The sequence below is a fragment of the Glycine soja genome, chromosome 16, assembly GCF_004193775.1.
Source record: "Glycine soja cultivar W05 chromosome 16, ASM419377v2, whole genome shotgun sequence".
Classification (NCBI taxonomy): Eukaryota; Viridiplantae; Streptophyta; class Magnoliopsida; order Fabales; family Fabaceae; genus Glycine; species Glycine soja.
In genome coordinates this window covers 28408047-28480135 of record NC_041017.1, presented here as the reverse complement: position 1 = coordinate 28480135, position 72089 = coordinate 28408047, and the positions used below count along the sequence as shown (strand labels likewise).

The 72089-nt window shown below is 32.1% G+C and overlaps 2 protein-coding genes, 1 long non-coding RNA gene and 1 pseudogene across 3 annotated transcripts; all 4 read right to left on the bottom strand.

Annotated features, from left to right (window-relative positions):
- Positions 1-1813: 1813 nt before the first annotated feature.
- Positions 1814-2539, bottom strand: LOC114391289 (auxin-responsive protein SAUR50-like). Its single transcript, XM_028352375.1, has one exon. It carries the CDS (start codon positions 2346-2348, stop codon positions 2028-2030), a length of 321 nt encoding a protein of 106 aa, XP_028208176.1. The 5' UTR covers positions 2349-2539; the 3' UTR covers positions 1814-2027.
- A 13596-nt stretch (positions 2540-16135) lies between these two features.
- Positions 16136-17037, bottom strand: LOC114389933 (annotated as a pseudogene).
- Positions 17038-38962: 21925 nt separating this feature from the next.
- Positions 38963-41890, bottom strand: LOC114390378. Its single transcript, XR_003661891.1, has 6 exons — positions 41762-41890; positions 41296-41436; positions 40526-40667; positions 40339-40425; positions 39692-39766; positions 38963-39514 (listed from the first exon to the last, which is right to left on the bottom strand). It is a non-coding gene; the product is annotated as an uncharacterized LOC114390378 (long non-coding RNA).
- An 844-nt stretch (positions 41891-42734) lies between these two features.
- On the bottom strand, positions 42735-66225 carry LOC114389932 (receptor-like protein EIX2). Its single transcript, XM_028350632.1, has 6 exons — positions 66007-66225; positions 47262-49533; positions 45908-46313; positions 43781-43846; positions 43225-43256; positions 42735-42781 (listed from the first exon to the last, which is right to left on the bottom strand). Exons 1-6 carry the CDS (start codon positions 66223-66225, stop codon positions 42735-42737), a joined length of 3042 nt encoding a protein of 1013 aa, XP_028206433.1.
- Positions 66226-72089: the final 5864 nt, after the last annotated feature.

Below are 72089 nucleotides of genomic sequence, written 5' to 3'. Positions count from 1 at the left end.
CCCCATTTCTATATGATAAATTGTAGTCATAGGAATTGATCGACTACCAAGGGATGGCGGAAAACCCCCTAGGCCAGGATCAAGGACATCAATGAGACACTATCCTCTAGACATGGATGGATACTCCCTCAGCCTTAGACAAATACCTTCACATTTAATACATACCCTTCAGCCAAAGCCAATCACCTCTTAGGCCTAGTCAAACATCCTAGTTTACAACATACTCGTCGGCCATGTTTGAACACCTCGTCAGCCTTGTTTGAACACATCCTTGGCCTTAGACGAATACCCCTTCTAACAAGGCTGAACACCCCCAACGATTATGGCAATACAAAGAGCTCATTAAGAATTAAGAGGAGAGAGGAGAGGATTACTTAAAGGTAATATAACCACCATCAAAACTTCTTTAGAAGGCAATCACGGATTAGCACCCTCACTAACCTTTAAGTTAAGACCCATATGGATCCAAGATAGGATAAAATTTTTGAGGTAATATACTGTTGATTCTCATTTATTATTCTCATTTACTGTATTTGGGAAGATCGCTGACTTGGATGTAAGAGTTTCTTTGCAAGTATCTTCTATCGAGAGTTTACAGAGTAAGAGGAGGAGGCGACACCACACTGAAGAAGAGAAAATTAATCTTTTACATGTCAAGTTTAATTATTATATATAGTAATATAATATTTTTTACACTATCAACTTATCATATATGATAAATTGGATGATAATATTGTTGAAAAAAATCCAAGTCCCACATCGGCTAAAAATAAAAAGTCAAATTAGAATATATAAATGAGGGACAATCCTCACTCTTTGAGCTACCTCTTGAAATCGAGTTAGGTCTATACTCATGAGCGGATGTGTTGAGAAAAACCCAAATCTTATATCAGTTAAAAATAAAAAATCAAATTAAAATATATAAATAAGGAACAACCATGACATTGTAATTAAATTCTAGTGGATTCTAATTAAGTTTTAATAAGTTTCAGGTATCCGGGTATGAATCTTAGACTTAGGCAGTTTTCTATTAGTTTGGCTCTTTCCCTTGTGCTGGAAATAACTGTAACTTCAAAGCTTAAAACTTGGTACTAGCTGTAACTTGGATACGAGTTGGAACTTCAAATTCGAATCCGGACGTTGTGAACTTAAAGGGGAAAAAGAATAACTATAGGCACAATCATATCATACAATTATTAGCACGATACATTATTTACTTCATAGATTTTCTTAAAAAATATTTCGTTATTTTTAGGATTTTATTAAAAATTATAAATCATTCAATATACTACCAAATGAGTGATTTTAAAATGAGCTCTCATATAATTTTTAATAAAATATTTTTCTTTTAATTTCTGATTAACAAAATAATCTAAAATGATTTTATATTATTAATTAATAAAAAAATTATCAATATCACTTTTAAAATAATTATTATAATAAATTTATCATACATAATATTTATCTTATATTATTAGCATAAAACTTTTTCCTCATTACATAATAATTATCTTATATTATTGGCATAAAACTTTTTCCTCATTACTTAATATGTGTTGTGGCATCCATATCCTAATATTTTTTAAAAATTATCATACACACGGATTAATTATATCCATTGTTGCATTCATACTCATAGTCATAGACGTGCAACTTTGAATAAAAGAAGAAAGAAAACATCTTTTACGCTCGACACATTTGAACGTATGAATTAAACTCTTTCCTTGAAGGAAGCCACTGCTCTTTCAATTTCCATTAATTATCAAGCAAGCAAATGCAGGTAATCAAGTAAAAGCAGAGAGAGATTGTAAAATTTGAACAGGGTAATACCCCGATGAATACCATTGCTTTATTGAAATCTTCACCGGTTAACGATCAAGAAAACAAATGGCATGGGCCAAGGTATATATACAATCACAATACCAAAAGTAAGAAAGTTATTAGTTCCTTAGAATTTGGCACTTAGAAAAGGGGCTAGCTTTTAATTGTGGATATAAGCCTCAAGAGCGATCAAATTGCCTTAATTCTCATCTAATCATTGAGGTAAGAAACTCAAAAACAACTTCATCACATGGGATGGTAAGGCCCATGTCATGATTGAAGCCAAACTCCTCCTCAGCTCTTTGGAGCAAGCTTTGAAATTGTGGATGAGCTAACCATGAAATTGGGACAATATATCTTGTCCTGTTTTCACCAACATACACTGCAAAGTGCCCTTTTGGCACATCTTCTGGAAGACCACCCTCTTCATTGTAGCCCTGCTGCTTCTTCCCAAAACTTGAACACCTTCTCACAATTTGCTTGATCACATCTGCTTGGGGTAGCTTATTGGATTTTTTGATGGCCATTGTGATTTGTGATTGTGTTACTTAGTACTCTTTGCACACCTTCAAAAGGGTCTCTTGAGGGTGCTGAAAGTGTGTGATTCATGGGGCGAGTTTGGATAGGCATTTATCATTGGGACATTGGTGTAAGTGGAAATGAGAAATTGAGTTTTAGAGAAACAGGGTCACGTGGCTGTGGGGACACATGTAGCAGACCACACCCAAATTGTTCGTACATGTCTGCGAGAGTTGCAAGCATGAAAAGAAAAGATTGAGATTTTTTAATGGTAGAATGCAAGAAATTCAAATATTTAATTATTCATATGTAGTTAATAATTGTTTTTGGATCAAGAAAATGAGGATAGGAAAAAGGATAGAATGAAACTTGGGTATTGTTGTGCACAAGTCTACTTTATACAACTCACTTCGCCCTGTCCCATCATATTATGCTATTCTAAGGGTCCCAAAGTGTGATTAGGCTAAATTTCACAACAAATGAGATAATTATAAGGTGAATTGAATATACCTAAAATAGAGAATCACATTTTGATTAACAATAGTCACATAGTATAACTTTTGAGTATTTAAGATAGTTAAGATTCAAATCCAAAATTAGTAGTTACGTTTAAATAGTTCTATGACAATTAATTTATGCGTTCAATGGTGATGTGAGGTATGTTTTAAGGACATTTACTGTTAATCTACAAAAATTATTTCTCCGTTTAACTTTTGAGTATCTTTGCAACTACTTCAACCTTTCGCTCCTAGCCTTCGTTGAAACAAGAGGGATAATCATCATATTGGTTGGAACAACTTGCAATTCTGTTAGAAAAGATATCAGACATCTAAAAACTAATTTAGATATAATATTATAATTATTTTATATATTGTTTTTTACTAAAATTACATCTCAATGATAAATATAATAAATGTCAGTAGTTACTAGTTAGTATTAATGGCATTGAAATAATACTCTAATTTTAATTAAAAAGTAATAACAGATATTTAAAGTACTGCCAAACTTTTGTCTAATGTAAAAATATTAATGTGCCTGAAAAATTTGATCTCATTCCATATGTTGTTATAACACAACGCATATATAAGTAGGACAGACCTAATTAAATTCCAACTTGTTTAGTTAAGCAGATAACGCAAGTTCCAAGTCCAACATCACTGGATTTTCGTTAGCGTGTTGCTTCCCAAATAAGCAATGTGGGCCACTTTCCTTCTTAGATTCAAATCTTTGCCATTTCGTTCTTATCACTGGTCTATCACTCATCCTATAATCTGGCTGCCAAATCTGAACTGCAAATATAATTTTATATTTGAATAGATCTCTTTTAAAATTATAAGTATTATTCACTTTTGTGTTTGATTTTATTAAATTTTTACTTCTTTTTATAACATTTTTACTTCTAAATCATTAGGTAAGAGATTAATCCTCCTTATATCGTGTGATTGTCCTTGATCCATGAAAATTTTACGCATTATAAAAATTAAACATAAATTATTTTATTAGATGGATCACACATGCAAATCCAATGGTGTTTTACAAGATTGTTGTGCGTCAACGGGTCAAGTTATACAATTTTTACTCTAATCCTTTATTTTATAAAATTACATTTACTTCAGTCATTTTTTATTTTTAGAATGATATTTTATAACATTTCATAGAATTAAAATAAAAAGTATTTTTTTTTGCAAAGTGGAGCATTAAATGGATGTACGGGAGAAACTAAAAAGTCATTTCTTTAAATAAATAGTCGTATATTAAGAGACCAAAGTATACACTACTTTTGAAACTTTGTGCTTTAAACCCGATCAATCTATACTAGTTTACAAATCAACTTGACCACTACTCAGAACAAACAAATTATATAGTTGTGCCATGTATACTTAACCCTCTCTCCTTTTTGTTTTTTTTTTAAATTTAAAATATTATAAAATATAAATATTATATTATATAATTTTTTTAATTGGTTTTAAAATTACTTATTTATTAAATTAAATTTTATAATTTTTTAAATTTTTTTAAAGAAATATATACAGATAAATTAAGAAAAATAAAAAATTGGATAAAATTAGAGTACAATTTTTAGTTACGTTGTATGTACTTTTGCAGTTAAATTTATGTACTGTTGATATTTTTTTGTTATGTTCGTTAATTAAAAAAATAAGACATGTATCCTGCACAACATATTTAAGATCATTTGTGGAGTTCAACATGTCTGGAAGCACAGGAGAACGTTAGCATTACTATACCCTCCCTATTCATTGCAGGTTGGTTATTTGTCAGCACGGGTCTAGCTTACGATGTTTTGTCATATTTGTGTTGTAATTGTATTTTTTAATATGTTTCATTATTTTCGACTATCATCTCAGTTACTACTATTTGAAATTTTATGTCTATAGAATAAGATTGATGTATCAAATATTTTTTTATTGTTTTTTAGTTTATTTTAATACTACTAACTAATTTTCTTATTTTTTAATTAACGAACATAACAAAAAAAATATCAACACTACATAAATTTAACTATAAAAATACATATAATGTAACTAAAAAATTATACTATAATTTTATCCAATTTTTTTATTTTTCTTTATCTGTATATTTTTCTTTGAAAAAATAAAAATAAAAAACAAAATTATAAAATTTAATTTAATAAATAAGTAATTTTAAAACCAAATAAAAAATTATATAATATCTATATTTATATTTTATAATATTTTAAATTAAAAAAAAAAACTAAAAAGACAGAGTGTATATTTACCTTCATACAAAGCAAAAAGTTATTCACGGAATTAGTGTAGATTGTATTCTAAATTCATCGGTTTCAAGCACAAAGTCTCAAGCAATATAGATTGTGAATTAAATTATAAAGTAGTTTAAATTGAGAAAAAATAGGAGAGAAATGATGTATTAAAAAAAACATCTTTAAACCTCAACTGGAGATATGAAAGCAAATAATGCTTTAAATTTTGATCCTAGAAATCAAAATGGAGATTTAGGACATGCTTAACTCTCTTCTCGTTTTTATTTTAAAAATTATTTTTTAAAATAATTTCACACTACTCAACAACTAATTTTTCATCCAAAATCTAGTAAGTTTTAATTTCTTTTCCGAAACAATTATTTTAAGCACTAAAAAAAAAAACAAAAACTAAAAGATATTTTTTTCTCATTATTTTCATTTACCTAAGTCTCTTCCTCAATTTCACACTATTTTTTCGCCACTCTCCTCCAGCATACTGAACTAGCCTTTTAGTTGCATTTTAAGATCTAAATAATTTTTAAAAATAGAAATCAAATAACCTTTACTCTTTTTTTAGCATATCTTTTCTTTAACCAAAGGAATTATCTTTTTCTTTCAACAAAATTTACCTTCCACTAATAAACTCGTATTATTAATTACATATCTAGTACGGTAGATACCAATAATAACTGCAAATATGGGTTTTCTATCAAGTAGTGGCAATATTAGATCCCTATGTTTAACCCTCATTAAACTACCTTAGTTAGTAGTAACTCAGCAAATCTGCAATTTTCGCGTTACTGCAAATTCCATGGAAAATTGTTTCCTTGCATCTACTTCAACGACAAGAATAAGCAAATCTCCCATTCAGAAGTTCAAGTGCCCCATGCATAAAGTACAATGAAATCCCACTTGTGCAAACACGATGTGAACCCGGAAAGATTGCAATCACAATAAATTTAATGGCATATATAGTCCGCATAATGGAAGCAATATATAGGTAGAAGTGCCTTAGATTATAATAGAACAAACAAGATTTTGTTGACATTTGATTAATAGTAAAGATTGTATCTATTTTGTGAAAGAAAAATATTTTTAAGATAGTAAATGAATTTTTATTAAATGATTTTATTAATAAATAAATATTTAAAAATAAGAAATAAAATTCATTTTCGATTATGAATTCTTTTAAGTCAAATAAATAACTTCACAGTTTTCAACTTAATTAAGATTTTTTTAATATTTAATATAAATTACGAAAATAATTTCAGTAAACATATCCATTTTAGTTATAACAAGGTTATAATTCATAAGATAATAGAATAACTTTTAATAAAATTGTTTTTAATTATGTAATTAATTTGTAAGGAATTTTGATAATAATAAGAATTAGGGATGGGAAAAGTCAAGTTTTGAGAAGAAATAAAGATTTAAAAGAGTAAATGGTTTAAAAATGTGCAGTAAAATAAACATATATGAATTCATAAAAGTGGGGAATTGAATACATACACAATGATTTGCTGAGCATTTGCTAATTTCGATAGTAAGTGTGTTGGTGTTGAGGAATTAAGTGATTGCGTGTATCAACCATCTTGAAATTGGTAGTCAATAGTTTTATTTATAGGTTCACAATACTAATGACAAAATTATATGATTTCGACACGTGTACAAAGATATTCCTAATTAGATTGATTTGATACTAGTAACTATCTTGGTATAACTTTTTCACAATTGTGTCAATTGGTACCTCGATTTGTTGAAAAATACTTTACTCTTTAGCACTTTTCAATCTCATGTGCAAGAATGAAATTATTGTTATCAACAATCTCAATTGAAATTACTCCCTTTGATCACGGTCTCGTTTCTCAAACTTTTGCCCATATTTCAATCACTTTTGAAGGAATTCTTCTACTCATCTCGAGCCAAGTATATCGAAATTTGATCTTCATAACTTAATCAAATTTCACATAACAAAGGTAACAAAAGCCCTCAAAAAATAATGTATTCGAGTAATACCTTTCGAGAATGTAATATTTTTTTAACAAATATTTAGATATTACTTTAATATCTTGTCTAGTAATAATTAGGAAACATCATCTAATCATGGTTGTGATTTTCACACTAACTAATAGGAAATGATTGCCTATTTTACAGTTATAACAGCCTACCTTATTAATGTGTCATATGATTGTATCATTAGTTTAAAAGATATTTATTTTATTCAAAATTTGAAATTTCCCAATCTTTTAAACTCTATATATACTAAACTCAAATGTTAGTGACATCCTCACTGTTTCCTTGCTACCCCTAACTTTCACAATTGAGCTTTCTCTTTCTCATGATTGTTCTTCTCTCCTCTTTTACCTTCTTGTTAACAATGGTCATTTCCTCTCAACGCACCAACATCATCAAGCAAGATGCTTTTGCTAACACTGGAAGGAGCACACCACTACCAACACCCATTGTGTCTTCAACGAAGACAAATCAAGGCCTAGAATTACTCTCAATCCCTAGGCATGAAGAGGAGTGCAAAAAAGTGTGGCAAACTCAAGTACTACTTCCAATTTTCTTGAACTCTAAAGAAATTTGTTTTGCAGGTTCGTATTGCCCTGAGTTGGATTATGAAGCCATTGACTCTTGATTCCCTACTTATGAGAACACGTATCCCATAGTTCATAAGGAAACTATTAGGGACGAGTTTTTGAAGGAGAAAAGTGGGATTTTTAGGACCTCCCCTCCAAAAGATAGGAAAACCTTTTTTAACTGGTTTGCTAGGGTAGAAGCCAAAAAATCCTAACACTGGAAGAAAATAAGCATTTATGGTTTAGTCCAATTAAGAAAATATGACATTGTAAGTTTGGATATGCCTATGTTGATGGCCTTATTCCTATTATGGAATCGCAACTTACATGCACCGGAACTCCCCTATGGCCCAATTAGACTAACCTTACTAGACATAGTTGTAATCACTGGTCTTAAACCCTTAGGCAAGACTTATGCTCTTGGTTTATTCAAGGACCAAATCAAAAGAAATGAAATAGACATAGATTTTAATGTGAATTCTTATGGGTCTTTTATTGAGAAGAAAGTGAAAGATACTGAAGAGGTTTCTAATGCAAAACACATAACATTCTTGATGTATTGGGTATCTTGGCACATTATTTGTACTTGTTCTCTTCAAATCGCAATGTACAACTACAATTTGGCACAAACTCTTCACTTTGGAGAAGATATATGCCTTGGTAAATTTCTATTAGCTTCAGTTTACAAAGTTATGAAAGAAGTTGTCGAAATTATGGACACTCCAAGCAAGATGAAACCAATAGTTAGACCATTATGAATTGTGAAATTGTGATTGAATTCCATTTTAGCCAATCACATAACCCTCGAACGAGATATACCTACTCACTTTAAACTCAAGATCGAATGGGCTCAACTAACTTATCTGAGTCCAAGTAGAGAGTTGTGTACATATGAATGCTATATCAAGTACATTAAGGCTTTTGATCAATTTTGATAGTACTTTAGCTTCATTTTTTAATGCTACTCTGATAGGCCCCAAATGGTTGAACTTAAGGTTCACTTGTGATACACCTGGTCAACATGCTGAATTAGTCGAAATCTGGAGTAACTTTCTCACTTGAGATATCATATTTATTGGAACCATCTCGAAAGACCTTAGATTTTACCTCTATTAACCATAAATTTTTTCAAGATTGTTTGGTTTGTGCCAACTTCCCCCAACACAAATATAAAACAAAAGGATTAGGCCTAATCAACTCTTGGGAGAAGAGTCATTAATCCCAAAAGTCATTCGAAATGGGATCCCAAAAGTGAAGCTGCACTTTCAGCCATTGTCATTCGAGAATTATTATCTAAGCACACAAGATTTCCACTCTTAATGGACAACTTCTTATTCTAAGAGACCTATTTTAATTGCAATTTGCTTAGATAAACTAATTAAATCTCGTAGTTTTGTGTAGAACACCAGCAAGCGAAGTAAAGGTAAACACAAATTATCTGTCAAAATTACTTGCTTGAAAATTTCTATCGTATTTGTTATCATCCAAACTATCTCATACAAACTTATCGAGAAGTTGTATTTGCCATTAGGGAAAAATAAGAGAAAAACAGAGCCACTGGTAGAGTTATTAACAAGAAAGGAAACACCAAATTTTCTCGATATTGTCCAAAACACCTTCCTTTCTTTCCAAGAGCCTATTTTGGTCTAAGTCTTCAAAATCCTCCTTGGGTTCGAGAACTATTGCCTTTCTCAACCATGTATAAACTCAAAAATACTCCCTCTTCTTGAAAAGTAACCTTTGCTAAAATTTACCTTGGATATTACCTTCACTACCCAAAAGACATTTTACTACTACGATGTGTAGAAATCAAAACTAAACAATTAAATGGTAAATTTTGTATTTTATCATATTAAGGTACATGAATCAATCTTTACTGAATATTGCAATGTTCTGATTTCAATTTTCAGTTGTTCCCATCAAGGGGAAAATGAAGACTGTGAGAATGATGATCAGGGTCTTCAAAGAAGACTTCTTGAAAGAGAAAAACTCCATTTTCAAGCAACATAGGACAACGGGTATTCAAATTTTTTAACACTCTTAGCTTTATTTTCTAACTTTTCCTAAACATGATTGATTCTATTGTAGGTATAAAAAAAACCAATAAAGCCAAGACTGACGATTAAGTTAGGCTTCCACCAAAACCACCTAAATTTCATAAACCATCCATGGTTTAAACTTTCTATTTAACTTAATTTATTTCTATGATCTTCATAATTTAGCCAATTTTCCTTATCATTTTAGTCTACCACCTCCAAACCATCGAAGACCAATGTCTTGAAGGGATTGGATGATTCTAATGAGGACGCACCTATTAGTTCCTCTTTCAAGACTACTTTTGTTACTACCACAAAACAAAAGGTATTCCAAGAAACTTTGAAGAAAATTTATTTCACCAGATCTTGATCTAGGGAGTTTCTTGAGACGTATCTTTCAAATGGAATACCGAGGGATAGATCCTAGCTTTCTACCTTGCAGGCTGGAAAAATAGTGGATATTTCATCATCTCAATATCCCTCTCAAAGCAGTGATAAGGAGGTAAATTTCCAAGCATTCATAATTTCTTTCTCGTTGTAAGTTCTTTTTAGAGTTATAGGATTGAACTTATAAGACTAAACTCTTTATCTTTTGACAGGAAATAGAAAAATCAAGATACCCTTGCTATTAGTTTGAGTGCCAAGAGTGTAACTAAAGAAACAATTGGTATTGAACAAGTTTTGTCTTTTACATGCCCAACTCTCTTGAGTGACATTTGTATTGATTGTTATATTATAAGTTGCATCTTAGTCTCTATCATAACATATGTGCATCATGCATCATCATGTGTGAGTAAGGAAAAAGTTTCTAAAGTTAGAAAATTTCTTCATAAGGCACAACTCTTTGTTTTAATCGATTACAACATTACTAGAAATCACAGTTTTTACATCGGTCAAAAATGACATTTTACATCATTTTTGGACCATTTTTGAATATGATGTTGTTGAAACTTAAAAGTTTCAACATCGTTCCTCGATCGATCATTGTAGAAATACAATGTTTTCTACATCGGTGCTATCCTGACCACCGATGTAGAAATTATACCTTCTAAGTCGATGTTGTATTCGTGAACGATGTAAAAAATGTGTTTTAACATCGTTGGTGATGTAAGCACCGATGTTAAATGTTGAATAACTTGCAAACAATTAAAATTTAGGTTAATTAATAATCAAAATTTATATTATCAATATTGCTAATAATCAATAAATATTATTATATAATGTTAAAATCTCTCAACAAGAATTAATTATACATAGACCAGAAACAAAAAAAGAATTTAATGTCTAATCTGGAAATTAATGGAGACAATAAGCCAAATAAGGGGGAATGATTTACCTCCTCCTTTTTCTCCTCTTGCTAAGGTTATTTCTTCTTCTTTTTTCTCCTCTGGAGGTTTAGGCAAAGGTGAAATGAACTCTACTTTCTTGCCACTTTTCTTTTAAGATACTATACTTAAAAACTATATGAATGTCATAATCATAATCTACGCGTACAAATATAAAAAATAAAATAAAAATACCAAGCTTATTCACTTTAAACAGACAACAATATATGACAAAGACAACAAAGAGAACTAAAATCAAACAATAAAACAAAACAAAATTTAGATAAATTTTGGGAAAATACATGATACCTATGTTATAAAGAGTCTCTACAAAAAATTATAAATTGCAATACTTCTTAGAGCCACAAGCCAGCCAATGTGGCTACTTATGCAAAGTTGCTACCTCTAGCTTATCTTGCTACAACCAACACCAGGTACTAGCAATTTTAATCAATTACATTTACTTTCGTGGTACTCAATTTTTTAATACAGTGCTGTTGCAACTACAACATGATCTCATGATTGGTCTCTTTCTCTTTCCTCTTATCTCTTATCTCTTGCCCTTCTCGCCTACAACAACTCTTTGAACCTTTTGTCATGACTTTGGGCTGCTTTGGCTCGAGAACCAAATTAAAATGCATATTTAGATAGGTTCAACAAATATCCTGTTAGTCAAATTGTAAATATTGAAAAAGACACAGGAAACTAATTCCTCCACTTCTAGCTAAATGTTCCATTAAAACACAAGATGAAATTAAGAAAAATCAAATAATAAAGTGAAATGATATTAACATCACACTCATCCCAAAAAAATTGCTCCTAAAGAGTGATACCCACTACTGATTGTAGACAAGATTATAGTCTATGGAGGAAGTTCAATTCTTAAAAAAAGGCAATGTGATTTAAAAAGACAACAATAACATTATATTCCATAAAATTACTTCATTATATAGTTGACAACATTTGTGGGTAAAACGAGTATGATCTCCAACCTACCTTAATTACTTCATGGCTCTATTATTAATGAGACTTGGTGAATCTTAATTATCTCCTCTCTACCTACGTCCTTGCATTATGGTACTAAAGTTCTCAAAGAACTTAGATACATTCCACCATGTCTTGGAATGTAGCTCTTAACTTTCTACTACTGTATTTATTTGAAAAATTGAATTAGTGTCCCAACAAATTACTTGCTTAAAAGTGCAAAACAATCATGAACCACAAAAATTACATTTAAAACTAAGTAAGGAACTTTCATCCAAACAATTTAAAGAGACCTGAGTGTCAGTGTCATTGTCAACTATCTAAGTAATGTGTAATACACATTTTCTTTTCATATTCAGATTTCAGTTACAACTTTATAAGCACAGTATATCAAGTTAATCATGGTAATTCATATTTGAACAGGATGAAAAACTACGTTATTTTACCTGTGATGCGCCTATTTGGATCAAGGACAAGCATCTTCTCTAACAAATCAACAACACCAGGAGACATACTTGGAAATCTAGCAACAAATTGTTGCCTTGGATATTGTGGAAGTTGTCTCACATATCTACAATATACTAATTAGAAAACAAAAGAAGAAAACTTTTTTTTCCAAAAAAATAGATATAAAATGTTATGAAGGATGTAAATATCTAAGTAAGCCTAAAACATGGTACTCAAAAGCATATATAATGTAAATATATATATAAAAGGCAAAAGTTCTATTATATCAATGTATATTGATATCCTAAAAACATAAGTCAGAATACACAAAAGAGATATTTTGGTAGGTGTAATTTTCAAGAGTTTTAAATTTATCACAATAGAAAGGGTAACCAAAAGTATATCAATGAGTCTGAAAATCCTAAGGATTGTGTTTAAGTGCCAACAAGTACACCAAATTCTCATAGTCCCGGCTATGACACTCAGGTCAGGTAGCTTCAGCCAAAATGTAAATTAAGCTCTATAACAAGATAATCTGAGGCATAACCCTGCTGCCAGAGGTTTACCATTTTTGAACCCCAAATCCTCTTTGATGCACCCAGAGATGAGGAGTTCATAGTTATCCTGTGCAACACATGGTATCAATAATCCTATATGGCACAAAATTTGGCAAAATGCAAAGCACAGTCAATCATAGCTTGTGATGAATATGTTTAGGTATAAAATTGATAATAAACCCTCTACCTGAAGCCCAATCATACTATCACACATACTAACACGAATATACACATAATGGGGGAACAAAAGTTTGAAAAATGGAACTTGATCAATGGCGAAAACCAGCAACGCCTCTGCCACCACCACCATCGCCCCCACTGGAACTGCTGCTCTCCTCTGTCAGTTGGATCGTGGCAGCAAAGATCCCTCTTCCAAGGCCCATCACATCGGGTTCTCTGCGTAAACCCTAACCGCACTCTCCCTCCTCTCTTCCCCAATGGAGGTCGAAGTCAAGCTGCGTCTCGCCGATGCCAATGCCGACCACCACGTCACCACTCTACTCTCGTCCTTTCCCAGCATCACCCACTGCTAGCAGAACCTCTTCTTCGACAGAGCCGCATCTGAGATCTCCGTTCGCCGCATCGTTCTCCGCCTCCGCTTCTACGGTGATGACGAGCATTGTGTCATTTTGCTGAAGGAGCGGGCGGTGCTGGTGGACGGCGTCAATGCGTGGAGGAGGACCCATGCCATCCTCCCCCAAAGAGAGATAAAGTGAGAAAAGTGAGAGAGAGAAAATGAGAAAAGCAAGAATGAAAGAGAAAATAATTCACTAATGACAACATAAAATCTTGCTCCTTATGAGACTAAGATGTTATTTTCGATATGTATTGAGTATTCTTTATTGATATGTAGATGTGAACACAAGCTGATAATTTATAGAGAAAATAATTATAACCATTTGTAATCAATTAAATCTATAAGGTAATCAATTATTTTAACAAAGTAATTGATTAGATCATCTATGTAATCGATTAAAGTGTTCATCCAACATCTAGAAAACAACTCAAGAACAATGTAATCGATTAAAGTGTTCTTGTTTACCTTTGAAAACTTGAACAAGAGAGAAGTCACTATCTCAAACTTTAACAAGGTAATCAATTAAAGCAAAGACTCTTGAATAAATCAGTCACTATCTCAAATAGCAGTGTAATCAATGAAATCGATACGAGACTTAACTCTTTAAGTTTCAAAAAACTTGTTGTTATCGATTACGACAACTTTGTAAACGATTAAAACAAAGAGGTTTGTCTCTGAAAAAAATTTCTAACTTAGAAACTTTTCTTCACACACTATGGTGATGTATAATGCAAAACATATATCAAGTGTACTAAGATACAATAACCAAGATAACAACCAATACAAATGTCACTCAAAAGAGTTGAGCATGTAAAAGTCAAAACTTCTTTAAAGCTTCTTCAAGCTTTTCCTTGAACTTCAAGCTTTAGCCATAGGTTGTTCACCATGTTGCTCATATTGTTCCCCCTATCTCTAACAAAATTCTCTGTCGCCAACCAAGGAAAGCTATGAGAAGAAACTAATTCATACAATTCGTTCATATTTAAAAGCCAAAAACTAATTCAAAAGTCAGGAACTAAATATTTCATATTAACTTCATAAAAGGTTGCTAAAAAAGTAGCAATACAGAGCTTTTTACATAATCTTATCATATAAAACCCAAAAAGCCCTTGCACAACTATATATCAACTAAAAAAAATTCACTTATTAACTATAAGGACTAAAATGAATAAGTTTAAAAACTATAGGGACTAAGTGGATAATTAAACCTAAAGAAACATATAAAATGAGAAATTTGCAAAAGACAAGTGTAATCCAATGTATTGGATATAAACAGTGTAGCTTTGGAGAAATTACAACGTACAACAACGAAGTAGCATTATGTTTGACTCATTTTTAACACAGTAGATAAAAACTTAACTATAACACTATTTTTTTAGGCCTTGGTATTTAAAATTCATATTAGATCACAACTAATTTGAGATAAGTAGGGTGGGGGTTAAAGTTCTCCTGGCATCTATTATTTTTTTTTTAACAAAAGGTTATTTGTACAACAAATTTAATGCTGTGATGGAAAGAAATAGAGAGAAAAAACAAGTATTATATAAATTCTCTAAGTAATCTTTATTTTTATTTATAAAATTAAAATTTAAATCCCATGGTAAGAAAAATTCAATTATGTCAAGAAGATCTAACTTGGTTGAACTTGATATATGAATTATTATAAATTTCCCACTATTATCTTTAATTCTCACTTATAAAAAAAGTCAATTGTTTTTTCATGGTAAAGCAAAGCAATAAATATTGCATACAATTTTTCATAATTTCACCATAATTTTGAAGAATAGAATCAATTTTGTGTTATCCAAACACACTTACTTATTTCTTAAGGAAAGCTAAGTTTTCTCCTACTTAGACCAATTTACTGGTGACACTATTACTATACAACATGAAGGTTCTATAATTAACTTCATTGCAAAGGCAAACATAAAGGATCCTTCCTCATCTCTTATAACCCATTGAATGGAATCTATTTTGTTTTAAGTTTAGTAAAATAGCTTCATGCCTAGGATAAGTTAAATATGTTAAGATGAACATACTAGAAGCTCAAAATTGTTTAAAAAGCAAATTCTGAACAAAATAATTACTGCTTGAGTTCAAGAAAATTTGATATCTTAATTCATAGGAAAGTAGATATTTTATTATAAAATAAAATAACAGGTTAGACTTCTTTAGAATTAGCTAGGTACCTGTTGTTGCATGGGGCAATGGTGTAATCAAACTCGTTCATTGGAAGGGGGAAGTAAAGGGATACAAGCATTCTCCAGATTTCATGTAAATTAAAAAAATCTAAATATAACACCCAAAATGTTAAACCAAACCAACCAAAAAAATTCAGCAGCAAGAAATAAAGTAATAGAATTGAAATTAGCAAACTAAATGCTACACTTCACATACAGTTATTAATCAAGGATGTTTGGGTGTTCCAACCAAAAGGTTGGCCCAATAATGTCAATATGTCCTACAATAACCTTTCCATAATTTTCAGGAGTCTCTCCATTCTCCTGATGAATTAGAGCAGTGTCTACCTTGTCCCTATAAATTATTTCAGTACATGACTGGTAAATTATTGTAGTCAATAGCCAATTCCTCAATTTTCTTTTCCAACTGAGCACCCTTTAAACTATTTTGGGCTTCCCTTTTGCTTTTTCTAGATGCGACTAACTTCCAGAAACAAGATTTATAATGATTGTTGATGTGGCAATCCACTTGTCTCCATGAAAGGTAGTCCCGTAGAATCTCAGTAGATGGATTGCACACCGCTCGTCCATCAAAGGAAGAAGGGTTCTTTAACTCACTTTGTGGGAAGAAGTTTTTCCATCTCATCACATAAGTGGATGTGAAGAAAGACACAATAGCTGAAATTATTGTATTAGCTCTCCTTTGATAAAGATTAGTGGCCTTCTTAAGAATAAAGCTATACTCATCACTAACCCCATAGGCAAAGACTATATCCTCCCAAAACTTTTCTAAGACAACAACTGCACACAAATTCATCAAGTTAAGAGTTCTATCATCATTTGGCTTCACAAATTCATGTATCTCAGAAAACCTATGGAAGTGGCATCCATCTATTTAAACTACAATCCATGTAGACGACATCAATTTGCTATCAAATTCAAAGGACCTCACATACTCTGGAGTCTCATTGTTAATTTCTTCAACAAAACCACTAAGCTCCTTCAAAAAACGGTATGCTCATTCCAAAATCTCTTACTTGTTATTTTCTTGGAACACACTGTGATTATCTACCTTCTGCGCCTTTTAATTGGAGCATCATTATTTGTGTGCTTCACAATATCTTCAACGATTATCTTCAGAACATAAGACCCTTGGCGGAATATCGACTCTAGTGCATTGTAATTGACATTGAACTCATCAAATAAAAGATTATTTAGCTCACTTTTGTCAAAATCCTTGATGAAATCCCATGCTTCTTTCCCATTCATTTGTATTGGTTGTTAGATTGATTGTTGCATCTTAGTACATTTCATATTTGCTTTTCATTGTGCATCATCATAGTGTGCGTAAAGGAAATTTTCTTAGAATTTTTTTTTCAGAGGCAAAAACTCTCTATTTTAATCGATTACAACAAGCTCTGAAGCTTGAAGAGTTAAAGTCTCGTATTGGTTTAACCGATTATAGAAGTATTTTAATCGATTACTCTATTGTTTTGAGACAATGACTGATTTTTCAAGAGTCTCTGCTTTAATTGATTACTTGGTGGATGAATTGATTACTTCTCTCTTGTTTAAGTTGTTCAGAGATGAACAAGAACACCTTAATCGATTACTTAGGTCATCTAATCGATTACATTGTTTTTGATTGGTTTTCTAGGTGTTGGATGAACATTTTAATCGATTACTTGGTTGATCTAATCGATTACTTCGTTGAAATAATCAATTACCTTAAAGATTTAATCGATTACAGACGGTTATAACTACATTGTCTATGAATAACCAACCTGTGTTCACATCTAACAATTATGAAATCATTAGTGGATATTCATTACAAAAATGAGTGGTTAGTTAAGCACCATCTTAGAAAGGTGGCTTTCTAAGACAGTCTTGACCTAACCACTGTCTTATAATGTTATTTTAAAAAAAATTAATTAATTAAAAATAATAAAAACATTATTATGAAATGACAAAAACAACATTAAGAATTAGAGAGCTAGAGGTCATATTTGTTGTATTACTAGATCATACCACCACTGAATGAGCCACGAACAGGGTCATGCCACAATTTGTAGAAATCTTGTATTAGTTTCTATTTATGAGCTTGAACACACACTAAACCAACATATTTTGTCAGTTCGGGCCAGTGTTGAGATGCTACTACCAAAACCCTCAAGAACCATTGCAAAATTAAAAAAAAATCATGACAAATGGATCGTAAGCTTACAGTTCGTAATGAAGGGTTGAAGTCTTCTCCATTTTCAGGACGGTTAGCATCCGCTCCAAATTTTATACTTGGTATGTCACTAACCAATGGTATTCTACATCTTACAACATCAACCATAATGGTGTTTCTACCTCCCACCTGCATTAAGAAGAGGTCAAATGAGGATTAATTAGTAGTTGGAAACATACCAATGAAGTCAAATAATTTCAACAATATCCATAGAACAGAGATGACTACATTGGCCAACATGACATTGTATTTTAGTAACAGGATAAACTGCCAAGAATTTATCATCATTTTTGTAGGTCAAAACACTCACAACTATGCAAAAAGCTTAACTGACTATTGAAGTACAAATATATATATTACTCTTCAAATATGCATCAACTACTGACATGTGGAACCCATTACTAGGTCCACAAGGGTGGACACCATTGCATGCATTTTAGTGAACAATATGATTGTGATGAAGGCATGAAAGGAGGACATCAAGGTCAATAATGAGGAGCTCTTGTTGTCAGATTGTAATGGAATCATCACCAAATCCATTGGGTGCAAGCTTCATTAGATAGAAAAGCCTGTTGGATTAGAGCTAGATTAGGCGCTAAGCGCTCTTGGCTTTGGATGGGGTTGTTAAGCTCTTTAATTTGGAAGAAGGGGTGCCTTTATGTTGGATCGAGTGGCCTCAAAATAATTAAGAAGGGGGGGGGGTTGAATTAATTATTCCTAAACCTTTACTAATTAAAAAATTACTCTTTTAAGGATTTTACTAAATTGTTAAGAGAATGAGGAGTAGAAGAGAAACTTAACAGAAAGTAAAAGCGAAAATTAAATGCACAGCGGAAAGTAAAAGAGTAGGGAAGAAGGAAACAAACACACAAGAGTTTTATACTGGTTCGGCAACAACCCGTGCCTACATCCAGTCCCCAAGCGACCTGCGGTCCTTGAGATTTCTTTCAACCTTGTAAAAATCCTTTTACAAGCAAAGATCCACAAGGGATGTACCCTCCCTTGTTCTCTTTGAACCTAGTGGGTGTACCCTCCACTAGAACTGATCCACAAGAGATGTACCCTCTCTTATTCTCAGTCAAACCCAAGTAGATGTACCCTCTACTTGTACCACAAAGGATGTACCCTCCAATGTGTTGAGACAAAGATCTCAGGCTATTAAACCTTTGATACTTTGTGAATGGGGATACAAAAGAATTCTTAGGCGGTTAGTCCTTTGAACACTTTTGTATTAGGGAATGGGAAGAATCAAAAGAATTCTCAGACTGTGTCATTTTGAATTCTTTGACAAGGGAGAAGGGAGACACAAAAGAATTCAGACGGTTAGTCCTTTGTTCTTTTGGAAAAGGGAGAAGAGAGACACAAAAAGAATTCAGACGGTTAGTCCTTGGCGAATTCTTTTTGGTAAAGGGAGAAGAGAATGAAAAGGATGAATAGCACAAGTTTTCAAGGTTTGGAAAACCAGAAAACTTCAGAAAGCTTTTGGTACAAATAAGAAGAAGAAGTTTCAAAGAGATTCAAGGCTTGTAAAGGATTGTATAAAATAAGTGTTCAAGATTTTTTTAAATGTAAAACAAAGCCTTGCTTTTATAGGCTCTCCATGTCTGGTCAAGAAGACCATTCAGAAGAGTTATAACTTTTAGAAAAACTTAAAACCCATTTGAAAAAGTCAAAACCTTTTTTTGAAGAGTTACATCTTTTGATTTTTTCAGAAATAGTCACTGGTAATCGATTACCAAATCAGTGTAATCGATTACACAAAGCTTTTGAGTGAAAGGATGTGACTCTTCACATTTAAATTTGAATTTCAATGTTCAAGGGCACTGGTAATCGATTACCAAAACATTGTAATCGATTACAGCCTTTGAAAATAATTGGAACGTTGTAAATTCAATTTGAAAACTTTTTCAAACTCATTTTGCTACTGGTAATCGATTACAACAATATGGTAATCGATTACCAGAGAGTAAAAACTCTTTGGTAAATGTTTTGTCAAAAACTCATGTGCTATTCAATGTTTTGAAAAAACTTTTTAATACTTATCTTGATTGGGTCTTTTCTTCATTCTTGAATCTTGAGTCTTGAATCTTGATCTTGATTCTTGAGATCTTGAATCTTGAATCTTGATTCTTGATTCTAGGCTTTCTTCTTGAGTCTTGAATTCTTCTTGATTCTTGAACTCTTGACTTGTTCTTGATTCACTTGAGATGTTCTTTGATTCACTTGAGTTGTTCTTTGATCTTTGAGCTTTTTGTTCATCACCTTTGTCATTATCTTTTGTTGTCATCATTGTTATCATCAAAACATCTTTGAATCACATTCACCATGAAGCCTTGCTTCTACACTTTACTGTCAATTGAACTCCCTATAAGTTGCTCTATTGGATAGTGTATATTCTACTTAGGTTATGTAATCTCTACATGGAGGAAGGCGTGCCTTTACTGTCAATAAGGATTATGATTTGGCTTGTGTAATCTCTATATGGTTGGAAATGTAGATATCCTATCAGTACTAGTAACCTCTCAAAACATGAAGCTAGCCGATGTAATTATTGGTAGCATACCTAAGTGTATTGACTATGTATAACCCCTACATACCAATATTTCATTAGTAAGTAGTAAGTATCGTTTGTAGTAGCAAAAATAAATTGGAAGAATTAGCTGCTCATGTATCATTCTAAGTTTCTTTTTGAGTCTCTTGATTTATAAAATCAAAAAAAGTTTAACATCATGGACAACAAAGTTGGCATATATGGAAATTGTTCATGAGAAAACCATGTTATATGAATTAAGAAATACCCTTTTCAGTTTAATTTTTGTCTGTCTCTTTTACTGCCCAAATGAGTGTTGGAGATTGGTTATGTCAAAAACATTATCTAGGTCATCTGAAAGGCATATTCTAGGTCTTCCCGAAGGCATTTGTCTAGAATGGGCATCAAACGGAAACAATTGAACTGCAAAATATTCGGTATAAGTAGTGCATAAAAGATAGAAGAAAAAAGTGGTGCGAGAATTCTAAATTATTTTATTTTTTTCATAAAAATCAATAGCCCCAAATTAATGTATTGTTAGTGTCTTGACATATTATTGTATTGTAGTTGATCAATAGCCCCAAATTAATGTATTGTTAGTGTCTTGACATATTTATTGGGAAATACCCAAGTCCCACATCGGTTGCCTCAATCCTTCGAGTACAATTTATATATCTGTTGGACAACTTCACTTAATGCCAATTATTTTTAAGATGAAATCTAACATGGTACCTATAATCAACCTGAACAAACATAAAATTTGAAAGAATGAAAAAAAAAAATATATGTTCTACCAAGCCATAAACAATTTGAAAGCATAAATGAGCAAAAAAGAAACATGAGACCTTTAATTATGTGGAAACCAAGAAATATTCTCTAATGCCATGAGATATCTGTTCTACCAAGCCATAAACAATTCTTTCAGATGAAGGTGCTAGCCGCCTATTCCAGAGTGTACTATCTAGAAGATTAGCAAGCTTTGTTTCTGTTGAGAGTGACAATAGAATGACATATAAAATAAGCCATGAAAACTTAACTTAGCAGATAATATATTATTCATTTGCTCTTATAGTTTAAGTGGTGGATATAATCATACAAGCCTAGCTAAAATTCAAAGTAGGGAGCAACATACTTTCAAAATGCAGCATACCAAAGCATGTCTCTGTAAATGCCCCTTAAATCAAGTCTAACTTATTGTGGAGAGACCATGAAACATATCGTGTGGTGCTTACCAAGTCCTCCATACATCTGTAGCAAAGATGCATGGAAAAATGGAATTTAGAAACTAGCAAATAAACAAGCTACAATACTAATATTTAACAGGTATTATGAAAAGGGATAAATTATGGATGAGAATGCGAACATGAAACATATATGATTCGTTGCAAAGTTAAGTTTGGCAATATTATCACATCACATTTGGTACAAATCAAGTTCATTTTTTAAGATCAAGGGAAAAAAATGCACCCTAACATAAAAAAAGAACAAGCGAGAAAAAAAATTAAGCGGAAAACACAAAATCATGATATAATGCAAGACTTCCATACATTACACTTGATGTTCTCTTTTAAAAGCTAAATTATGCATCATATTCCTCATAAATTAAGCCCATAATTTTTATTTATTTATTCATTAAAAGGTTCATTTGCCATATGGAAACAAACTTGTAGCAAATGGGGACAAGTAGTGGTTAACTTTTCACGGCATGATTTTTCAGTAGATTCTGCAAAGTTGTTGAAGGGAGAGGCAATACGCCTGTGGAACACCTCATGGTCATGGCCACTTAGATATTCACTATCTTTCTGTCAAACAAAATACATAAATATAATAAATTTAGGAAAATGAGAAACTAATAATTGCACAAAACTCTTATGATATTGCAAAAGCATAAACAACTGATTCATAAAAATTATCAATAACAGACCATGTCAAAAGCATAAGCTATATACACCCCCATGCAAGAGCCCTTCTAAATTGAATCACTGATAATGAGCAGACCACCCCTACCTTGTCCTAAAATGCACTTTTATTTAGAATAATAGGGCTGGCAATATTAGACTTTACTCACAACACTTAACACTCCTAATAGTCTAAAAACTAAACAATTTATGAAAATTAGTTTGACCCATCGATGCATTTTATTGCTTATACAAATATCTTTCTAGTATAAAACTATTAAATACTAAGAAGAAAAATATTTAACGGTTATCTCAGGCTTATAAGGCATCACTTTTTCCTGTTTCTATACTCTTGGCAAAAAGGTTCTAAATCCTTGAAGGAATGAAACTTGCTTTCTGTGGATTGTGCAGTGCAAAAACATTCTGTTATTTGATGCCCTAACAAATCCAAGATGTTACATATCAAAATAAACTTCTCCGATTTTCCGTAGCTTTTAAGTTTTAACATTTTCTACAAGATATGTTACATGATTCGTACCAACAAAACCCAAACTCATTTTTTTCTAAATTTTCCTCAGTTTTATAATATTTTAAAGTCAATATTCAAAGGTGTTGCTCAATGTCCAAGAACTGTCTTGTTCTAACTTTCCAAAGGCAATTTTTTAATCCACGGCCAGCACTAACCTGTGACATCACGTTGCTGCTAATACTATTGCCTTTGCTACCCTACTTCACTCAAGTACCAAAGCCCAACAATGCATCTATAAATTGATCCGTCAATGAAATACAAGTTTCCAACAATTTACGATCACGGTTCCTACTTATAATATCCTTTCAACTGATTTATATTTTAAGATTAGATAATCACATTAAAATTTTCAATTTATTATACTATAATTTTAAAATTATTATTTTCTTATTTTTCGAACCACTCAATGTAAAAAAATAATTAATACATTCAAATTTTTTTAAAAAATCTTATAAAAAGCCACATACAAATTTTTAAAAAGGATCTTATTATAAGTAGGTAAGAGGGAGTACAAGGAAGAACTTCCCATCCCTTCTAAGATGACAAGTTCTGCATCGCTGGCAAGGTAAGCAAGCTCCTGTGACACTCTTGTAAGATCAATGACCTGTAATCCATTCAACAAAGCACAAAAGATGTAATCATCATCATACAGGTTAAAGATCTGATATGACAGGTTTGAATACCATAATTTTCCTAGTCGACAGAAAGCATTGCTCATTTTCTTACAGGTAAATCACTGCTAGAGTTCGCAATTAAAAGATTTGAAATACTGACTCCCAGAGGCTGTCCTTCTTCATCCTTTAACTGGATAAGTGGAAGCCAACATGATGGGGCAAATTGTCCCAAAGGGGCACTTTTACAAACTAATTCCCCAAATGAGATTGTTTTGAAAGTTTTTTCGACATGGATCTTTTTTCGACGTAAAATGCATGCATGCAGAAGCAAACCGCCAATTCCATTGGCGAGTTTGCTGTGTCCGTACACGTGGCATGGAGTCGCCGGCCCCATTGGCGATTTCGCCATGCATGGGGAGTAGCCAGTCAAACTGGCGAGTTCCAAGCACAGGAGGGCACAAGCTAGGGTTTTAGTTGGCAGGCTTGGCAGGGGGAGGTTTGCAGGGGTTGCAGTCTGCACGCACAGGAACTCGCCATTCCCACTGGCGCGTTGCAGGGAATCTCGCCATTTCCACTGGCGAGTTGCGTTTTGAAAAAAAAAAATTCCCTTATAAAACCTGCACGACTACAGCTACTCCCTTACTCCCTGTTGCGTTCCTCCCTTATCACTTGTTGTTGATCCCTCTTTCCAGTCCATTCCTTTCTTCCTCTTCCTACTACGTGCTTTGTGTTCTTGGTAAGTATTTTCTTAACTGGTAACTTTAAATATTTTTTGTGTTATATATATGTTAAGTTAATTTTAATTGATATATTAATATTATTTAGGTTAGGTTTTTGACCCTCTACATTGCTTGGTTGCTATTCCTACTACGTACTTTTTGTAAGTGTTTCTTAACTGATAACTTAAAATACTTTGTGTTATATATATATATATATATTAAGTTAATTTCAATTGACATATTAAAATTATTTAGGTTAGGTTTTGTAAGTTGTAAGTTATTAGTTGTGCTATATACATATGTTACGTTTGTTTATCTTAGATGGTAATTTTAAATTTTAAGTAGTACCTTCAAATATTAATATTATTTGTGTTATATGTATATATTATAATTTTAGTTGGTATCTTATTATTTGTATTATATAGTACCTTAATTTTAGTTGATTTGTTAATATGATTTTGTTGAGGTTTTTTAAATTTGTATGTTATTATTTGTGTTATATATATATTTCGTTAATTTTAGTTGATATGTTATTATTATTTGGTTTAGATTTTTTAGGTTTGTACGGTATTATTTATGTTATATATGGTATGTTAAATTTAGTTAGAATATTAATATTATTTAGTTTACTTATTTTAAGTTTTTATTGAAATATATGATACGTTATTAATTATATATATATATATATATATATATATATATATTGTTTAAATTTTTGTTTCCATAGTAATTTTTTGATTTATTTTAATTTATTTCTATAATATATGTTATTTAATTTAAATTGTGTTAATTGGAAAAAATTTTGGTCATTTATTTAAATTTATGTATGTATTTTAATTTTTAATTTGTTATTTGTAGAGTATTTTAGTTAGTATTTTAAGTTTTGCATGTATTTTAATTTATTTGGATAATATATTTAAATTTTATTATTTGTATCATATATTTTGTTGTTCAAACTTATGTATTTTGTTATCTATTCAGATTTTAATTATTTGGTATGTATATTTAATTAATTTTTTGTAAGTGTACTTAATTTTTTTAATGTAAAATTTTTGTTGTCAATTTTTTGTATTATATTTTATTTTACAGTATCAATGTCATCTTCGTCGTCATGTTCATCAAATATACAAATTAAGTCTGGTCCAATAGATGGTGACGTTTTATGGATGCAAGCTAAGCATGTTTCAGAGCATGCTTGGAATGAGGAAGAAGACAGAAAATTACACATAAGACGAGTTGTCCCCATTTGTCAAGGTCAAGAAGAAATACTAGAGGAAATTATTCCTCTACTTCGGCAATCTGGTGTTTACTGGATAATGAAGATGAAGGCCCGAAACACATACGTTTCACATGAGATGCGGAGAGTGTACGATTACTCTTCAAGATTTCTCTGTATTATTAGGTCTGCGTGTTGATGAGGCACCATTAATTGGTCCAACAAATCTTGGTTGGGCTGATTTATGTGAAGAATTGTTAAGAGTCAAACCACAGGAAGGTGAACTTCAAGGCAACGTGGTTAAATTAAGTTGGTTGGCTCACTATTTTTCACAATTAAATAACCATGACGGTAACGTAGAACAACTAGAAAGGTTTATCCATGCAGGGATCCTTAGATTCATAGGAGGTGTCCTATTTGTTGACAAAAGCAGTAACAAAGTTTCCCTAAGGTACCTGCAATTTTTACGTGACATTGGACAGTGCAGCACGTATGCATGGGGACCTGATGTGCTTGCTTTTTTATATATAGAGATGTGCAGCACCACCGATTACAAAACTAAATCAATCGGAGGTATGTGCATCTTAATCCAAATGTGGGCATGAGAATGATGCACGACTTTGGCTCCAAAGAGGACTCCTCCCGTAATAGAAAATAAACCACTCAGACACAGGTTAGTTGTTTAAAAAGTAAGATTTCATTTGAAAATAATTAATAATATAACGCGTCGACAATGATGATTTCATATTTTTTTGTAGGTGGCTGCGACGTGGAAATCAACATATTGGCAATGATGATCTGATAGTTTTCATCGCGAATTGGATATCATGAAACGACACGAGGTAAGAAGATCGTAATGTATTGGTTAAATAATAAATAATATGTCATGTTTCAGTGAAAATTAACAATTGTGTTGTTGTATGCAATTTCTGTGGGAGTCTTACACAGCAACTGTTATGTCAGCGTTGCCTCCAATTTCTTTGGTTGGAATTGTAGCGTGGTGTGCAGTGGTGCCACTCATTTGTTTCCATGTTGTTGAGTGACACCAACCCGATAGAGTGTTGCGACAATTTAGAATGCAACAACCTATTCCCGAGTGTCCTTTGCAACCACTGAATATCCATGGCATAACGCTGAAAGGCAAACAAGATGAAAATTGGGGACAACTATTGGCCCCAATGATCAGTCAATGGAAAAATTGAGCTGAGTTTAGGGTAGACATTTATCCTTGACAGGAGGGCCTATTGAGTTTTAACTTCGACTACATGGTCTGGTATAGGCGAAAAACGGAGATGTTTATCGACCCAAAAAATGCAAACACAACTACATTGGTATTTATTTGTTTTTGAATATTTAAGTTCAAATTATTTTTTAAAGCATCGACATTAATTTCCTCACCCTAATAATTGCAGGCTGAAGTTGCAGAGACATTACAGTATATGGTGTCACCACAAGGGAGGAACACATGGACAATTGATGATCTCGTGCCTTATGTGGAGAAGATAACGATTTTATCCGAAGAGCAAGAGAGAATCACTGATGTTGTGGCACATGGTCCAGCATCATAGCGTTAATTTCCAGCACAAGAGTTTCACATTCTTCAGTCAAGTGTTGAAACTCGGGGTTTGACAAACGAAGGGAGGCTATTGAAGCGGAAGAATTTTCCCAACAAATGGAGGAGCGTGGCCATGGAATGTATTACACGCCACCAACATTTTCTCAGTATCCTTCACAGATATATCAGTATCCTTTCGAAGGTCATCACACTGATATGTCTGCAAGCGAACATTCGCTCGGTGGTGTTGCAAAAACACATCCTCATTTTTCATGGCCGACTATGACCCCTTCACAACAACATGATGCCCCAATTGCAACACCTAACGCCCCATTAGCTCCGCAATAGAATGTACCTAGAGCAATACCTGATATGAGTAACTTATTATGTGTTGATTTGCGAGTTTTCTGTTGAGGCTGAGCAAGTAGAAGCGAGGAGACATAGCGGTAGAAGAAATCCTGATCGTCAAGCACGAAGATGGGATCGACCATGTGGCACATCCTCACGTCATCACGGATATCATAATGAATGATTTTCATGTCTCTGTTTAAATTTGTTGTTGTATGTTTGTCATTTGAATTTGACACTTAATCTATCGTTTCTCATTTATTAAGGCTTACTAATCGATATAGTTTATGTCGCACATCAAACTATAATAATAAATAAAGTTTAAAAAAAAACTAAAGTAGACAAACGAAAATAACTAATGGTACTAACTAACGATGAACATCAATGTCATATGTGCACTATGATCCAGATACTTCATTGGACTCCTCACTCACTCAACCTGGATTGATCAGAAGAATTTATTTCAACTTCTAAATGTAATTTTATTTCATTAGATGCATCAGTCTGGACATTTTCCACCTACCTATTTGCTCAAATTATAAGGTTCATCATCAGAAGCAGCATAAATTTCAAGGGTTAGCGTTTACGATTTAGGGGTTATGGCTTAGGTTTAAGGTTTATGGTTTAGGGGTTACAGGTTTAGGGTATAGGGTATAGGGTTTGGTGTTTATGGATTAGGGTTTAGGGTTTAGTGTTTAGGGGTTAGTGATTAGGGTTTAGGGTTTATGGTTTAGGGGTTAGGGTTATGGGTTTAAGGTTTAGGGTATATGGTTTAGGGTTTGGGTTTAGGATTTGGGGTTTAGGGTGCAGGGCGTAGGGTTTAGGGTTTGGGTTATGGGTTAAGGTTTATGTTGGATCAAGTGACCTCAGAATAATTAAAAAGGGGGGAGGGGTTGAATTAATTATTACTGAACCTTTACCAATTAAAATTTAGCCTTCTTTGGCTTTTACTATGTTGTGAAGAAAGTAAAGAACAATAATAGAAACTTAACCAAAAGTAGTAGTGGTAATTAAAGTGCACAACGGAAATTAAAGAGTGTAGGGAAGAAGAGGACAAACATAAGAGTTTTATACTGGTTCGGCAACAACCTATGCCTGCATCCAGTCCCCAAGCGACCTGCGGTCCTTAAGATTTCTTTTCAACCTTGTAAATTCCTTTACAAGCAAAGATCCACAAGAAATGTACCCTCCCTTGTTCTCTTTGAACAACCTAGTGGATGTACCCTCCACTAGAACTGATCCACAAGAGATGTACCCTCTCTTGTTCTTAGTCACAACAACCCAAATAGATGTACCTTTTACTTGTACCACAAAGGATGTACCGTCCAATGTGTTAAGACAAAGTTCTTAGGCGATTAGTCCTTTGAAATTTTGTGAATGGGGAATCAAAAGAATTCTCAGGCGGTTTGTCCTTTGAAATCTTTTGTTTATGGGAAAGGGAAGAATCAAAAGAATTCTTAGACTGTGTTATTTTGAATTCTTTGACAAGGGAGAAGGGAGACACAAAAGAATTCAGGCGGTTAGTCCTGTGTTCTTTTGGAAAAGGAAGAAGAGAGACACAAAAAGAATTCAGGCGGTTAGTCCTTGGCGAATTGTTTTTGGCAAAGGGAGAAGCGAATGAAAAAGATGAATAGCACACTTTTGTTTTCAAGGTTTTGAAAACCAGAAAACTTTTGAAAGCTTTTTGACAAAGGAAGAAGAAGAAAATGATGATGTTCAAAGAGATTCAAAGGTTGTAAAAGATTGTAATGATTGTTTGTAAAGGTTTTAAGTGTTAATAATTGTTCTTAAAATGCAAGTCAAGGTCTTGCTTTTATAGAGTCTTCATATCTGGTCAAGAAAACCATTAGAAGAGTTATAACCTTTAGAAAAATCTGAAAACCATTGGAAGAGTTACATCTTTTGATTTTTATTCACAACTTATCACTGGTAATCGATTACCAAATCCTTGTAATCGATTACACAAAGCATTTTTGTGAAAGGATATGATTCTTTACAATTGAATTTGAATTTCAACGTTCAAACATACTGGTAGTCGATTACCAAATCATTGTAATCGATTACACCATTTTGAAATCAATTGGAACGTTGTAAATTCAGTTGAAAGCTTTTTTGAAAACAATCTTTGCTACTGGTAATCGATTACCAGAGAGTAAAATCTCTTTGGTAAAAGATTTTGTGAAAAAACCTCATGTGCTACTCAATATTTTGAAAAAAGTTTTAGTACTTATCTTGGTTGAGCCTTTTCTTGATTCTTGAATCTTGAGTCTTGAATCTTGATCTTGATTATTCTTGATTCTAGATTCTTGAAACTTGAAACTTGATTCTTGAATCTGGAAATCAAATTTCTCTTGATTCTTGAAGTGTTCTTGACTCAATCTTGAAATCATTCTTTTGGGTTTTTTGTCATCATCTTTTTTATCATCAAAACTCCTTGAATCACTCTTGATTCATCATTATGAAGCTTGCTTCTACAATCTCCCCATTTTTGATGATGACAACTCTGAAATCAAGAAACACATACACACACTTTTTCCTAGTCGATCACTCACTTAATTTTCCATTCTCCCCCTTTGTCTTTGAGTTTATGCTTCTCTTGAAATTAAGTTAATTACTTATGTGAGTTCTTGATTTAATCCCTATTTCTCTCCCCCTTTGGCATGAACAAAAAGCCAAAGTGCATAAGAAGTATGAACATACATACACTACTAATCATCCACAAGACATTCATTGAAGAATATAAACCAATCATGAAGCAAGAAACATGAATAGATCAAATATATAAAAATCACATAGTTATATAACATAATTCATAATTGTTCAATCATACCATGCAAATAAAAGAAATACTAAATTGTTCAAATATCATAATAATATAGCCAAATACACGGCTAGAAAACAAAGTGCTAGTAATATTAAAAATAATAGAAAAGCTAAGATGATGGTGGCAGTGGTGGTGGTAGATCAAAGCTTGTACGAATGTGAGAAACATCTTCTTCGACCTTGGTGATTCTTGACTTCATCTCATTGAAGCGCATGTCCACTTGTAACTCCAAAGTATCAAACCTTTCACCAACAAAGGTTTGAAGACCATCGAACCTATCCAAAATCTTTTGAAGAAGAGAGGAATCTTCTCCACCATGTAAATGTCCTTCTTCATCAACGGGTCGAGCACCATTTTTCACCCAAGAGCCATCATGCTCTTTTTGATAACCAAAGGATCCAATGACAACAACGCCTATTAGAAAGGATCTCTTGATTGGAACATAAGGTTCAGAATCAAGAGGGATGTTAAAGTGTTGAAGGAAGAGGGTGACTAGGTGTGGATATGGCAATGGAGCATTTAATCGCAATGCCTTATGCATGCGATATCGAACTAAGTATGCCCAATCAATTTGTAGGCCTTTATGAAAAGCCCACATAACAATAAGATCTTCTTCAGAAACCTGTGCAAGGTTTGAAGATCTTGGAAGCAAGATGCGAACAATGAGATAATGAAGGATGCGACTCTCAAAAGCCAATGAACCGGCAAGAAGCCTTCCGGTCATATCTGCTTGGTTGGTGCAAACCAACCGGTGGGCATCATGCACAGAGAAGTCAAATTTTCAATCATCAATCAGTGTACCTTCAAATGGTACACCTTCACTGGATAATTGGATTAAATCATAGAATAGGGATTGGTCAATGACCATTTTTATCCCATAAACTTCAGAAATTAAAGTGCCTTCTTGGATTTCTAGGTTTGAATAGAAGGCTTTAACTAAATCAGAGTAAACATGCAATTTTAAAGACATGAAAGGAATAAGATTGAAGTTTTCAAATGCCTAAATGCATTAAAAACTCTCATTTGAAAAGAAATCGATATCAATGAATTTTGGATCAATAATGGAACGAGAAGAGAAGAGATTTGTGTACCGTATCCGCTGTTCTTCGGATGAAAACAATGAGGAAGAGGGAATAGAGAAAGGAATCGGTGTTTCCTGAGTCTCGGAATGTCGTTGACTCTGACTCGAAGAACCCTTTCCCTTCTTTGATGGTTCTGCCATTAGAAGGGATTATTTGAAATTTCAATCGGTTCAAATGAAAGAGAATGAAAAAAGATGAAGTTTAGGCTTTGTGGGGGAGTGATTTGGGCAAGAAATGAGTGAGATATGACAGAAAGGAGAATTGGGAACGAGGGTTTTTGAAAAAGAGAGAAGATGCATATTTCTGATTTTGAAATTTGAATATATAGGTGCAGGAACGCGTTGTAATCGATTACACTAATATGATAATCGATTACCAGAGAGCATTTTAGCCAAAAATAACTGCATGTAATCGATTACACTAATATGGTAATCTATTACTAGAGAGCATTTTAGCCAAAAAATAAAAGCTGATTGACTTTTAGGGAAAAAGGGATTTGAATGAGTATCAAAATACTTTCTTAGAGAAAAATATATTAAAAAATACTTTATGAATGAATCTTAATCAAGTAATTCACATATCATATTCAAAATCATGCATAATCATTTAAAGGAAATATATATATATATATATATATATATATATATATATATATATTCAATTATATCATAATAATCAACTCAACTCAGGTATTGAAGAATAAAGGTCATAAATAAAATCAAAATTTTAAAGGAGACTTCATGCTTTGAGAAAGAAATTAACTCAATCAAGAACCTATAAACACATACTCACAATTTCAATCAATTAAGACAAACAAAATATATAAAAAAAATGTTAGTCATCATAAACAAATTAATTGAAAGGAAAATTTCAATCAATAGACTTTCAAAAGAAAATGGTTTTGGTGTTACCTTTTTCATGAGTAAAGATGTCTAGATCTTCAAAGATGAAAGTCATACTTTTGCTTTTTGTTTAACCTTCTTGAGAAATGTTCTCATCACTCTCATAATCCTTAGTTAGAAGGTTGATCTCCTTTTCTGAACCATTGGATGAATCATTGTTATCCCATGCAATGTAGGCCTTCTTGGTCCTTCTTTCATCATACTTTTTCTTATCACTTTTCTCAAACCATTCTTCATTTGAAGGACAATTAGCTTTGATGTGACCAAGTTGGTTGCATTTGTAACATCTATGAACTTGAGAGTCTTCTTGTGATCTTCTTCCATTGTTGAAGTTCTGACGCCTCTCGATTCTTCTTTTCTTGACAAATTTATGGAACTTCTTCACAAAGAGTGAGAAGTCTTCTTCATCATCTAAATCTTCTTCTTCATTTTCTTCTTGCATTGATGATGAGGTTTTAAGGGCTATACTTCTCTTCTTTTTGTCGGTTTCTTCATTTTGATTAAGACGTTGGAGTTCCATCTCATGTTCCTACAATTTTCCAAATAAAGTAGCAAGAGACATAGAAGAAAGATCTTTACTTTCAGAAATAGCAGTTACCTTGGGCTGCCATTCCCTACTTAAACATCTTAAAACTTTATTGATTAAATCTTCATTAGGAAAGATTTTTCCTAAAGATTCAAGGTGGTTTACTATATGTGTAAATCTTTTCTGCATGCTATGGATGTTTTCATTAGGGTTCATCCTAAACAATTCATATTCATGTGTAAGGGTATTGACTCTAGATCTTTTTACATCACTGGTTCCTTCATGTGTTAGTTGGAGAGTGTCCCACATCTCCTTGGCATTTGTGCAGTTTGACACTCTAAAATACTCATCTATTCTTAGGGCTGAAGTAATAATGTTTTTGGCTTTAAGGTCATACTGGATTCTTCTCCTATCTTCTTCTGTCCACTTGTCTCTAGGTTTTTGTGTTGTGGTGCTAGTATTTGCATCTACTATTGTGGGTATGTAAGGTCCTATTTCTATTGCTTCCCAAATGTTTAAATCAATGGCTTCAATGAAAATCTGCATACGGGTTTTCCAATAATGGTAACCCTCACCATTGAAAATGGGTGGTCTATGAATGAAATTTCCTTCAGGAAACAAAGGATTTGAAGAGGCCATGAATCTTGAAGTGGTTAGACTTTCTACAAGATACCTGCTCTGATACCACTTGTTGGATCAAGTGGCCTCAGAATAATTAAGAAGGGGGTTTGAATTAATTATTACTGAATCTTTACTAATTAAAATTTACCCTTCTTAGGCTTTTACTATGTTGTCAAGAAAGTAAAGAACATAAATAGAAACTTAACCAAAAGTAAAAGTGGTAATTAAAGTGCACAGTGGAAATTAAAGAGTATAGGGAAGAAGAAGACAAACACAAGAGTTTCATACTGGTTCGGCAACAACTCGTGCCTACATCCAGTCCCCAAGCGACCTGCGGTCCTTGGAATTTCTTGTCAACCTTGTAAATTCCTTTACAAGCAAAGATCCACAAGGGATGTACCCTTCCTTGTTCTCTTTGAACAACCTAGTGGATGTACCCTCCACTAGAATTGATCCACAAGAGATGTACCCTCTCTTATTCTCAGTCACAACAAACCAAGTAGATGTACCATCTACTTGTACCACAAAGGATGTACCCTCCAATATGTTAAGACAAAGTTCTAAGGCGGTTAGTCCTTTGAAACTTTGTGAATAGGGAATCAAAAGAATTGTCAGGCGGTTAGTCCTTTGAAATCTTTTGTTTATGGGAAAGGGAAGAATCAAAAGAATTCTTAGACTGTGTCGTTTTGAATTCTTTGACAAGGGAGAAGGGAGACACAAAAGAATTCAGGCGGTTAGTCCTTTGTTCTTTTGGAAAAGGGAGAAGAGAGACACAAAAAGAATTCAGGCGGTTATTCATTGTCGAATTCTTTTTGACAAAGGGAGAAGGGAATGAAAAAGATGAATAACACACTTTTGTTTTCAAGGTTTTGAAAACCAGAAAACTTTTGAAAGCTTTTTGACAAAGGAAGAAGAAGAAAATGATGATGTTCAAAGAGATTCAAAGGTTTTAAAAGATTGTAATGTTTGTTTGTAAAGGTTGTAAGTGTTAATAATTGTTCTTAAAATGCAAGTCAAGGTCTTGCTTTTATAGACTCTTCATATCCGATCAAGAAAACCATTAGAAGAGTTATAACCTTTAGAAAAACCTGAAAACCATTGGAAGAGTTACATCTTTTGATTTTTATTCACAACTTGTCACTGGTAATCGATTACCAAATCCTTGTAATCGATTACACAAAGCATTTTTGTGAAAGGATATGATTCTTCACAATTGAATTTGAATTTCAACGTTCAAACATACTGGTAGTCGATTACCAATTCATTGTAATCGATTACACCATTTTGAAATCAATTGGAACGTTGTAAATTCAATTGAAAGCTTTTTTGAAAACAATCTTTAATACTGGTAATCGATTACAATAAACTGGTAATCGATTACCAGAGAGTAAAAACTCTTTGCTAAAAGATTTTGTGAAAAAACGTCATGTGCTACTCAATATTTTGAAAAACTTTTTAGAACTTATCTTGGTTGAGTCTTTTCTTGATTCTTGAATCTTGAGTCTTGAATCTTGATCTTGATTATTCTTGATTCTTGATTCTTTATTCTTGAAACTTGATTCTTGAATCTTGAAATCAAATTTCTCTTGATTCATGAAGTGTTCTTGAGTCAATCTTGAACTCATTCTCTTGGGCTTTTTGTCATTATCTTTGTTATCATCAAAACTCCTTGAATCACTCTTGATTCATCATTATGAAGCTTGCTTCTACAGTTTAATGTTTAGGGGTTAGGGTATAGGGTATAGGGTGTAGGGTTTAGGGGTTAGAGTTTTGGGTTTTGGGTTGCAGGTTTTGTGCCTAGGGCTTAGGGTTAAACTACACAAGCCATTAAGAGACTGCTACATTCCAAAATAAGTAATGTTAAAAGAATAACTAAACTACACAAACCAAAATAAGTAATGTTTCTAACTAACAATTTCATTGAAGACCACAAAGTAAATACATTAAAGAGAATTTAAACCAATACATGTCACTCGTCTAACATACATAAATCAATTAAATGAACAACTCCCACGGTCAGATTGCATTGGACATCGACGCCTGTTGTGCCCTTCTGCTCCACATCTACTACATTTTTGTCGGTGCTCAGATGGTTCGAGCCAATCCATCTCATTCCTTGTCCTTGTTGATTTTGGGATAGGGATAAGTGTGGATGCGTCATCAGAAGGAGGAATAGACACTTCATTCCCAAGAGGCCACCATTGTGCCGAGTAAGCTTTTAAGATGTGCTCATTTGTGTAAACAACATCTATATATTGGTAGTAGTTCATGCTCACGTAACCACAAGCTGCAATAATGTGTGAATATGGATAGTGAAGCGCATAATACTTTTCGCATTGATAATAATGACCATTCAAGTTAACTGCCCACTTTTGTCCGCCACGTTGCGTTATAGGATTGAAGGTCTCCTTTACTTCAAACCTTGTCGAGTGGATATCATACATGCGAACGATGTGCGAACAAGCTTGTTCTTGATTTTTTCTAAGTTCTTTAACAAGCTTAGAACAATATACTTGTCCTTCATTTAACTATCTTTGGGCTTGGCAGTCACGATCAACAAATTACTTTCGACACCTACTATATGTTGATTTGACCAACGCTGTTATCGGTATGTTGCGACAATCCTTCAAAACCTTATTTATACATTCTGAGAGGTTGGTTGTCATGTAGCTATATCGACATCCTTCTCTATCATAAGCCATCATCCATTTTTCCTTTGAAATGCGATCAATCCATGTTGCTATGGCTGGACTTAGTTGACAAAATTTTTCTTAATTTTGATAAAAAAAAATGTGCTTGCAAGGAGTGTAGCCTGCATAAAATTAGTTAGCAAAAATAGTTTTAAGTATATATGAAACTTAAATTAACGTGACCATCATAAATGAAATCTTACCCAATTTCTTCAACATTTCTTTTTGTTTGGCATTATTGAATTTGCGATTGAAATTGCTTGCTATGTGTCGGACTTAGTAAACATGATAACCGTGGGGAGGTTGCCAACCAAGTGCTTCGTTAGCCACAATAGACTTTATACTCCCGTGACGATCAGATATGAGACAAATACCATTTTTATCTGTGACATGTTCACGCAAGTGTGCCAAAAACCATGACCACGTTGTTAACGTCTCACCTTCGACCACGGCGAATGCTAAAGTAAGAACACCACCATTTCCATCTTGTGATGTGGCCATTAAGAGGGCCCCACGGTATTTTCCATACAAATGTGTGTCGTCAACTTGTATGATTGGCTTACAATACTTGAAAGCCTCTTTACATTGACCAAAAGTCCAAAACACTCTATGAAACTGACGATGTTCGTGACTAACCGTATTCCCAATAATAAAATCGTCATGTAGTATTCGAAAATGTGATCCAGGAGAATGATTTTGCATGTGTGTTAGCCACGACGAAAGTTTCGCATATGACTCTTCCCAATCGCCATATTCTATTGCAATGACTTTTTACTTTGCCAACTAAGCTTTCTTGTACGACACCTTGTAGGCAAATTCACTGTTAATCCTCTCTTGAATCAAAGAAACTTTTATTGATGGATCTTCTCTGATCATGCATGTCAATAAAATAACAAAATTTAAATGACAATTAACGCAAAAGTAGCATAATATGAACATAAAATACGTACCTACTACACAAGTGACAATTAAATCTGAATCAAGCTTCTCGTGATCTTGTCTCATGGTCATATTGAGACATGTGTGTGATCCACCCCATTGTGTGACTTTCCATGAATCAGTTTTTTTTAGATAAAATTGCCCTCATATAGAAAGGGCAAGGACACTTTGCGCTTTTATTCAAGCAACAAACAACATACTTGTTCGATTTGCTTTCAACAACTTTGAAACTTTGATGCACCTTCATAACATATTGTTTGACTGCATTCTTGATCGCATCTTTACTATCAAAATCCATGCCAACATATAATTCTTGGCCAACATTAAAACTCGATTGCATCTCCAAATCACAAATGTCCTCCTCATCAGGATGACTCTAGTTGATATTATTATAATGCAAAGCATCATTCTAAAATGGATTTTGAATTTCTTGTACACCTAATAGTTCAAAAAAAGAGAGTTCAAATCATACTTATTTAGCATTAAATACAATTGTCATCAAATGATAAATGTATTCACCTATTTTTTTAGAGGAAATTATACCTTCTGCTAGGTGAACAATTCTTACAGGTTGAATCATGTCGGTGACTTCATCGTCTGTATCAAATATACCGTCAATACTATCATCTTCGTTTAAAGACTCTTCCACGTATGAGTTAGACACAAGATAATCATCATCATCATCATCTTCATCGCCATGTAAATTGCTCACATTTCTTGTCGGTTGCGCCTCATTATTAGATAAATTATTTCCACATGATGTAAGAGAATTTGCAGAATGAAACATAGAACCACCAGCCACATCCTTTTCTATGTACAATTCCAGAATTGACATTTGATCTTATTGTTGAAAACTTTTGAGCATGGTTTCAACATCTTCGTCATCACAAATTTGCAACGCAACATATTTTCCAGACACTAAAAATCTACAACTGATAGCACAAATAATTTCATTATTTTCTAACTTTACCTTATCTCCAATTTTTTTCTTCAAAGCATTGAAACTAATTCCACGTTTAATCTAAACCATTTTTTTACTGCATTCAAATATTACATCATCATTCTCTTCATATACCCTTCCATTGAAATACAACACTATTATAACCGAATTCATGATGTACCTACAAAAATAATATTTTAAATAATTAATCATAATAAATTCAAAATAATAAAATGTAATCACAAAAAGTTCCTTTACTGGAACTTGACATTAAAAATTTATTCTATAAAAAATTATTAACTTTAAATAAATATAATGGTAGACACTTAAAAAACATAAACGATTCCAAGGTAGTAATTTTAAAGGCAAAATAAACCATAACAAAGTTAGTATTATAAATAATTAATCTTACCAATAATAATTTCAAAATAAAAAAAGGTAATTACAAAATTACTACAAATACATTAAAATAAATATGATGCGAGAAACTTAAAAGTATAAATTTAAAAAGGCAGAACTAAAGAACACTTTCAAAGTACACATTTTAATTACATACTACACACTTCATATTGAAATTTTTTTCCGCACTCAACATACTTACTTCAAATAAATATAATGCCAAAAAAAATTTAATTTTAAATACCGTTCAAGTTGAACGCTCATAAATTTTTAACACACAACAACAAACCATGAACATCAACCTAATCTAATTAAAAAATTACTACACCTTCATATTAAAAAAAAATTCCACACTAAAAATACTTACTTCAAATAAATATGATTCTACAAAATTTTTTAGTTTTAAACACTTTTGAAAGTACACAATTGATCAATTTTTAACACACTAACAAAGCATCAACACCAACCTAATCTAATTAAAAATATACTAAAAACTTCATATTCAAAATATTTTTTCGAGACTCAAAATATTTTCTTCAAATAAACATGATGGCACAAATTTCTTTTATTTTAGACACACACAAACAAGCATATGAAATATAAAGCTAATTTAATTAAAAAATTAATAAAAACTTCACATTCAAACTTATTCTGATCTAAAAAATTACTTCAAAAAAAAAAATTGATGCCACAAATTGTTTGACTGGAAATTTCAAACCTTATGACTGACAAATTTAAATCTCAACAAGCAAATTTCGAACCTTATGGCTGACAAATTTAAACCTCAAGAAGCAAATTTTGACCGTAAGAAGTTTTGAAAATACTGAAATCTAGTTTTCAACACACACACTAAAGCAATTTTGGAGACGCTGGACGTATATAAAGACCCTAAATCGCCAAAGCCACTGACTATTTCCATTTACCTAACTCGCCAATGCCAGTGGCTACTCCAATTTAGCCTAACTCGTCAATGCCAGAGGCTACTTCCCTTTAGCCTGTCAACTGAAAAAGCGCTTGCCAACTGAAAAGCCTGAAAGGCTGAGAGCCTATGCCTCCTGTGCTTGGAACTCGCCAGTTTGACTGGCTACTCCCCATGCATGGCGAAATTGCCAATGGGGTTGGCGACTCTAGGCCACGTGTACGGACACAGTAAATTCGTCAATGTAACTGACGGTTTGCTTCTGCATGCATGTATTTTACTTAGAAAAGAGATTCATGCCGAAAAATGTTTTAAAACAACCTCATTTGAAGAATTAGTTTGTAAAAATGTCCCCTTTGGGGTGATTTGCCACATGATGGAGTTAGTAAATAATAGGGCAATTACGAAAACTTTATAAAAAAAAACTTATTTTCATTACCTTTGATATAATTTCAACTAGCTCAGAACAAGTCACATCATTGATGGATGGTAAGTCGTTAGCAGCCAATACAACCTGCGTTCATACAGAATCACATTAAATACGTTAAAGATGGCAGCGGTAAGAACAGAATTTCAAAAGCAGTTTCGATTTCAAACATATAATTAAAATGGAAAAAATACTAATGAACAACATTTACAACAACACAATCATTTACACGTTTTATCCAGAAATTAGAGTTTAGATGATTGATATAGAATTAAAATATCTGAAAATTTTGCTTTCATGGCTTTTGGTAGAAATAAAGATGCAAAATATATGTGGCAATGTGCTACCTATGCTCCACTTTGGTGCATTTGATTGAACAATAACTCCTGTATTTTTAAAGAGAATTCAATGGCACAACACTTGATTTGGTAAAATTTTATGTATTTGGGTTCTATTTGTTGTAAATCACTTGACTTTATAAATGGGGTAACCCTTGTTAGGATTGGACAGCTTTGCTACAATGATTTTCTCTTTTTTCTTTGTTTTATATGTTTGGTTATTATGCTAAAAAAGGGTTCCTTTTCATCCATCTCTTTTGCAATATTTATCTTCATTTTAATGATTTTTTATTTTATAAATAAATAAAGAAGTCAGCAAACCTGACTCCTAGGCCGAAGTACTTCTCTTGCAAATGGCATAATACCCAAAATGATATCTGCACCAGAGTTATCAAAAAATATGATAACCTGCCATGATAAAAGGCACACATTAGAACAGTACCACGACATAAAATATGCCAGAAGAAAAAAAATCAATTATCAATGATAAACTTGTATCTCTTTAAACATGTTAAAGTTGCCTTCTTCCATGGGTTCTTGCTCCATTTCAATTTGAAAGTGTCAAGATCATGAATGACACAAGGTCGAGGAACGAGATTTTGACAACTAGCCAAAAAGGACATTCCATCCTTAGAGAAAACCTCTGCAAGCTTCAAGAAATTGTAAAAACAATAAGGTAATATACATATACATAAAGTACAAATAGATATTGCTTTACACACTACTGTATGATTGTGATAATTAAAAAAGAAAAAGAAAAACAGTTTTCTTCAAGTAGGAAACTAAATTCATACCTAGGTAAAGTTTTTAGAATATCTAGTTACCCATGCAAAATTTCAGCAACCAAGGCAAGATAGAAACATTGTATTTTAAGGATAATTAGCCACTGAATGTGTCCTTATTCTTCGCACAGCAATGAGGAACAAATCCAAATGATATCAGAAAATGGGATAACACCAGTGACAAATATACAATAGTACTAACAGCAATCAACTACGGAAAGTTAAGGAATATTGTATTTTAAGAATAATTAGACACACCATGTGTCCTTATTCTTCACAGAACAGAGGAACTAAACCAAAAAACAGGAAAGCGGAAAGAATGAATAAAGGGATTGTTACTGAAACATGGTACATAAAAGAATATTTATAGATACAGATTGCAGCTTAACCTAGTAAAATTAGTGTTTGAATGAACAAGTAGGTGCAGTCTGGTTTGGCAAAGAATCTTAATTAGTTTTGCCAAGTTATCAAAAGAATGCATAGTAAATCATCCTACCTGTGCAGAACCAAGATCAAATATGTTTCCAGCAAAAATTCCTCTAACTAGATTCTCAAGTCGCTTGCTTTCATCTTCAATGGCATCATTAAGATGAACAACATTCTCAAACAGTGAGATGGTTTTTGCATTTTCTACATCCTATTGAAGTTAATAGAAAAGAGTAACATAACTTGGGTGAAATAAAACTATATTGTGCATTAATAATGTCATGTACCACCCCAGCTCTCCTTTATTAAAATTGATAACAACATATGTTTAAATTCTTCTCACTCAACTTCGGCTAATGAACAGTAGAGCTTCTCAACCAACTACATCTGAAAACAATTCCATTATTTCTCCTCCATAATTCATGCAAGATGTTACATTTAATCAACTACAATCAGATAACACTTTTCTTCCACCTTTTATTGTCCATAGTTGCATAGCAGTAACAAATGGCATCCCAAATAACAGTTAAACTTACCTTGACTTTTTTGAAGATATCACTGAATCCCAATTCTCTAAGCACGAGTTCATGAAGTCTACAGAGAAGCTGGAAAATCCCCCCAACCACCCAGAGAGGGAGAAAAATAGAAAAACATTCACCTTGTGTTTGGATGAAAAATTTAAAATTTTTTAAAAAAATTCAAATACACAATATTTTAATTATCTTAATTTAAATTGTTTTCATTTTATAAATATTTTATTTGCATGAAGTAATTTAATTTTTTTATTTTAATTTCTTAATTTGATAAAGTAATTCAATTTCAATGAAATTTAAAATTTCATTTTAAAATGTTTTTTAAAAATTAAAATTTTAATATTAAATAAATAAATATTAATCATTTTTAAATATTTAAAATAATTTTACTGAAAAGGGATGACTCCACATTGGGGTATGAATGATAACATTGTTTTTTCTTTTTGTTTCAAAGCAATATTAATAGTTGTACATTATGAGTTATGACATGAATGTGTTTGGCTGGATAGAGACCACACTGAAAACATTTGGGTTGAGGTGAGAGACCACTTACCAGAAAGGGATCGGATCATTCTTTTACTCAACAGAAACTTTGAAATTTGATTTGATTTGACTTGATATTTAGAAATATTGTTTATGGTGAGATATTTTTATGGTTTTCTCTATCTCTGCTTTCGGATATTAGAAACCTTGTCATTCTGTAGTCTATTTTTAGAAGGAAAAATAATAATAGTAATAAATGAGAGAGAAAGTGAAATGAGCGTTGTAATAGGGGTTGGGGTTGGCAGGCTAACATGACAAGATGAAGGCTGGCCTACCTCTGTGGTGGCTACCTATTAGATGATTAGTGCTCACATGGTCACGTTGTTCAACCCTGTCTTTTCCAACTCTTTATTTTTCATTTCAAAGTTGCCCTTGTCTAATTCCAACCACACTCAACCTATTACTATTTCTTTTCCTTTCGCATAAAAAAGCATCAACCCTTCTCTCCCACCTCATCCACTCTCATTCCATCTATTGTTCCTACAAGAGAGAAAGAATGTCAAAGGAAATGAGCCAACAGAGGAAAGACTACGTAGACCCTCCACCAGCCCCCCTCATCGACTTGGTCGAGATTAAGCTCTAGTCCTTCTACAGAGCTCTCATCGTCGAGTTTATTGCCACACTTCTCTTCCTCTATGTCACCATTGCCACCGTCATTGGCCACAAAAATAGACCAGACCATGCGACGGGGTTGGCCTTCTCAGCATCACATGGGCCTTTTTGGTGGCATGATCTTTGTCCTCGTCTACTGCACCGTCAACATTTCTGGTAGTCCTCCGCGGTGACAACAACTGGAATCACCCCACCGTCACCGCCATCTTCATCTACGTCATCCTCATGGCCTTCGCACCCATGCCACGAGTTCTCTCCGCCGCAACGTTCACTTCACCGCCTTGAATTCGGATTCTCGTTCACGCAATTACCTTCCTCCGGCACAGAAGTGTATCTGATGACACTGCTCATGGTTTTCGTAATCAAAGATAGGATGTAAGATAGGGTGTGAGAGAGAGAACGAAGGGTTACTGTATGTGAGAGGAGAGCATTTGAAGTTCTTACCAATTAGGTGGAATTTCAATTCCTATTATTTTAGTCTATTAAATTTTTAAAAAAAATTGATATAAATTTAAATTTTTTAAAATTCTGTATCCAAACAACTAAATTATGATAATACTTAAAAAATGAATTACCTTATTTAAATCCTTCATCCAAACACAAGTGAAGAAAATTAGAAACATCAACAAATTTCTTTTTTTTTTCTAATTCCTATTTTGGGGAAGGGGGATTAGGGTATAGTTTTACCTATAGTATAGAACATACAATGCAATCAGGAGGCCCACCATGACTTTCAGGATATTTCTTCAAATCTTCAAGTATATCAACATATATCTTTTGCAGGAAAAAACATAAACAAAACATAAAATTAGTAAATCCCATACTACAAGTTATTAAGTATAATAAAAATAAGAAGTAAGAAATAACCGTTGAGCAAATTTTTCAGCTTTAGTTGCAGCATCAGGAACAGAAGTATCACTCTCTGCACGCTTCCTGTTAAATAAAAGCTAAATGATGAGGTAAAGTGTAAACATGAAACACACAAATAATGAAATCCTTGCAATAATATAAAAACTCATATATTTCACTAAAACCAGTAATGATTGTTTTAATATTCCCATCAAATTGTTGCTTCTACTCACCTTAATTAAGAAAAAGCAATTCTAGGAAGTTTGTAAATTGAGCAAACATGGCTCCTAAAATCTAGGTTAGGAGACAGCCAGATTGGTTGATCATCTGGTGCTTTTAGGTTGATTCAGAACATAAGAAAAGTACATCAATAAATTACAAATTATTATTAAAATTGTTGAAACATTCATTTGTTATAGATGTTACTATGATCATGATTTTGGTGCTTTGTTAATATTAATGATGCTTATAGTATATGTTTACCTAACACCCAATTTATAGGTAAAATTATCCAATGTAATATGGATACCAAATGGAGATATTTTCTTTATTTTTAGTATAGATTAATAATTAATTATATAGATTATTATTATTGTTTCTTTCTTAAAATAAAAGGCATGCATAGTTTGAAAATTGGAGTGATCTCCATATAATTGAAACATATGGTGTCAAATTATTTTGGTCTAATTATCACAAAATGATTATGATAGATGCATTCATTCAAAATATGTGCAAGAAATTTTTTTATTTTTTTATTTTTAAAAAATTGAAAATGAGACCCTTATCAAATGTTTAACTTAACAATGTTTTTGTCAAACCAAAATTTTGATCAAGAGAAAGATGCACGTAAAGTATTGATATAATACATTATAATTTATATTTCATTATAAGCATAACGCTAATACAACTAGAGTCTTCTTAAAACTATCAAAACATGATATAAGTATCTCAATTATCAGTGAAGAAATGTAAAACAATCATAATTTCCAACTTATTGCCTTTTCCAAGCATTAACAAACTTAGACATTGGAGTCATCCAAGAGAGCTAGTGTCTTCAAGGACTGAAAATTAAAAAGAGAAAGAAAGAAAGAAAAGAAAAACAGAATGTTAGTTTCCAAAATGTGTAAATAAAAATAAATAAAATTCTTATACTTATAAAAAAAATTCTAATAATTCAAGTAGTCAGAATAATAACATCAAGTTAATGATAGATTAAAATCACAATAGTTTATAAGAAAAACATTTAAGTATTTAACATCAATAATTATGAGTTTAATGATTATATAACGACAATATAGTTTTATACTATTAATTAATCTTAACATAACTTTTGTAAAATTTCACAAACTTATTACATACATACTAGTAAATAATTGGATGGCAATATAAAATAATTTAACATTATTAATACACAACTTATTTTCTCTAATTATATCTCTATTTTATTTTATGATAATGAAAACTTTTCATCCAAATTTTTAAAAGATTACATAGGACATAGTTTTATTAAAATAAACTCAACCAAGCACGAAATCGTGACCCTACTTAATTATCATGCTATAATTACTCATTTAATTATTTATGGGTAATAAATCTCATATTTATTTTATAATTTACGAAAGCAACTTAGCCATTGTATCACAAAAATAATATCTCTTTTAATATATATTTTTTTTTATTTGAAATCAGAAATAATATTAAACAGTTTACAATACTTATACATTTTCAATATGTTTTAACTTCAATATATATATATATATATATATATATATATATATATATATATATATATATATATATATATATATATCATCTCTCAGATAAACTTAATTAATTTAACTAATCTTTCATATAACTTAGGGATCTAACTTTGTAGTAGCTATTGACTTGAAATTATCCCATATCTCTTAAAAATTAATTATATTAAAAATAGTTAAAAAGTATGAAATCTTATTGTCACAATTCAAAATTATAATATATATGAAATCTTTCAAGTATATAAACTATATGAAAAGCAAAAGAAACTATATATATGGAAGGGCTAGAATATTATTACCTGTTAAGCTTCAGTCATGCACCTTTGATATTTTATTAGCAAATACTGCGACCTTGACATAAATATTGTAGGATAGATTTTTCAAGAACTTGAAATAGGCATGTCTCCAAGAACGCTTGAATAAGATTGAGCCAAACACCACCCAAAAGCTTATAACAAATCCAAATGTCATACTCATGTAAAATTCACGACTGAAAAGTGAATATTCATCCTCTGGGACTTCAACATTTGGTTCTTGTGCTAGCCCCTTATCAATACACAATTTCTCAAGAGGCGGTCCACAAAGATCAAGATTATCTTCATAACTCGAGGCATTAAAACTCTGTAACTGCGTGCTGGTTGGAATTTTTCCAGTTAGATAGTTATGTGACAAATCTAACACACCGAGTCCATAAATTTGAGTAAGACTTGGAGCAATTGAACCAACCAATTGGTTTCTTGACAAATCAAGAGATTCAAGTGATGTTAGCTTTCCGATTTTTGAGGGAATTATCCCTATCAAATTGTTTCTTGATAAATTCAATGAAACCAATCCAAATAAATTCTCTATTTCCAGTGGAATTTCTCCAGAAAAGTGATTGCTTGAGAGATCAATAATTTTTAGAAGTAGTAACCCATTATTTTTGAATATTTGTTCTGAACCTTTCCACATCAAGAGTGCATTCAAATCATATGGTTGAGGACTTGAAGAGTAATTGAGTTTGACAAAATATGAATGACCTTGATAATCTCTTGAAGATGTCTTTTGAGTCATTGAAGTAAAATTTTTTATGCATTTAGGAATTTGCCCAGACATGCTGTTTAGTGAGAGATCCAAGAGTTGAATCTTACTTAGGTAGCAAATTTTCAAAGGTAAACTTCCATGGAAATTATTTCTTCCCAAACTTAAAAATTGCAACTCCTGTAATTCGCTCCCAATCCAAGCAGGGATAAGTCCTGATAATCTATTTTCTGCAATATCTAGCATTACTAGATTTGTGCAACTCCTCAAGGAGAAAGGTATCTCATCTGTTAAGTTGTTGTTTCTCAATAGCAATGCTTGAAGATGAAGAAGAGATCCCATGGATGTAGGTATCCTTCCAGAAAAATTATTGTGACTTAAGTCCAAATAAGATAATGACTTGAAATGGATCCAACAATCCGGAATTTTTCCAGAGAAATGATTATTTGAAAGATCTAATTGGTATAAATTTTCAACTGTATCATTCACACATAAAAATGAAAGAGAATCTGAGAATTTGTTTTTGGATAAATCAAGAAACACGGAACCTCGCAGAAATGGTGGAATAGGGTCATCAAATTGATTTGATCCAAGAATTATGGAGGTGTAAAGATTCTTTATTGGAAAATTTGGAATTATACCATGGAGATTATTGTATGAAATATTCATTGAAATCCATTCTCGGAATGCTAAGTTAGCCCAAAACCACTTTGGAACCATACCTGCTATTCCAGCATTTGAAATGTCAATATCCCAAATTTGATTTTGTGTCTCCAACCATTTGGGAAATACTGGACCTAGCTTGCAAGATCGCAATCCTATGTGGCTCAACTGAAATGGTGGGACCCAATTTTGGCTAAATGCCAAGGCCAATAAAGAGTTGTCAGATAACTCCAATAAGTCTAAGTTAGACATATTAGCGAAATGATAGTCAGTGAGCACACCCTTTAAGGAATTTGATTGCATATCTAGTCTCTTCAGTTGAGGTGGAAATTTAATATCTTTAGAAATCTCTCCTTTTAGCTTGTTTCCATAAAGATATAATTCTCTTAAAGATGAGAATATTGAGAGGTCGGGTAGTGTGCCGTTGATTTGATTCATGCCTAGATATAATTGTTCCAATGAATATCTAGCACATCCAGATAAGTGATGGATTATCATTGGAAACTCTTCACTCAAGCTATTATTAGACATATACAATGAGCGCAAAGCACATGCATTCCCAAATGATTTGGGAATTCCACCTTCTAAAGAGTTTGATTCGATTGACAAAGACTCCAACAGAGACGGCAATTTGTTCCTCTCTGGAATTTTTCCGTTTAATTGATTTTCTGAAAGATCCAATCTTTTCAAGGCAGAAAATACTGAAAGGTCAGGAAACGTACCATTGATTTGATTTCCTTCTAAGTTCAATTCTTGCAGCGAGAATCTGGCACATCCAGACAAGTGATGGATTATCATTGGAAACTCTTCACTCAAGCTATTATCAGACATGTCCAATGAGCGCAAAGCACATGCATTCCCTAATGATTTGGGAATTCCACCTTCTAAAGAGTTTGATTGGATTGACAGAGATTTCAAATGAAGTGGTAAGCGGAGGCCTTCAGGTATATTTCCACTTAATTGATTCATATCAAGAGCCAATGTTTTTAGAGATGAGAATACTGAAATGTCAGGTAAAGAGCCGGTGATTTGGTTATATGTCAAATCCAAATCTTGTAATGAGTGTCTAACACAACCACTAGACAAATTATGAAGGATTGATGGAAGGTCTTCAGTCAAATTGTTTGCTGGCATGTATAAAGAATGTAAGGTGCATATATTCGCCAAGGATTTCAAATCCTCACCCTTGAATATATTATATGAGAGGTCGAGGTGCTCAAGAGAATTCATTACACGGCCAAAATGGTTTAATGTGGAACCCTCCAAGAGGTTATAACTAAGGTCAAGCTCAACAAGGTTGAAAGTGACGTTGGACAGCCACTGGAGAATCATTGATGACGTGAAGTTGTTCGAGGAAAGATCAAGAATGGAAAGGGAACTAGAAAAATTGAATTTAGAGAGCCTCACTGAAAGGATAAACTGATCGGAAAGGCTACAATCAATTAAACTCAGTTCTCTAAGTTTTGGTAGCTTGGCAATCATTTGGGGGTAGCTATGAGAAGTGTTGAGATTAGATATGGAGAGCAAGGAAAGATGGGTTAAAGAAATGAGATTAGACAACCAATGATCTCCATCGTCAATTTTGAGAGCACCACCATCATCATCATAATGTGATCCTCCAAGATAAAGCTTCTGCAAATTTGAAAGGTTCCCAAGTTGGGACGGTATACTTCCTTCAAAAGAATTGTAGCTGAGATCAAGATGCTGCAACTGGGAGGGATTTCCAATTTGAGAGGGTATATTTCCTTCAAATCGATTGACACTGAGATCAAGATGCTGCAACTGGGAGAGATTTCCAATTTGAGAGAGTATATTTCCTTCAAGTTGATTGCCCCAGAGATCAAGATGCTGCAACTGGGAGAGATTTCCAAGTTGACGTGGGATTGAACCCTTCAGAGAATTCCCAGCAAGATTTAAGTATTTCAAATGAGAAAGAGAGCCAAACTGAGTGGGAATTTTTCCGCCAAATTGAGAATATGACAGATCAAGGTATCTCAAGTTGCTGAGAGAACCAAGAAACTCTGGGATTCCTTTGCGTTGAAAAGAATTGCAACTGAGGTTTAAATAGTTTAATTGTTGCAACTCCATCAACGACTTGTGGATCTCTCCGCTAATATAACGTACTTGTTCTTCATTAACATCTCTATGAAGGTCGAGCATTAGGACATGGCCGGTGAGGTTGCTGCAGCGAATCCCTTGCCATTGGCAGCAATCAGAAGTGGTCCAAGAAGAGAGCATGCCATAGTCATCCACAAGTGCAGCCTTGAATTGGAGGAGTGCTTCCCTCTCAGTCTGAATGCACATAATTTGGTCTTGAGCAGAAACAAGAACCTGCAACATCATAAATATTATTATGGCTTGCATGAATTTCAAACGAACTGGATTAATGGTTGGCATTTTGGTGGTTATCATCACAAAGGCAAAGTGATTAATTGATGAAATGAATCCACTCAATATGAGAATGATACTGATGACTTTAGCAGTGCCAATAACCATGCATATATATAACATCGGGATGGTTAATGGAACACGTATTTCTCAACAGTTGGGCCACTCATAATTTCTTCCAAGTATGTAAAATATATTCAAATAATTTCTTTTGACCCAAATAGTTTGATTAGTTATGTTTATTATATAATTATTTCTTTCCCGTTTTTTTTTTTTAAATTATCAGCTCTTTTTATATTATTTATATTATACATGTTATAAATATAAAAGCAAAAGAAGTAAGTATTAGGACGTTTCTAAAATATAAACAAGTAACTAGAACTATGTATAATGGTAAAAATGTTGGAACATAAAAGTGTATATAACTTTTATTTTGTTATTTAAAAGTTAAAGGGATTTGGATAGTAAACGAGATTTAATTTGGTGGGATAAAATATGTGAATTATTATAAATATTTTGATATTATCTTCTCCTCTGCTAATAAAAAAAATCCGGAGAGGAAGGGTGGAATTTGATAAAAAAAAAAAAAAAAAAAAACTTATGTGGTACTATAAGATGGAGCATATACACATGCCCACTATAAGATGGGTTCGGCATCCAACTAATAACACGTCTAAATAATAATTATGATTTTTGTGGTTCTGTTTGCTTCTGCCACAACTATTTTGAGAAAAATAATGACTTTAAAGGAATTTTTTGAAAGAAAACTTTTATCCAAATGTCATTGATTTTTTTTTAATTTTAAAATGAAATTTGCTCCTAACTTTCATCCAAATGCCATTGAATTTTTATTTTTATTTTCAGAAAACGACGACTTCAAAAAGTTCTCTAATTCAATAAAAATTAAAATAAAAGACGACTTTGAATTGTCAATACGAAATTAAAGTAACATAGCTGTTTGCGTATGCCTGCTTGAATACCTTAATAATTATTTAAAATTGGCATTCATCTAAAAATTATGTCCGAAAGAATAGCATAATTAATCCTTTTATATGTAGAATCAATAAATAGCTTTATTATTTTTTGTTCTGTTATAAAAGAGTTATTTGAATGTAAATATTCTAAAGCAAAGCAGACTAAAAGAGAAGCTAGCAAAATTTTGTAATGACCCCAATTAAATCAATTTATCTTTTCTAGAGCTAAAATTTTATTATTTCTACTGATTATTCATTATTTAAAATTTTATATTTATATCAATTTACTTTTGATCAAATTTTATTATTATATTACTAAATTTCTTTCTGTGTTTATTGCATTTATATTTATTTGTTTTATTATTTTGTATTCTTTTAATTTATTATTTCATTTTAATATTTAACCTAGTTACATAAAAATATATTTATATTTTACTTTTAATAAATAACAGTCAAAACAAAAGTTTTAGATATTCATACTTATAAATTAGACAAAAAAATTAATTTTTAGGATATTTAATTTTTAAAATGTTGTAATATACGAATCAAATATATAAAAAAAAATCTATTCAATAAAATTTATGAAATCAGTTAAAAAAAACCTATACACTAGGACGCTATGAGATGGGTTAAATTTTCAGCAAACAGCTAATTTCCAATCAGACCTCGTATAGGTACTACAGTCTACAACACGTCTAAATAATAATTATGACTTTGGTGATCTTGTTTGTTTCTACTACAACTACTTTTAGGAAAATAGTAATTTCAAAGGAAATTTTTGAACGAAAGCTTTCATCCATATGTCATTTGAATTTTTATTTTTATTTTAAAATAAAATTTGTTCCCAACTTCTCTTTTAAATATGTATCAATTTTATTAGTTCATATTATTTTTTTACTAATATTAACTAATAAAATCGGTATATACTTAAAAGAGAAGTTAGAGTAAATTTTACTAGTTGATATTATTAAATACTTCAAATTGAATCATTTAATTTATTTATTTTCAGCTTTTATTTTTAACTATTCAACTTTTTTCAAACTTTTAAATTTCATCCTAAGTATCAACTATCAATTAACGATATTTTAAGTAATCGTCCTAAACACAATCTAAATCTTATGGTGGCAAACACTATGAGCAAGATTGTGTGCATTAATTACTTGACCCATATTTTGTTATGCATTTCAACGGAACAATTTTCGGTTTAAAGATGCTAAACGTAGTATATATATTTTCTTATGAGTAAAATGACGAAAATTACACAACAACACAACTTTTCTTTTATTTTTCAATTTAATATCTAACCAATTAAATAAAAAATAAGACTTAGAAAATAATGTAGCATTCTAAACGATATATATCAAGTGCAGACTAGTGACATTTTAGGGGAGTTACAAAAAAGTTACAATATATCTTCGTAAAGTAATGACATTCATATTTAAAATAATTAGAAAAATAATAAGCACAATTTGCAATTTATGAAAACAAAAAACTGCTCTTTGAAAAAAAAAAGGTTAAAAGTATAACTCACGGTAACTTTTGCACTTTGTTTGGATTAGAAATCAAATAGAGAAAAATGAGAGAGAGAAAAAACAGAAATAAAAGATCAACCAGGTGGAAAATTTATATTGTTTGGATAAATAGAAATAAAAAAAATTGAATGATTTTTTTTAGCAATCCTCCCATAAAATTACCATTGCTTCACACAAAATACTTCCATTTTATCACTGTTTTTGAGGAATCAATATTTTTTTGGACTCCACTAAATTTATTTTGCTTCATTTTCATTTCCATCCCATGAAAACCAAAAGTTTCCGTTTCATTTTCATTCATTTATTCCCAATTTATTTCCTTCCAAATCATCTTAAACAAGTGGAGGACTTCAAATTATATGTTAAAATGGTGTCTGCTTTAAGTGACATTCAAATTGAGTTTGGTTGAAAAAAGTGATCATGTTCTTAATTAAGAAGAAAAAATTGGGTTTAAAAAAGTATACCATGCTTGAAAGGCAATCAAATTTAAATACACACATGATAGCATTAAATTCTTTTATTTTCTCACATTTTTAATTTTTTATATGGGCTATAATTTCATTATTCCTATATATCAATATAATATAGAATAAATTTCTTAATTCAATATTCATATAATAAATGTTTAATATCAATTTGATATTAGTCATATTAACTAAAATTTGTACTACTTAATATGATGATACTTTCAAGGGAGGACTTGGAAAATTATATAGTCAAATGTATGATTGACAAATATAGTTAATAGAATTTCATACTTAAAAGAGCAATGACATTCAAAATTTTAAAATTGAAAAAAAAATACATCATATTCTACACATAACTGTCCTATGTGGGTTCTTTTTTTTATGTGTGAAGAAATATTGTAAATAAAATTTATTGTGTGTTTCATTTATTTAAGGAGAGATGTATCATATTAATTAAGACCACAAGAAAAAGGTTAATTTGAAGGTTGAACGAGAACAAATAATAATAATTATTGTATTGAGATTTGCACGCTTAGCACGGGTGTTGAATCTCGTGTTTAGCGTCTACTTTTCGCTTAGTGTCACTGTTTTCTTTCACGTCTAGCGCGAACTGATTTCTTCTTTTCTTTGTCATTTCTCCTACTTTTTGTTTTTAATCCCTCCAATTTTTATATTTGCAGTCAGGATTTAGAAAAACATCAATTCTTAAACAGTCCATACAAGTTTAAAAATCTTAAATATTTTTATTCATTAAAATATTGTTGATAATATTTTAATGTTCATATATGTCAAGGATTTTGTGTTGATTTTATGATGTTTTGAGAATATCTACATGTTGAATATATGAATTTATTGGCCCTGGAAAACAGATGATTGGAAATTTGTATAAAAGTAACTTGTTGGCCACCTAATATGATTTTTCTGGAAGAAAACAAAGGAAAACTTGAAAAAGACTCCAGTCATCGCATTATTTAAGATAATAATTATGGAAATTTTTATGAAGTGGCCCCTTTAGAAAAGACTCCAGTCATCGCAATATTATTTAAAACAATAAATGTGGAAATTTTTATAGAGTCGGTGGCTCCTCGTACGACTTTGTAGACAAAACACCAAAAAGCTAGTCTACGAAAATTCCGTCATCGCAATACATAAAACAATAAATTAAACTTTTTATCATGTGCGTTATTTGGTCAATAGTGGGCATTACAAATATAAAAAAAAAATTATAAAATTTATAAGGATGAAGTGGTCGTTGTGGAAGGGTTGACCCAAGCTTTGACAACTGACAAGCCACTTGGAGGAGTCGGGGTTGATTATCTTATATGTTGTTTCTGTATTTGAAACAACTTCAAGGCAGAAGAAATAAGTTGTTCAAAATCATTTAATTTGTGTAATTGATTATGGAAGATTAATTAGGAAAAGAACTTGGTAATTTTTGTTTGTTTTTTATTCTTTTTTGTGTTTTTTGCTTTATATATTTGAAGTGGAGGAGGAAGTAGTGGTAGGTTCTATATTTATAATTTGAAAAAATATTGTAGACTAAAAATTATCATAAATTAATTATTTTAAAATTTAAAACATAAAAAATGTTAATAATAAATTAATGAAAGGACTAAAATGGTTCACTCCTAAACATAAAACACTAAAATAAGACTTTTAAAAAAAATCCAAAATGAAAAACACAAAAAACTTATTTACATCAATGTTTTCTGATCATATCATCAATCAATTATCTCTTTGTCTCTATTCTTATCACTCTCAGGATATGATATATACATCAAAGGGTGTTCAATAATATTGGTCAAATAAAAATGATACATATAGCTAGAATGTGAGAGCAGCATGTGCGTCTGATGAACATGTGTCTGCTACCAATAATTAAGTTATAGTCCTTCAATTTTTTATAATTTTCAGATCTGGATTTTTGTCACCGAATAAGTGGTTTTATTTTTATCAGTCGAGAGCTAGCCATGGTTGGGTGAGGAAGCCATTTCTAGCTGTTAAAAACTGCAAACATATCAACTTCATAAAATAATAATGGGAAAAATGACAGGTGGCAGTTTCACAGGACACCACTTCATCATATGACAGGAGCATAAAAGTCGTAACTAAACAAAATTTTGAGGAATTTGACAAGTTAAATATTTATTTAAGAACTAAAATCTAAAATTAAAAAAATTGAAGGACTATATCTTAATTATTCCTTAAAATTGTTAATTGAAGAAGCATACTTGCTTGTGAAGATGCTACCTTGAATTGTGAGAGCATAAAAATAACCTTGAATTGAGAGGAATCAAATTAAGAGAATGGGGTTAGGTTGATATAATTAAAAAGCAGATACCAATTAAAATTCAGCTGTGGAGAAGGCCTTTTTTATTAGTTTTATGTAATTCATTCTTTTGATCCCTTATATTAATAAGCTTTAATTCATTCAAAAATGGCCAATATTGGAGTTGATTAGTAAGTATTCTTGAGTTTTGAAACCACATGTTAGGTCAGTTGCTTAACTTTGAAATTGATCCCTTCGTGGTTGAATCTCTCTTGAAATGAGATTTCAAATATTCATTTATTACTGGGTATTACATCCATTTCCATCCAATTATGAGTGCATATTAGAATTGGCTGCCTTTGGAGCAAATTTGTTTCCAACAATGACGAAGGTGATTGTAGAAGATTGGTAGGAGGAGGTTGGGGTTTCCGTGTGTGCTATGTCCTACCATAAATCTGTAGGTATAAAAGAATCCAACCGATATAAAAAAAAATTATTCACAGTGGATCACTTATGAAAGTGGTTCACCCTTAGACGTCGTCTCTTTTACAAAGTGATCTTTAAAAATTAAATTTTGTATTCATCTTTGCATGTTGAATGTTCCTTCTTTCACAGTGGTCTTTAAACAATTTGATATTTTATAAACATTTGCTGCTTTTTTCTGTCAGTCACTAGAGACTTAGTATTGGAATTAAAGAATTTGGATGTGAAAGGAAGAAAAGTGCAACGTGAAAGTCGTTAATAGGTTGTTACACAGAAAAAAGAAATATTAAAGTTTAAAAAGCACAAACCCCGCGTGAAATGTTAACTTGCTTAATGGTTGGTTAGTGTGAAAATTTGAACTGACTAAAACTATTGTATACATCACTGTTTCAATAATAATAATAATAATATAAACATCCATCCCTCTTCATGATCGAATATTCACAAAGATTAATAATATATTTTTAAATTCTTTTAAGCAATCCTCCGCAAACTAGAGTTTCATATGCATATTTTTAAGTATCATTAAACACTGGTTCAAATTTTTAATTGATTATGTTATTCAGTTAGGAATAAAGTTGCATGAAATGACCTAGTTCACAATCCATAGTTAATAATATTCAGAATTTCTGTTTGATCTATTCAAATTTCCCCATCCTATTAATTTAACAGATTAGTTCAGGTTCCTAGCTAGTTTCTGAATGACATACCTTCATCTATGATTAGGTCAGGGATACATCTATCTTAACATTAAATGAGTAGTCAGAATATTAACTTTTTACAACTATACTTGTTCAGGCATCTCCCCGCTCTTAACACTTTAAAATGACCATAACGAGTCATGTGATGAGTTTGTTAGAAATACTGCATTCTATCCTCAGGCTGTGTAACTTCAACATTTTCTTTGGGTTATGTTTTGATTGATGAAAAGGAGAAAAATATAATACTTATTAGTTCCATTGTGAAGGTCGAGCATTAGATTATGGGAGGTGAGGTTGCTGCAGCGAATTCCTTCCCATTGGCAGCAATCAGCAGTGGTCCAAGAAGAGAGCATGCCATAGCGATCCAGAAGGGAAGCCTTGAATTGGAGGAGTGCTTCCCTCTCCCTCAATGCACATTATTTCCTCTTCAGCACAAACAACCTGCAACGTACATCATCATCAAACACACCATAATTTTGTCCGAAAAAATAGCATACTTAATCTTTTTATATGTAGAATCAATAAATAGCTTTTTTATTTTTTGTTTTGTTATAAAAGAGTTATTTGAATGTAAATATTCTAAAGCAAAGCAGACTAATGAAGGGAAACAATTAAGAATACATATAGCTTACTCATTAGTTAATCTTGCCACAAAACTTTTACTAAAAGATAAAACTGAATATAGGCACAAATTTTGATGCACTAGTTCAATTATTTTGGGTAAATATTGATATGTCTAATCCTGAATAGGACAAACTCCACAAATATTTAACAAAGATTTTCAAGTGCTCAATATATTTAGTAGTAATTTGGTCAGTGAATTGAATACACATATAAATATTGGTACATTGAGTGTTGACTAGTCATACACTAACCTGCTCAATACAAGTTACAAGAAAATTAATAAATATTTGATGGAGAGTTTGAAAAATTTGATATACTTAGTAATAATTTGATCGGTGGATTGAATACAAGTATAAATATTAGTACATTGAGCATTGACTAGTTATACATTGATCTGTCTAATACAAGTTATGAGTAACTCAATAAATATCTGATGTAGATTTTGAATAACTCAATCTGCTTAATAATAATTTGATCTATGAATTGAATATAAGCATAAATGTTGGTATAGTGAACATTGACTAGTCATACATTGACCTATCTAGTATAAGTTACGAGAAACTCAATAAATATTTGATGGAGATTTCGAAAAACTTAATATACTTAATAATAATTTGATTAACTAGTATAAGTATAAATATTAGTTCACTTAGCATTGTCTCGTCATACATTGACCTATCTAGTACAAGTTACGAGAAACTCAATAAATTTTTTATGTAGACTTTGAAGAACTCAATATACTTAATAATAATAATTTGATCAATGAATTAAATATAAACATAAATATTAGTACACTGAGCACTGACTTGTCTAATCCAAGTTACGAGAAATTCAATAAATACATGATGAAGATTCCAAAGAACTCGATATACTTAGTAGTAATTTGATAAATGAATTGAATATCAAGCACACATTTTGATACATGGAGTTAACTAGTGATACACTAACCTATTTGGTTCAAGTTACAAGAAAGTCAATAAATACCTAACAAAGATTCAAAGAACTAGGTATACTTAGTAGTGAATTGAATATAATTGCACAAATTGTGATGCTCTAAGCATTGGCTAGTCGTACATTGTCCTGATTGATACAGATTAAGAGTATTTACAATGCATGATTGCTTAAAATGAGTTTTGTGAGTTCTACAGTGTCACCTAAGTTTAAAAATTTTACATAAAAATTTACTCTAATACTAAAGTTGTTAAAATGAGTGCTTAACTTGATTTATATTAAATTTTGTAGTTGAAAAATGATTCTTTAATTGATAATAATAAATCAAGCAACAGTTACCCTTAAGCAATGCACGGCCAAATCATTTGTTCCAATGATAAAAACTTGTTTATAAAAGTTGTTAAAATGTTCTAAGTAAAGCTCAATAATACTCGAAGAAAATTCCAAAGAACTCATTATGCTTAACTAAAGGTAGATGAGTGAATTAAATATAAGGACAAACACATTGATTAAATATCTATCAGAAATTTTTAAAGAACTCAATGTACTTACCGAGATTTTGATAAGCAAATTCAATATAAGCATAACTTCCATCGCACTAAGCATTTACTGGTCATACAAGGAACACAATTGCCTAAAAAGAAAAAAAAAAGGAACACAATCATATTACAAGAAACTCCATTTACACTGTGAGCATATTACACGCAACTTAATTAATATAATAAGAACTCAATCTATATTTAGCAGAGAATTCAATAACTTTAGTTGGAAATTATTTTTGGAACGTAGCATAGTTCTAAACGCTCAATTTCATCTCCTGCCTTTATTTATTTTATTTTATTTTATTCTTTTTTATACAATCAAATCATTGGAATAATACATCAATAAATCATTACTTTGAGTGATATTTTGTTCAATCCTATCAAATAAGGTTTCAAATTTGAACATTGATAAAAAAAAACATAATTAAAAGGTGAGAATTCTATTAAAGATGATCAGACAAATTTTTAAATGAAGATTAATGATTATCAACAAAATCCATAAATATTTCATATCAATAACATACTTGGAAAAAAAACATTGTTTAATAATTGCTTAATGTTTAATAATTACTGAATTTCATGATTTTCATCTGCCTTTTTGGCAAACCCACAACATGCCAAACCTCCACCTCTTTTTGGGCTATAGTACCATGCATTACAGGCCCAATCCGAGCCTCTCTCTCTAAATCGAACCCACGCACCCATACACCATTGTTGAGGGTGACTTTTGGGGGAGAGTGAGTGGGGGAGGGAAAGATGTTTCTGCGTGCGGTGGCACAACCGTTGATGGCAAAGGTGAAGTCGTCGACAGGGATCGTGGGGCTGGAGGTGGTGCCTCACGCAAGGGAGGTGCTGATTGGGCTGTATAGCAATTATTTTGAAAATTACAGTCCATGACCTTTATAGTAATTGTACTGTATTATACAAGCATTACTAAGGTAATGTTTGGTAAAGATGGATGAAAGTGTGAGGAACGAAAAGAGAGTGCAAAGAGAGTAGAAAGAGGAGTTGTTTGATTGAGATGAAAGAAAGTGTAAAAGAGACGAAAGATTTGAATTAAAAAGTAGTAGGTAAAGAATAAAAAGAAAAAGTTTAAAAAATAGAGATGAAGCAAATGTCCCTTTTACGCATAATGGGTCATGTTGTAAACCTCAGACCAACTTTATCTAATTTCTGAACGATTCAGTGGATACACAACTAATTATGCTAATAGAATAATTAATTATGTAGTCAACCTGACAACAAAATATTCCAATTCAGTGTCATACCTAATCAACCTAATCGACTATGCTAGAAGCATAATTGATTATGTTGGAAATTCAAGAGCAACTCTATTGAATTCAAAAGTTCCAGTGGCTTATATAACCAATTATGTGAATATGATAAATGATTGTGTAGAGATCAAAATGTTCATTGGGACAATTTTGAAAGGATGTCACTTCTTCTCACCAGCCAACACAATGTACTCTCTTTCATCTCATTTTGGGGTGAAAGTTCCACCCCACTTTCACCCCATGTGACCCACTATTTTTTTAAAAAAAATTACATCATACATTCACCCCAAACAAATGATCATCTTACAATTTTCACCCCTAAAAACACTTCAAGTCAATTACATTTCAAATTCACCCCCTTAGACCAAACACACTCCTAACATGTAGGCCATCCAGTTTACGTATGTCAAACCTAGAATACCAAGGGAAAAGGGGTGACGATTCAAAGAATTCACAATATCAATTTAATACATTTTCAAGCTACATGATGTTCTAGAATCACTTCTAAGTTCTAACTATGCTGGGTTTCTCTTATTTTTCTGTGCCCATGAGAATTTTGTATTTTGTTTAAATTATCAATGAGTAGTTACACTTACATCTTGTGGGAAACACGTATTCCTTTTTTTTATCCACAGTTCATTGCTATTATGCACAATATGTATAAATCTTTGCGCCATACCAAATTGATGAGTAATACTTAAATGCATAATATTGATACATTTTGAGTCTATTGTATATTATAGGGTTCGAGTATGAGATTTACAGCATTTTTTTTAACCGTCATGCAACGCTAGCTGAATGAAAGAAAGTTGACAGAAAGAGAATCTTATATCATTGTCAAATTCAAGAGGGAGGTAGTGACAATTGGAAGGAAAATTCTCTTACCTTTCATTCAGCCGATAATCTATGTTCCCTGGAAATTGCATTAAGTTTCATTACAGTTTGATAAATGAATAATTAGTTATTAATTGCAAAGGTTGAGTAAATTTGCATTAAGGAGAAAAAATACTCGGCAAATTATAGATTCATATGCATATTTTGAAGTTTTATCAGACATGGATACCGATTTTTAATTGATTATGTTGTTTACACTTTACAGAGTGGATGGATTAAATTTTTGTGTGGAACAAACTTATATGTACATTTCATCTTCTCATTTACTTATTCCATTGTGACATATTCTAGGGACACTAGATCCTCTGTTTTTGAATAATAAATTGTAACCTTTTTGGAATCTTTTTTTACAACATTGTTTTCACTTTTATTCAAATTTTTTAGAATACAACACAAAGTAACATTTTTGTAGTAAAAGTGAAAACAAAAAACTCTCACTTGCTCAGAACAAACTATCCTTTATTTGTCTTGCATTCTGCATTCATACAAATATTTATGAAAGACAATTGTTAAATGCATACCTTGGAATGTATTTGCATCAAATATTAGAAAATTTGTTAACATATGTTCAATGTATATTTTGGAGTGCAGAGTGGGATCGATCGTTGGGGTGTCCCCAAGCATGTTCCTCTCTCTACAGAATTTCACAAGACGCTAGAGGTACTAACATCTCAATCAGGGAATCATACCCCTGCTGCCAGCTCTAGTGAATCACCGTCTCACATTAGAGCTTTTGTTTCTCAATTTGAGTATATTTTTATTTTCCTTGTATTGAACTGTTTGCGTGAAGTAGTTTCAGACTCGAAGCAGTTTTTGTGGGATAAAACATGGGCTCCTAAGAATTTTTTGTTTCACTTTACAAGCACATATTATGCATGAAATGATTTAGTTCACAGATCCATAATTAATAATATTCAGAATTTCTGTTTGATCTATTCAAATTTCCCCATCCTATATAATTTAACACATTAGTTCAGGTTCCTAGTTTCTGAAGACGCACCTTCATCTATGATTAGCTCAGGGATACATCTATCATAACATCAAATGAGTGGTCAGAATATAAGCTTTTCACATACTTGTTCAGACATCTCCCCACTCTTAACACTTTAAAATGATCATAACAAGTCATGTCAGGAGTTTGTTAGAGATCTTGTATTCTATCCTCAGGCTATGTAATTTCAACATTTTCTTTGGATTATATTTTGATTGATGAAAAGGAGCAAAATATAGTACTTAGTTCCATTGTTTTTTTTTTAAAATCACTAAGTTCCATTGCTAGACTAATGAAAGGGACATATTTGGCTTGCATCATAATGTTTTTAACTGGGTTATGAATAGTGCACTATAGTGATACAGAGTAGCTGTGTCCCGTTACAGAATTTGAATGTTGTTGTGTTATTGAATAGCGGTCATAATGGTGTCGGAATGTGAATTTTGGTAAAATCTACTTTTTCCCTTAAAATAACATCGTTTTAGGTGCAGGGGTTGCAATGTTGAGATTTTCCTTGGTTTTAAAATTAAAGACATTCCAAAATAGATATGGTTTTCCATGTTTCTATCTATTATGCAATGCATATACTATTTGACTCACAGTAACTCATCTTTGGCAATATTTTTTTCTACTCTGACCTCTAATTCGTTTTTGTACTGAACTCTGAACCTTCAACTTGCTCTACTTTTCATGTTCAACACTCATTTTATATTTGAATGTTTGAAATGTATGCATATTTGAAATGAGCATTCTTTTTTTAGTTTGAGCATTTATATGTATATAGTATAAGTTATTTAATCTCTATATAGAAGTTTAGAATAGTGATCATCCTGCATGTAAATTGATGCATCGGCATAAGCGTTTGTGGCTTCAGTGTAAATTGATGACCATAAAGAATTAAGTTTATCCAATTGGATATTTTATACAATATCTTGGTCCATCTCCACCATGTGTGGGTGGGTTTACACTGTGCCTTATGGCATCTACTTTTATCATGTATTTTGAAGAGACGTTTGTCTATGCTATGCAACCATATTTTGGTTCAAACATTCTCCAGGAAGTCTCTTCATATACATGACCCATTTATTTGTAAGATAAGAGAATCTTGATGCATATGTCATTTTTGTTGATGATTTCACTCAAAAGTTTGAATTTATTATTATTATAATTAGAGGAGAGAGACACTCCTAATCTTTTTACATATTTTAAATAAAAATAAAGAAAAGGAAAAGGAAAAGTTTAGATGTTAAAATAAAATAACTAACAACATGAGAATGGTGGATAGTTATTAGAAGAGAGTAATAGAAGTTTAAAAATTGATAAAAGATATAATTGTTTATAATTTGTGGAGCTAAAAATTAAGGGGTATTTCTTTTATTAATAACTAGCGGATAGATCGCGCCTCTCCAAATTTTAAATAACAAATAAAAAAACCAGAGGTTAAATACATTTAATAAAAAAAAGTGATAGAATAAAAAAGGTTAGCAATATGGAAGTAGTGGAAAGTTACAATAGGTTAGAAGAAAATTTTCAAAATTTAAGAAGTGATATCAAATGGAGATATTTTATTTATTATTAGTGTAGATTAATAATTAATAATATAGATTATTATTATTATTATTATTATTATTATTATTATTTCTTTCTTAAAATAAAAGGCATGCATAGTTTGGAAATTGGAGTGATCTCCATATAATTTAAGCATATGTGATCAAATTATTTTGTTCTAATTATGACAAAATTATGATGATATATAAATTCATTCATTCAAAATATGTGCATGCAATTTTATAATTTCCTTTATTCTTAAAAAAATTGAAAATGAGGCCCTTATCAAAATGCTTAACTCAACAATGTCTTTGTAAAACCGAAATTTTGATTACGAGAAAGATGCACGTAAATTATTGATATAATACATGGTAAGTTATATTTGATTACAAGCACAATGCTAATAAAATTAGAGTCTTCTTGAAATTATCAAAACATGATATAAGTATCTCAATTGACAGCTAAGAAATGTAAAGCAATCATAATTTCTAACTTATTGCCTTTTCCAAGCATTAGCAAGCTTAGACATTAGAGTCATCCAAGAGGGCTAGTGTCTTCAAGGGGCTGAAAATTATATAAAATAAAATAAAAATAGAACGTTAGATATCAAAATGTGTAAATGAAAATAAATAAAATTCTTATACCTATAAAAACAAATTTCTAGAAATTGAAGTAACCAGAATAATAACATCAAGTTAATGATAGATTAAAATCACAATAGTTTATAAGAAAAATATTTATGGTAATAATGAAGATCTTTAATATCTTAAGATTAAGTATTCAACATCGATAATTATGAGTTTAATGATCATACAGCGGCAATGAAATTTTTATGGTTAATTAATCTTAATATTACTTTTGTAAAACTCCATGAATTTATCATATACATTGGAAATTATTAGATGTCAGTATAAAATAATTTTAGACATTTAGTGCATAGCTTATTTTCTCTAATTATATCTCTATTTTATTTTATTATGATGAAAACTTTTCATCCAAATTTTCAAAAGGTTCCATAGAACATAGTTTTATTAAAACAAAGTATTGTATGTTAACACCAAATCACCCAACCATTCAACCTTAACTAGTCTGCTGCATTTACACATTTAGTTATTCAAGGCTAATAAATCTCATATTTCTTTTATAATTTACTAAAGCAACTTAGTCATTAATTGTATCACAAAAATAATATCTCTTTCAATGTATAATTTTTTTATTTGAAATCGAAAAATAATATTAAACAATTTACGATGCTTATACATTTTCAATACATTTTAAATTATATATATATATATATATATATATATATATATATATATATATATGATCTCTCAAATAAACTTAATTAGTTTAACTAATCTTACATATAACTTATGGATCTAACTTTCTAGAAGCTATTGACTTGAAATTATCTCATATCTCTTCAAAATTAATTATATTAAATATATATATATATATATATATATATATATGGAAGGGCTACAATATTATTACCTGTTGAATAAGATTGAGTCAAACACCACCCAAAAGCTCATAACAAATCCAAATGTCATACTCATGTAAAATTCACAACTCAAAAGTGAATATTCATCCTCTTGAACTTCAATATTTGGTTCTTGTACTTGCCCCTTATCAATACACAATTTCTCAAGTGGCGGTCCACAAAGATCAAGATTATCTTCATAACTTTAGGCATTGAAACTCTGTAACTGTGTGTTGGTTGGAATTTTCCCAACTAGATGATTATGTGACAAATCTAACACGCTGAGTCCATAAATTTGAGCAAGAGACAGAGGAATTGAACCAACCAACTGGTTTCTTGACAAATCAAGAGATTCAAGTGATGTTAGCTAACCTTTGAACAACTTCAATCACTTTATTTTGAATAATAGTTGAATCCTATATGGTTAATGAAAACAAAAATTAAACTAATGTTAGTAACTAATTTATATATATGTACGAATGTATTAATATATGTTAAACAAAATCAAAATTACCTCATCTAATACCAGTTTTACAAGAGGTGTTGGTCATGCAATGAATGTTTGAAGGGTCTGTCTGACATACTAAATTTCTAACATCGACAACAGGACTTCAGCGTCACCATCAATAATTTTTTCAACACTAACCCTTACGATATCATCTGCATACACCAAGTTGTGTATGGTAAACCCTCCCTCATATATTTTTCCCAAGGCCACCAAGTGTGTAGAATGTTGACGTTGCATATACAACCCCATAGTCAGTATCACATGAGCAACATGTTCTTCCCCGGATGGGTTCACGACAGTTTCAACATTGCTCCCCTTTGTGCCTACACATGCACCTAACACATGTATATCTGGCACAATCGAGGGTGAGAACTGCGATCCCCTTTATGACATCTCAATTTTGATGGCCTCCTTCAACTCTTGTTTCAATTTCTCTAGACTTTGTTTGTTTTCTTCTCTAATCTCATTTCTGACTTCTTCCTTAATCTCATTCCTCCACTCTTCCTTAAGGCTTCCTATTATTTCAACCAGTTGTTGTTGGGTGATGGATGTGGATGAACTGTTGGAGGCACGTGATGCCCTCCCATAGTATTGAGTTATTGTGACACCAGACCCCACTACACGAACACGACCTCCATGATCCGGTTGCCCAATGGCAGTGTTAAGTATGTCGTCACGACCATGGGGAACAAACGTACCTTATGTAGTTTGTTCTTCTAACAAGTCTTTTATCGAGCACCACATGGACAACCATCAATTTAGGTCGTTGTTATTAATAAAAAAACAAGTAATTTTAGCTATATGTAAAACAAACTCACAATTTTATCACATATTTTTTGTGCCGCCTGAGATGTCATCTGCTCATACCGCTTTGTGTGTGTCAACTTCCACTTAACATGTCTTTCAATGGGAGATAGGGGGTCTTCAATCTGTGGTGCATTCTCAGTCATCATTGCCTCATGTTCTCTTTTCTTAATTTTCTTGTATAATAGTTTCTTTTCAAACAAATCATATCCCCCACGAGATAGTAAATGGGGACAGTCATTGTATTTTTGAATTTCATGCATCTTTTTCCTAATTCCCTATCACGTAGCATATATTATTCAAATAAAAACAACTCAAATGGCATGATAATGACAAATACACAGTTAAAGTCAAACATATGAACATCTAACCTGCCAGTTAAGGGTTTTATGGGTTGCAGCAAATTCCTCCCAAGTTTGTGGATCTAGACCATATTTTACCAAAGGATCATGTTTATGTTGCCCCTCAGAGTTAGCACAGACAAACTTGGTGGTGAAGGAAGATTTAAATTGCCTCCATCTAGTGGTCACAATTGACATGACCTTTTTCTTTGCATTTGGTGCTTTTGGGATATCAAATTTGGCCTGCATAACAGATTGTTTTGTAATAGTTGCATAATGTCAGAGCTTTCAACTTTTGTTACCAGGAAAAAAATACACCTCAATGTTAACTTGACTTACCAAAATGTCATCCCATACTAGGTCCTTTAGCGATTCCAATACATCTTTCCAATTGTTACGTAAAATTGGAATCTTTTCTCTAGCTACGACCCCCAGATAGTTGTGGAACTTCTCTTTATGGGGCCCAATCCTTGCCCAGTTGCAGCATCAACGTTAATCGTTGGTCTAGGCTGATCCAAGGTTCTTAAAGTCAAACTTCTTAGCCGTGTGGATTGTCTAGTCTTCCTAGACATAGCTTCTGGCTGAACATCAGACTGCGGAGGGGACCCTTGTGGTGTTCCCATGTGCCTGTGAAAATAAAACAAATTCATTAATCATAAGGACTTACAAATAGAATGCAGTTACGTCAGAATGTTCTCTCATAATCCTTCATCATGATCATTACAATTTGCGTCTACATCATCAACGTCGTGTGACTCATTTATAGAAGGCATTCTTATGGAAAAAGTGGGTGTCTCACAAATGTCAAGTGTTGAATCATCATGTGGGTGATTGAAACCACTTGGTCTTTCTTGTAGAACCACTGAAAATCTTGAATCGCGTGGATCTTAGACGTAAAACACTTATATGGCTTGTTCTGTCATAATGAAAGGTTCATCCATGTAAGCCACCTTATTTAGGTCTACTAAAGTAAATCCCAATTGATCTTGATGAACACCGGTATTGGCATTGACCCACTTACACTTAAAAACAGGCACTCTAAATTCATTGTAATCAAGCTCTCAGATTTGTTCAATTACTCCAAAGTATGGCATGGATGCTCAAATCAGATTGTTGTCTAATGCACTGCAAAAGTGATCGAAATCAGCATCTACAGTCACCCCACTATTATGCACCGAACTTTTATCATCTTGTGACTTGGTGTAGAAGGAATAATTGTTGATATCATAACCTTTCCAAGTGGGTACATTGAGATTTGACCCAACAGCTAACAATCTTAATGTTTTGGAAGCACAATCATCAGCAAATATTGTTTCTCTAAACTAATTAATTAAAGTTCCATTGTGATCTTGCAAAACCCTCATCATGTTCATTTTTGGGTTCGTTGTTGTGAGTTTTTTTTGTGAATATCTATGTATGGAATCATCTCTGCTATGTTGTTTGATATATATATATATATATATATATATATATATATATATATATATATATATATATATATATATATATGTGCGCTTGTGAGACCTCCTACCATGTCATTGTGATAACATTGTGTCCTCGTGTACCCTTACCCCTCCCCCATGTCAGGCCATGACGAGTTTCAGGAAGGCTGACAGATTTACCAGTTTCAATGTACTAAGAGCAAAACTCAATACATTCTTAAGCAACATACCTTTCGACTATCGAAGCTTTTGTTCGGTATTGATTCTTGGTATACCCCTTTAACACCTTCATGTACCACTAAACTGGATACATCCACCGTAAAAAAAAGGACCACACAACCGGATCTCCCTCACCAGATGAACAATTAAGTGAATCATTATGTCAAAAAATAATGGAGGAAAATACATCTCCATTTGACAAAGGACAATGGCAGACTCATTCTCCAATTCATCCAATTTTCTAGGGTCAATGACTTTGCTACAATAGCATTAAAAACAAAGTACAAACGAGTTATGACAACCCTAACTTTGTCAGGCAAGATACCCCGAATCGCTACAAGCAATAGTTATTGCATTAATACATGACAATCATGAGATTTCAAGCCAACCTATTAGAGATCATTGACGGATACAAAGCTCTTGATATTTGAAGAGTATCCTTATGGGACTTTTAGATTACACAAGCATTGACAAAAACTCTTCTTCTCTTTTTTTGACATTGTGTGACATGCTGAGGGTAGATACGTTCACGGACCTTGTGAGATTGGATGCAACTGCTCTCGTATACCCATCTCAACCAAGTCTTGACGACACTTCAAATCATCCTTTGTTTTGCCTTTAATGTTAAGAAGGGTGTCAATTAGACTATCACGAACATTTTTCTCCATATGCATGACGTCTATACAGTGTCTAACATCAAGATCAGACCAGTATAGAAGATCAAAGAATATTGACCTTTTCTTCCATATGTTTGTCTCAGATGATGGTTTTTTTGTGTCTTCCCAAAGATAGTTATGATGTCACTTACCTAATCATAAACTTCTTTTCCATCTAATGGTTTCGGCACACTTTCATTTTCCTGAGATCCATTAAAAGCTTTCTTCAATTATCGATATGGATGATAATGTTTGAGAAATCTTTGATGCCTTGTATTTACTGTCTTCTTTTCATGTTTTAGTTGGAAGAAGCTCGTATTTTTCTCACATATAGGACATGCGTGATGACCTTTGACACTATAACCACATAAATTGTCATATGTTGGATAGTCATTAATGGTAAAAAAAAACCATTGCACGCAACCTAAAGGTCTGTTGCAGATTCCCATCCCACTCATCAACCCCGTCTTCCCACAATTTTTTCAAGTCTTCAATCAACGGAGTCAAATAGACGTCAATATCATTTTGTGGCCGCCTTGGACCCACTATCATCATACAAAGCATTATGTACTTTCGCTTGATGCACAACCAAGGAGGGAGGTTGTAAATCATCAGCAAAGCAAGCCATAAATTGTGGTTGGTGCTTAAGTTACCAAAAGGATTCATTCCATCTGAAGCAAGACCAAGCCTTAGATTTCTTGGCTCATCCCCAAAATTAGGATACAAATGATCGATTGCCTTCCATTCCAGACTATCAGTCAGATGTCGAAGCAATCCATCATTTGGAAGATACCAACACAACTTTGTTGGATAACTGTTGTTTATGGTTGCATCATCATTGCATTCGTCATTGTTGACCTTGTACCGTGATACACCACATGTGGGGCACTTACGCATTTCTGCAAAATGATTCTTATACAATATGCAATCATTTGGACATGCATGGATTTTCTGGTACTCCATTCCCACTTGACATAAAATCTTCTTCGCCTTGTATTGATTCTTCGGCAACGTGTTATCTTCATAAGCAATTTTTTCAATAACACAAGCAATTCAATGAAGCTTTTGTCACTCCAGCCAAATCGTGCCTTCAAGTTCACCAAAGCTAACATCGTTGACAACCTTGTGAAAGTTGTGCACCCATAATACAAAGGCTTCTTTGAATCATTTTCTATTTTCTCATACAATGGTGCATGTGTTTCCTGAAATTTGTCTTATCCAAGATCACAAATCATGTCTTCTATATGATCTCTGATGTCTTCATCAACCGACTCAGTGTGACAAACTGTTGGCATGTTTGGCAATTCCCCATGCCATATCCATTTTGTGTAATTCAGAATGATCTTGTAACATACAAGATATGGCCTTATTTCGTTTAGTAAGTGGTGTCTCCCATTCACACATTTAACACATGGACAGAAAAATTTTCCCCCCAAACTCTGTGCATTACATTCAGTAAATTGTAAGAAGTGTTCAACCCTATGCTGATATTCATCACTAGTGCGTGATGTTTTCATCCAACTTTGATCCATGTTTCCCCTTTGTTGTCACACTTCATTAAGTTATTTGTCATGCTTGATAATCTCACTTTTTTTCATTAAAGGTGTGACCCTATCCCATTCTGAAAGACATTTTTATAGTAGATTCATACATAAAGGTTTACTCTCTTTTGTTAGATCTGACGAAATTTCGGCAGCATTTCACATTGATCTCCAGGAACACAACATGAAAGCGGTAACATGTGCCACATCCATTGCAGTCAAGTATGCACCTAAAGAACAAAGTGAACTGCACTACACTAAAGTTTCTTCAAATCTTACAAAAGACAATTTACCTATATGTATGAATCAACTATAAAAATAAGTCTTCCCAAACTGTCTGAACGGACAATGCAAGACTCAATACATCGATTAATCCAAATTGTCCAATACTCAGTTATTCGCAAATTCCAACGGTAAAAGCATGTTTAGTTGAATCACGAACCTCATATCAAAATTTCATGAAAATCCAACGGTTAAAGAAATGGAGATCGTAGTTTTACTTAGACCGTTTTGGATTTCTGCGGGAAAAGAGAAAGCTACGGTGCGAAGGGTATTTCTCTTAGCTCTGACATGTTTTTACAATTCCTAATGGTGAGAATTCTAGGAATTGGGTTTCGAACATAGTTCTCAAATTTAACGACAATCCAACGGTAAATGAGTCCAAGATCATCGTTTTTCTGAGATAGGTTTGGTGGGCTGCGAAAAAAAAAGGATTTGGAGAGGAGAAGAAAAAAAACAAAAAATGAGGGGAAGGAAAGACACTGTTAATGTGAAAACTAACCTAACGCTATTTATAGCTAGGTTTACTCTATTTATTTATTTCTTATTTTATAAAAATAAACTCTATTTTATTCTCTATCAAACAAATAAATAAAATATCCTTTTTATTTTCTCTCAAATCATTATTTTAGTTAATAATTATATCTTCTTATTTATTTATTTTTAAAATCTCATAGTTTTTCTAAAACTCTATTTATTTATAAATAATAATTATTTTTTAAATTAACTTAAAAAAAATGGAATGTTACATTTACCATCCCAGGTAAGGTTTTGCAGAATAGAGTCCATGTATTTTGCTTCTCTTGTGTTATTTTCAGGAGATCTAACTCGAGTATGAAATTGTAATTTCTTTAACTCTAGTTTCCTTCAGGGACATAGGTTATTATATTAGTTTATAAAATTAATGGTCCGATGTCCCACACGAAAATCTTATTTCTCTCACGAAGGGCTCCAATGGATCCTTTGAGTTTGCTCATTTGTTCACCCTCCTCTAGTCCTAATACCAGTATGATTATTTAACCATTTGTGGTGGTGAGGACACGCATGTTGTTCCGGATAAACAGAACATCAAAACTATCACTCAATTCCAAGGATTAGAGAACCCTTGCCTCACTACTATACTAACTTCTGACAATCTATCTTTCTCTGAAGTTCCTCTATTATCCTTTTTTTATTATGTTCTTCCCCACCCCTTCCCGTTTCCATCTAATCAATTCAGTTAGGGATTCTCACTAGTAACAGAAACTGACTCATTAACTTCACTGTTAGTAACAACTGATTCAGGTCCTACGTACCCTCTATGTTCAGTCCTATTTTGCCTAATATACACCTTATTAATTTGGAAGTTTGCTATTAGCTAACAATATTCCCCCTAGCCCCCAAACTTTCATCTTATAAGTTTTCTGGCAAGGCTTTTCTTTTTATGTTCTTGGTTACTAATTAGAACACTGAGGTATAATATGGGGCTCGAAGTTCAACTTGTTGTTAACAAAATATGTACAGGTTTGTAAAAGTTCCATGACTAAAGCTGTTGCTGTGATGGGAATTATTTTTTAAAGTTGAACCAATTTGAGATGCATCAGTGTGAACTATGAGGAAAAAATTATTAACTACCATGAAAATCACATTTAGTAAGCTAGTGTCCAAAGGTAGCCTTAAGAAGGGAAAGCATAATAAATTTGTAGATAGTTGAAACTTGAAAGCAATACAACCACACGAATAGCAGCTATATAGCTGGAGCGATGCAGTCACTGCAGTGGCTATTCAAAGTTATACATATTAGGTGAATCAACAGCCAAGAAAAGCTCTCAGTTGTACTCTGCTTTGGTAAACTATATTACTTTACCAAGTAGTTAAGAAAATCTTAAGAATCAAGTAATCAAATATAGCGAGAAATGAAACACACATGTATGTCCACACATATACACACATGATTTATATTCTAAGGTAAAAGGGTGAACCAAACGTTATTTGAG

What these genes read in the sequence shown, in the direction of transcription:
- LOC114391289 (XM_028352375.1), bottom strand. Translation starts at nt 2,348, where the DNA reads ATGGCCATCAAAAAATCCAATAAGCTACCCCAAGCAGATGTGATCAAG.
- LOC114389932 (XM_028350632.1), bottom strand. Translation starts at nt 66,225, where the DNA reads ATGCAGGCCAAATTTGATATCCCAAAAGCACCAAATGCAAAGAAAAAG. An exon ending in ATAAAACCCTTAACTGGCAG is followed by an intron (nt 49,534 to 66,006) that starts GTTAGATGTTCA and finishes ATGATGTTGCAG; the next exon opens with GTTCTTGTTTCTGCTCAAGA. An exon ending in TGGAGACATGCCTATTTCAA is followed by an intron (nt 43,847 to 45,907) that starts GTTCTTGAAAAA and finishes TTTATTTAACAG; the next exon opens with GAAGCGTGCAGAGAGTGATA.